At 41.9% G+C, this 60,948-nt stretch overlaps 3 protein-coding genes across 4 annotated transcripts; all 3 read right to left on the bottom strand.

Annotated features, from left to right (window-relative positions):
- Window positions 1–343: 343 nt before the first annotated feature.
- Window positions 344–18,135, bottom strand: LOC113424938 (uncharacterized). Its single transcript, XM_087953353.1, has 4 exons — window positions 17,921–18,135; window positions 15,000–17,229; window positions 10,080–10,088; window positions 344–2,932 (listed from the first exon to the last, which is right to left on the bottom strand). The coding sequence occupies exons 1-4, from the start codon at window positions 18,046–18,048 to the stop codon at window positions 1,406–1,408; spliced, it is 3,894 nt and encodes a 1,297-aa protein (XP_087809479.1). The 5' UTR covers window positions 18,049–18,135; the 3' UTR covers window positions 344–1,405.
- Window positions 18,136–22,432: 4,297 nt separating this feature from the next.
- On the bottom strand, window positions 22,433–45,828 carry LOC148131656 (uncharacterized). The gene is made up of 3 exons (XM_087954018.1): window positions 45,745–45,828; window positions 40,435–42,045; window positions 22,433–24,037 (listed from the first exon to the last, which is right to left on the bottom strand). The coding sequence occupies exons 2-3, from the start codon at window positions 41,806–41,808 to the stop codon at window positions 22,892–22,894; spliced, it is 2,520 nt and encodes an 839-aa protein (XP_087810144.1). The 5' UTR covers window positions 41,809–42,045; window positions 45,745–45,828; the 3' UTR covers window positions 22,433–22,891.
- A 1,303-nt stretch (window positions 45,829–47,131) lies between these two features.
- On the bottom strand, window positions 47,132–56,653 carry LOC148131655 (uncharacterized). Of its 2 annotated transcripts, none has more exons than XM_087952988.1 (3): window positions 56,496–56,653; window positions 52,459–52,564; window positions 47,132–51,853 (listed from the first exon to the last, which is right to left on the bottom strand). In XM_087952988.1, exons 2-3 carry the CDS (start codon window positions 52,562–52,564, stop codon window positions 49,863–49,865), a joined length of 2,097 nt encoding a protein of 698 aa, XP_087809114.1. In that variant the 5' UTR covers window positions 56,496–56,653; the 3' UTR covers window positions 47,132–49,862. The 2 variants fall into 2 exon arrangements, with proteins under 2 accessions (XP_087809114.1, XP_087809115.1); XM_087952989.1 differs by having other exon boundaries at window positions 47,132–51,850; window positions 56,496–56,638.
- Window positions 56,654–60,948: the final 4,295 nt, after the last annotated feature.

The following is a 60,948-nucleotide window of genomic DNA, read 5'->3' as shown; positions in this document are numbered from 1 at the left end:
TTTGAAAGCCTCCAGTGATGGGGGCACCAACAATGCTAAATGCCATCTTCTTCTGTAAATTCCCTTGCAGAAAAAACTTCTCTAGGTCAAAGTGAGAGACATAATAGCAGAGAGTAGAAAGAGGGTTTAGAAAGAGGGTGGGATGGTTAAATTTGGCCAAAGAAACTAATAAACTTTTCAAATAAACATTTAAAATGGTTATAAAAAAAAGGTAGTGCTAGAATTAGGGTTAGTTCTTACTTTCCATTCTCTCTGGTCTTGTTTGTTTAGATAACTTTCTGCAAAGAATTCATATGCAATATGATCTTACTGGAGACAAAAAGGTGACAAAAAGGTAACCTGGTGAAATCAAATCAAATATTTATTATGCCGAAAGACCAGCATAAAGATTGTGGGCTACATTTAATTTAAAAATATTAATCTATATAATTGTTAAAATAAAGATTATATAAAATTAAAAGAGAATGCATATATAAAAAACAAGCTTAAATGGAATCTAAAAGGAGGACTAAGGACACAAAATGGGATCAAGGGAGCTTATGTGGCAGATTAAATCTATCGCTGCCCAAAATTTAGCATGACAAGCTGGATGCTTATTAAGACTAATTTATGGCCACAAAAAGCAGCTTCGGGACAAGCTTCCCAAATCTTCCCCTTTCTTAATGTCCCCCGTCCCTCAAAAAGCCACAATTCTGACTGCAGCAGTCTAGCCTTTAAACCGGGAGTCCCCAAACTTGGCAATTTTAAGATTTGTGGACTTCAACTCCCAGAATTCTCCAGCCAGCATATTCTGGGAGTTGGAAGTCCACAACTCAAAGTTGCCAAGTTTGGAGACCTCTGCTTTAAACCCTAGCTGACTTTACAGGCAGTCTGACAGACAGCTTAAGCTTGCAAGGACCCAGCATCCTCCATTTTCTAGCACAACTTTTAAAGGTTTACTGTTTGCCCATCCTTCCCCGTTTTTTCCCCTTTTATTTTTCTACTGAATACATTTGTTTTGAGAGAGAGAGATAGGAGGGGAGGGCATTAAGAAAGGGAAAGGTTTGGGAAGGTTGTCCTGAAGCTGCTCTTTCAGCAAGGGCCCTCTTCCCAAAGCCTAGAGAGGTAGAGGAGCTTTGCAAACATCCCCAGCTAATGGTCTGAGAGCTGATTAGTGAAAAAAGCCCCCCCAAAATTGAGGAACTGGTCCTTTGTTTGCCCCAGGGCACGTTGGGAGCAAGAAGGTCAGAGGCAGAATTAGGAAAGGCAGGCACACCAATTCCTTTCCCACCGATTCTCGCTGGCAGGACAGTTGGGCCACTGGATGAGTATCTTGGAGTGGGGAAGGCCTGAGGCAGGTCGGTTGACGCTTCTATTAGGCCTCCCTAGATCTCCTGCACCTCTGACGACAGACCAGAAATGAAATTCAAGACTTTTCCAGACTCATCACTTGTTGTCTCATGTGGATTTTCTTGTGTGCGGTAAGAGAGGAATTTTGTGTGAAGCTACGTCCGCACTCCGGGCATTTGAAAGGTTTCTCCCCAATGTGTAAAGCTACATGAACTACAAGTTTAGACTTAGTAGCGAAACCTTTCCCACAATCAGGACACTCATATGGTTTCTCTCCTGTGTGAGTTCTTTGGTGTATCACCAAGTGGGAATTCCGACTGAAAGTTTTCCCGCACTCCTGACACTCATATGGTTTCTCTCCTGTATGAGACCTCTGATGTATCAGCAGGTGAGAATTACGACTAAAAGTCTTCCCACACTCCTGGCACTCATATGGTTTCTCACCTGTGTGAATACTCTGATGCACCACCAGGTGGGAATTGTTACTGAAACTTTTCCCACAATCTGGACACTCAAATGGTTTCTCTCCTGTGTGTCGCCTCTGGTGGTATACCAAAAGGCAATTCTGACTGAAACTTTCCCCACAATCCTGGCACTCATATGGTTTCTTCTCAGAGTGAGTCCTCTGATGGACCACCAGATGGGAATTAAGACGGAAACTTTTCCCACAATCCACACATTTGTACGGTTTCTCTCCTGTGTGAGTTCTTTGGTGTATCACCAAGGAGTAATTCCGAATGAAACTTTTCCCACAATATAGACATTCATATGGTTTCTCCCCTGTGTGAGTTCTCTCATGTATAACCAGGTAACAACTCTGACTGAAAGTTTTCCCACAATCTGGACACTCATAAGGTTTCTCCCCAGTGTGAGTCCTCCTGTGTGACACCAGGCTGGAACTCTGACTGAAACTTTTCCCGCAGTCTGGACATTCATATGGTTTCTCTCCTGTGTGTGTCCTCTGGTGTCTCACCAGTTCAGAACTGTGAATGAAACTTTTCCCACAATCAGGACATTCATACGGTTTCTCCCCAGTGTGAGTCCTGTGGTGTATCACCAGGTAGGAATTCCGACTGAAACTTTTCCCACAATCTGGACACTCATTTGATTTCTCCCCAGTGTGAATCCTCTGGTGGGCTGCCAGGTTGGAACTGTAACTGAAACGTTTCCCACAATATGGACATTCATACGGTTTCTCTCCTGTGTGTGTCCTCTGGTGTACCACCAGATGGGATTTCTGACTGAAACTTTTCCTACAGTCCAAACATTCATATAGATTCTCTCCTGTGTGTGTCCTCCGGTGAATTACTAGTTGGGAATTCCGACTGAAACTTTTTCCACAATCCATACACTGATGTGGTTTCTCCCCCGTGTGAGTTCTTTTGTGCGACACCAGGTGTGAATTAGTACGGAATCTTTTCCCACAATCTGGGCACTCATAAGGTTTTTCCCCTGTGTGAGTCCTCTGGTGTTTCACCAGGTGGGAATTGTAAGTAAAATGTTTCCCACAATCCATACACTCGTATGGTTTCCCACCTGTGTGTGTCTTGTGGTGTATCAGTAAGGGTGTGTCTTTGCGAAAACTCTTATCACATTGAGAGCACTGGTATGGGTTCCCATCATTGTAGGTCCTGTTACCATCGAAAGGATGAGAGCTGTAGTAAAATACTTTCCCACACTCAGAACATTCATTCAGGTTTTCTCCGGTGTGTATCCCTTCAGGCATAATCAGTTGTGATCTGCAATCTATGCTTTTCTCATGATATGTAGATTTGCAGGGCTTTTCCATCACTAATATTCCTGGATTTTGAAGGTCAAAAATACTTTGAATCTTTTCCTGCATGGTGCTTTGATTCAAACTACTCTTTTGTTCTTCACAGGGCAAAGCTTGCATGACTGCCTGCCCTATGGGGCTGTCTGTGTGACAGCTTCCTGCCCACTGATTTCCAGATAGTTCCATTTTTTTTCTTCTGAATTTGGATATGATTACTCACTCCCCCTTTTGACCTTTTTGTGGAGTGCTTTGTTGAGTTTTATTTTTTCCTGGTGAAGAAGGTTACAAATTTTGATTGCTGGATGGATTTCCTTTCCTTGTTAATGCTCTTTGTGATTCTCACTTGTCCAGAATGTTGTTCTTGGCATCCTCTTCATCTAAAAGGTTCATAAAAAAAAAGAGTTAATGTAATGATTGTACATGAAATTGGTGCATGACAAATGAAAACCCCAAGGAAAAATAGCATACATTACAATCAGAAAGCACTCTAGGAATCCCTGGGTTTGTCCTTTGTACAATCTGTAAGAAGATTGTGGAAGTAATTTTTCCCACTGATTGGAGAGTGGCCAACTGAGAGGCAAAGGAATCTGTGAGGCAATTAACTTAGACTTCCTCATTTCTTAAACAGTTGTTTGGGAGGGGGTTTTTTTGGGTACTCCTTTGTTATTTAAGAGAGGCTCTCTTTTGATCTGAGCTTTTTTTTTTTCTTGGAGATTTTAATACTTCTGGACTTGAATTTGCCACAAGGCTGGCTCTGTAAGGAAGCTGATCCTGTAAGGGGCTGGGCACCTCTCTAGGAAGCTGCAAAAACAGAATGTTACTTTGGATGTTTTTGATGCCCGAAGCACGCTAACTCCTACAAGTTCCTGGGTAGAAAGGCAACTAGAGGTTTGTTGGAGGTTGCAAACTTGATCCAGCCGGATCTCCCCTCGCTCGCTACAGCCTTGCAAAATCCAGGTGGCTTGATCTCCCCAAGATGGCTGGGTGGGAAGGATGATAGAGAACTGCATGGATCCTAAGGGCAGAGAAGCGGGGTATGGAATGCCTCAGGGGGTGGGAGAAGCCTTAGGAGGCTCAGGGCAGGCAAGCCTGGCTCTGTGCTAGTTGTTGTGGTTCGCCGGCAGCCAGTGCAGCTGGCAGCGGAGGCGGACAGTGAGGAAGAAAGGGGACCAGGCAGGGAGTCTGGAGAGGACTTGAACGAGGGTCCTGCGTCCGATGTAGAGATGGAGCCAGGACCATCTGGGAGTGGGGTGCTGCCTTCAGAGTCTGGCAGAAGCGAAGCAGAGGACCCAGGGGAGCCTGTTCCCAGTGTGCATGTGCACAGAGCTGCTAGAAGGCGAGAGCAGCTGAAACAGAAGGGACGACTCGGGAATAAGGCTGGGAGGTGATGGCCCCTTCCATAAGGGATAAAAGTCAGACCTCAATGATGTAATCTTTGCAGGAAGCAAAGTAGTTCGATAGATTCCAAGTCCTCCTTGAAGCTCTGGGAACTCTGGTCGGTTTTTTATGGTACTTCGGGTTGGTTTCTGTTATCATTAATTTGGATACTTCTGTTTTTTGGCAGCCTTCTACAGCACTGAAAGACGTGCTCTTATCTTGGGAAACTGTTTATAATTAGTTCTGGCTGGGAATGCAAGTAATTCCCAGCCAGAACTAATTATAAACAGTTTCCCAAGATAAGAGCACGTCTTTCATGGCACTGCATACGTGCCATGCTGGAACTCTGCCTGACCACTACTTATTTTAAATGCAACGAAGGTTTCTAGAGATAAAAAGCATGGTTGTGCCATGGATTCACCTGTGTCTCCCATTGTGGCCAATCTCTACATGGAAGAGGCAGAAACCAAAACCCTAAACTCCTTCACAGGAATTCCACCCACTCACTAGTATAGGTATGTGGATAGTACTTGGGTCACAATCAAAACACAGGAATCGGAAGCACTCACCAAACATAAAAATTATGTGGACAGATATATCAAATTCACACGGGAAGCTGTTAAGGAAAATAGTCCACATTAAGGAAGACAGAAGTCTCAACATTGAAGTTTACAGAACCCCCCACAACACACACACAGATCAATATTTACATTTTGATTTCCACCATCAACTGGATCACAAAATGGGAGTCATCAGAACCCTACACGACTGAGCTGAAGGCCTGCCTAACAGCAAAGATGGGAAAGAAAATGAACATAAACACATCAAGGAAGCCCTCAGAACATGTGGCTATCCCACGTGGCCCTTCATCAAATCTCAAAAAAGACCCTACAGCAGGGGTCTTCAAACTTGACAGCTTTAAGGCTTGTGGTCTTCAACTCCCAGAATTCCTCCTCCAGTCATGTTAGCTCAGGAATTCTGGGAGTTGAAGTCCACAAGTCTTAAACTTGCCAAGTTTGAAGACCCTTGCCCTAGAGAACCTCCTCCATAACAGACAACGAAGAGAACAATAAACGAAGCAATGTTGTCATTCCAGGTGTTGCAGAAATATCGGAAAAGCTCAGGAGGATCTTCAGCCAATACAATATATGTGCACACTTCAAAGTTCAAACCCAAGAATACATTAAGGCAGAAGCTTGTCGACCCCAAAGATAAAATACCCAGACATAAACTTCAACAACGTGGTATATGCAGTACAATGCAGTGAGCCGTGTGCAGATCTATACATTGGGGAAACAAAACAACCACTTCATAAACACATGGCACAACATAGGAGATCACAAACCCATCAGGATTAGATTCAGTAGTTCATCTATATTTAAAAGACCAAAGCCACACTTCTGAAGATAGCAAAGTCCACATTTTGGATAGGAAGGTCCGCTAGTTTGAAAGAGGGGTCCAAGAGGCGATCTATGTCAAAATTGAACAACCCTCTCAAACAGAGGGGAAGGGATATGACATCATCTATCTCCAGGCTACAACACAGTCCTTTCAACAGTTCCAAGAAGGCTCCACACCCATTTTGTACTGTTCAGGTGACCCTGACAGCACAGATAAACCTCCAGGTGGCCTTAACAACTTGCTAAAAGAATGCAAATGACCAGCTGTCTGCAAGGAGTATAAATCCCTCCATTCCCCACCATCCACTCAGAGCCGAAGAAGCTTCTTAGATGAGAAGTGAAACATCTTCAAAGAAAAACCAGAAAGTCCAGTTGCCTCTTGAAAAAAGCACCTTTGAGACAACCATGACCTGGATGACTGAGAATCTCCATAACAAATGCAATGAAATGAGAGTACTGCTTTATAGAACTTTGATAAGACCACACTTAGAATACTGCAGCTAGTTTTGGTCACTGCATTACCAAAAGGATAAGTTTTGGTCATTACATTACAAAAGAATGTTGAGACTCTAGAAAGAGTACAAAGAGAAACAAAGATGATTAAGGGACTGGAGGCTAAAATATGATGAACAGTTGCAAGAACTGGGCATGTCTAGTCTAATGAAGAGAAAGACTAGGGGTGACATGACAGCAGTGTTCCAATATTTGAGAATACGGGGTTAATCATTCTCCAAAGTACCTGAAGGAAGGGTGAGAATTAATGGATATAGAGTAATACAAGGAGAGATCTAACCTAGAAATAAGGAGTGGTTTCCTGACAGTGAGAACAATTAATCAGTGGACAAACCTGCCTCCAAAAGTTGTGGCTGCTTCATCACTGGAGGTTTCTAAGAGATTGGACAACCATTTGTCTGAAATGATATAGGGTTTCCTGCCTGAGCAGTGGTTTGGATTAGAAGATTTCCAAGGTCCCTTCCAACCCCATTGTTTTGTTAATGGGCAAGGTAGATATGGGGCCATGCCTGGAAATTGTGACCCAAAGGATTAAACTTATTGTTGGCTTTCATGTTGCACATGATGAAAGATTAGAATGGTATAACAAACTCTCTTTTAGATAGAGCCATTTATCTAAGAAATCAAGCCTATCCAGGACAATTTCCAAAATCTATGTTTGGGTTGATGGGAGAATTTGATACTGGTAGATTCTTGAAGACACAAAACTGGCTCTGAAAGCAAATATACACTTTTCCAGAAAAGCATAAATCATTTTCAAGAATCAATATGATATGGCTTTCAAAGAACTTAGCTAATAAGATAGCCAAAGCTAATATCTTATCAAAGAGATTGGTAAGTTTTGATAATAGAAATGTGCCCTGTTGAAGTTTAATAAACATACATTTTTCAGTTTTTATGTATTTTTCTATCTTTAAAATAGACGATGTTTTACTGTAAAATTTTTATTATAGAAGAATGCAGTAATAGTTATGTGTATTTTTGAATTGATAATATAATGCATTCATGGGCTAGCCACTGTATGTTTTATTCGGATTGAGGTTATATACTATATTTGCTATATATACTGTATTATTTGGTATGTACAGCTTTATATTTTTCATTTTGTATTATTTTATTGTGTTATCTAAAGCAAAAGTGTATTTATATCTTAAAAATATTTAGAAGGAACCACTTTTTTAATGTTACTTTTGTCTTTTTTCATTATTTATATCTGTTTTAAACTTTCCTTTTTCTTCCTCTTGTTTTTTTAAATGTAAGATGATTACATTTAATTACATTCATGATTAACTTCCACCTTTATTTATCATTCATTTGACATATAAATGGCTAGCAAAATCCAAGGAAAATCACAATTCTTAGCATTGAAATCATTATCAAATATATGTGGAAATGCCGAGGATAGTTTATACAGATACATGAACACAAATACAAACCTACACACCTATAAAGGTACATGCATTATGATCCATGTGTATTTCAGCCTGACAAATGTCCCAGAAGTGGGTATGTTCAATTTTTTTTTGTCTCATTTTAGAGATTGGGGGGGGAGGTAGCTTTAACGGAGGAAATGGTGCCCAAAGCCTCTGCAAGATTTAAAGCACCAGTTTTGCCCATGAAACGCCTCACTTGCAGAGAAAACAACACGTTCCTAAAAAACACAAGCACTCCACCCCTATAGTGAAGATTTTTAAAAACTTCCAACCAGCCTAAAATTGCAGGCGACACTTTCAAAGTCTGCAGCACCAGTGGAATCTGAATTGAGATATTTAAATCAGAAGGAAAATGAAGGGACCCCTTTCAAATCATGCAGAAAGAGTGGAATAAAATTTGAGGGAAGGAAGGAATAAACAGCAACAACCCCCAGGTGAATTGGAGTTGTTCACTTGAGACTTTCAAGAAGAGATTGGACTGCCATTTGTCAGAAATCGTGTATGGTCTCCTGCTTGGGCAAGGGGGTTGGACTAGATGACCTACAAGGTCCCTTCCAACTCTGATTATCTGTTACCTGAATGCGACTTTTTCCAATCTTTTTTAAGGCTCCCAACCAGCAGAAGATTGAAGGCACCGCTTTTAAAGGCACACAGTTAAAAAACAAAAGCCTGCAGTACTATTGGAATAAAAATTGGGGAAGGAAATAACAAAGCGCACCCTGGAGGAAACCAAAAGAGCCCTACTTGCTTCCGGCTTCTCCTCCGATCTTTCTTGGACTCACCTTCCAGCTGCTGCCGCGACCCTGGGAAGAGCACGAGACCCCACTGCCCACGCGACCATCCTCCTTCAGGTGAGCCGGAAGAGGAAGTCCCTCTCCCTCCTCTCCTCCGACATCCTCTCTAGCAATCCAGGGCTCGAGTGCTCTACCTCACAAACAGGGAATGTTTTCAGAGGCGGCTTGCAGGGCGCCATCGAGCGACCTCAGCCTGGAAAAAACTACGCTTTGTCCGATCTCTTTATCCTGAGGCGGTTGCCAGATTTCTCGTTTGATTATGATGTGGCTTCAAATCGACATTTTACTGACCCTTTCGATAGTTTTGTTTTATTTTTCTTACATGTATCCATTTCATGTATTCATAACTATGTTTATACTTATACCTGTTATCTTATAATCGCTTAAACAAACAAACAAACAAACAAAACAAAATAAAATAAAATAAAATTTAAAATAAAATAAACCAAGGCAATGTCTATGGAGGTTCTCAGTCGCTCAGATCATGGTTGTCCCAAAGGTGCTTTTTCAAAACAAAAGGCAACTGGACATTTATGTTTTTTTGCTTGAAGACTTTTGGCTTCTCATCCACGAACTGTTTGAAAAAGTTCCTTTAGGTGAACCAAGGAAAAACATCCTTGAGGGGCAGTTTGAAACCATGGGGAAAAATGAAAAAAAATGTTTTTTTCTGCACGAAACTGCAGAAAAAACCATTGCTACCAACCTGCCTTCCATTGAGGATCTGTATATTTCATGAGTCAAAAAGGGGGCTGTGAAAATATCTACAGACCCCCTCACATCCTGGACGTAACGCATAATGCATAAGCGCACAATCGTGCCTACTGTCCCTGTCCTATTGTCCCCAATTATTAGTTCCTATTTCTTATATTTAAACTTACGTTTATTCTTATTTCTATTATATTGTAAGCATTTGACAAAATAAATAAATAAATAAACATAAATTCTTTCAACTGCTACCCTCCAAACGACACTACAGGGCACTGCCCACCAGAACAACTAGACACAAGGACAGTTTTCCCCCCTCTACTAGAGGGCATCACTCTACTAAACAATGTCCACAACACTGTCAAATTAACTACTAAGACTGTATTACTATTATTATCATCCTTCCTAGTACCTATCTCTTCCCATTTATGGCTATATCCATGTTGCTTGTATCTTTACAACTTATATTGTTTTTATTGTTTCCTAGTATGATTTGATTGCTTATTAGTAACCCATGACTATCACTAAGTGTTGTACCTTATGATTCTTGACTAATCTATTTTATTTTTTCTTTATGTAAACTGAGAGCATATGTACCAAAGACAAATTCCTTGTGTGCCCAATCACACTTGTCCAATAAAGAATTCTATTGCTATTCTAAAACCGGCAACCATAAAACACACCTTCCTTGGTGAAGTCAATTCCAGCCAGTTCTTCATCTTGAGGGGATGCAAGAGAATTCATCAAAACCTACTTTTTGCAACTGAGGGAAGCTTGAAGAGTCAAGATTTTGACCCTATTTAGCCTCACAAGATTAGCCAGGTTCTGAGCTCTAGAAGTTCATAAAGGTCTTATTTTTGTGTATAGCCTGTAAATGTTTGCCACCTTCACCCAATTAATAAAATGAGGCATGGGACAAACCTGGAAGCTTCCACTAACATTGCCACCAAACTACTTCTAGATAGGAGATACATCTAACAGATAATCAGAGTTGGAAGGGACCTTGTAGGTCATCTAGTCCAACCCCCCGCACAAGCAGGAGACCCTACAGCATTTCTGACAAATGGCAGTCCAATCTCTTGTGGCAGTCCCACAACTTCTGAGGGCAAGCTATTCCATTGGTTGATTGTTCTCCCTGTCAGAAAGTTTCTCCTTATTTCCAGGTTACATCTCTCCTTGTTCAGTTTCCATCCATTATTCCTTGTCTGGCCTACAGATGCTTTAGAAAATAGCTTGGCCCCTTCCCCTCTGTGGCAGCCTCTCAGATATTGGAAGACTGCTATCATGTCTCCCCTGGTCCTTCTCTTCACCAGACTAGCCAAGCCCAGTTCCTGCAACCATTCTTCATATGCCTTAGTCTCCAGTTCCCCTAATCAACCTGGTTGCTCTGATCTTCCTATCTGTGTTATTGGGAAGCCTAAATCTCATTAGAGGGTAGAATTGCTCTGAGCAGCCTTCCCAATCTCCAGAGGAGTTAGATTTCAGCCTTATTACTCCTAAACAGTTTGAGCAAGACTTGGGAGTAGTTTGAAGAAAGCTCACCTAAAATTTTCTTTCTTTTCGCAGGGCTGGTTCTCAGGAACTCAAAAACTCTACATCCCAAAAGTTTGATTTCCAGTGGCTCCCAAGGATTTGCGACAAGGCAAGGCAGAGGCCCCAGAGGAATCACCTTCACTTGTACTGATGGGAGATGTGTCCAAGTACACAGAGTGTCTTGAATCTGCTGTTCCCAATAAGCCAACTTTGGTCGTGAGGGAGATTTTAAATCTGCTAAATGGTAAATGCCATCTGCTTGCCCAGAAATCTCGATTACATCAAAGCAAGAGGCACGTGGCAGAGCCTAGAAAAATTGTGCTTAAAAAGAGAGGGTATATAGTAGAAGAAACTGGTAAACGTTAGAAAGAAACATTCAAAGGGTTGTAAAATGTGTGCTACTATGCATTTGCATGCAAAGTGTATAAGTCACCATGCTCTTTGTGTGAAGCATTCCTTTTTGATAGTCAGAAAATTTTAATGTAATAAAATATACAGTAGAAAGAGAAAGATAGTGAATAAGAGATAAATTATGTTTACCCATTCTGAGATATGTCAGGATTCTGCCACCATCTTTTCTGTCTAACCACTTGTATTAGAAAGCATAGCTGACACAGGTATATCCCTCCTTATAAAAATATGGTAGTCTGAAAAGGTGCTATTAGATGCTTTCCGATTTTTGGCTGCCAGCGATTCACACAACTCTCCTTCCAAGTGTATCTTTATTGCAACTCCCCGCCATTTGTAGTTCTGAGCGTCACAAAGACAAGCCTTGGGATAAGCACCCCATTCTCAGGACCTCTGGTAAATGTGAATGTGAATTGCTCACCACTTGGAAACTCTACTGTTGCAAAATATTACTTTAAAGGGGAAAACATCATAAAAAGAGAAGAAAACAGAATGGCTCCTCCTCAGTAAAGAAAAAAGCCCATTAAAGCAGCTTTTTGTTTCTTCAATCACAAGAATGGAACATCATAGAATGCAATGTAAATTTTTAATAGAATCGATCTATCTTCAGTTAACAGTACAAATATGGAGAGAATTCAACTCTGATGTTTTAATAGAAAAGCGATAACTGCAGTATGGAAGTTTACATAAATGAAGTAAATCCATATAAGAGGATTGATTAATTTTGCTTGAAGTCACTCGTTATATCTTAGATTTTGTGCAGTCCAATTAATCTATTGATTACATGTCTGGTATTCCATTACTAGCATCAATTTCCATGTATTTTACATATTCAAATTTAATTAATATTCATTTAATGTTAATATAATATCAATAAATTTATAGTGTTTTATATTTTAATCTTAAATTATTTGGTTTTTAATGTTTTATTGTACTATTTACGTTGTACACTGCTCCGAGCCCCGCTGTGACGGAGACAGGCAGTTAAGAAGTTTGATACATGAATAAATAAATGAATCACTTCTTTGATTAATGTTTCACAGTTAAGTCTTCAGAATGGCATAAATAGTTATTCCTCCCCACTGCCCCTCTTTTTTGCATTTTGGTTGTATGTATGAGACACGTCCCAAAAGACAAAAAAAAAACATATTCAGAGAAGAATAAAAAGAAACACTCTCTGCAATGCACTCTTGCAACAGATAGCTATAAATTCTTCCAAGTTCTTCCCTCCCAGCCCCTCCTTTGCTAATGCCCCCTTTTATTCCCCCAAGACGTCAGTATAAGAGTTACTAGCAGTTTGCATTATGGTATGGTCCTCTCAGAGATCCAGAAGCTTTTAAACCATTTCAAGCATTTTCAGCTCCTAAGGATAATAAAATCTGATGTGACAACAGGGGTGCCCAAAAGACCAGCGTAAGGAACATGGGGTACATTAAGTTAAAAAGCATAGAAAATAATTAAAATCCAAAAATAATTATTCTAAAAAGCTAAAAGATATAAACGAAAGAGTATATATAAAAACAAATCTAAAAGGAGGGCTAGGAAGAGGGAGCATAAAGGTTAATATGTGGCAAACCTATCCCTGTGCAAAGTCTAATACAACAAGCTGAATGTTCAGCAAGACTAGTTTATGGCACAGGTCATCCATTATCTGACAAGTTTTAAGTGCTGATCCTCAGAATCTGGTAATATATGTTATAGCAGGGTTTCCATCTGAAGACAGGGAGGTGCAGAATTGTTCTGTATATTCTGGGTATTTATGCAGTAATGGTGAGATGAACCTGTACAAATGCCTCTAATACAGCCACTGGAGAAGCACATGCTCTCTTGTCTGTGGAGATTCTCAGTCATCCAGGCCATAGTTGTCTCAAAGGTGCTTTTTCAAAAGGCAAATTGGATTGTTTTTTCCCTAAGGAGAAGACATTTCTCTTCTCATCCAAAAAGCTTCATCGGATCTGGCCAGAACCAACTGCGCTTCTTGGATGAGAAGCAAAACGTCTTCTTCCTTAAGGGAAGAAAAAAAACAACAGTCCAGTTGCCTTTTGACAAAGCACCTTTGAAACACGTTGTTGTTTCTGTGTGTCCAGAGTCACAGGGTCATTATATAATCTGATTCTGAATTGTTAATGTAATGAACCAATCTTGAATTCTTTGGTGTCTTTTAAACACAGCACAATAAGAGCTATCCATCTGTATAACTAAAATGCCTCTTAGCTGCTCCAAATAATTCTCCTCTTTACTAGTAGACATTTTTGGAAAAAATTTATAAAGAACCCGAGAGTGGAGTGAAAGAATTGAAAGAATCTCCCATGTCTTGAGAAGAGAGCTTTGCATTTCCTTGCCCCATGTTCACAGCAGTGCTGATATTGCCCTTTTATTTTCCTTGTCAAAAGTTGTGGTTCTTACACAATGCATTTTTACAAATGAAACATTATTTTTTTCTCAGATCTCCAACCACCAAGGAGGATGCAAAAAAAAAAAAAGGGCAGCATCTTGACATTAATATCATCCATCAAAGGATTCCTCTAAAGAAACAAGATCATAGGAGGGTTGCTAATAAACATGAAAGTCCTATACTCAAAAACACAAGTCTTTTCTTTCCCATATTCTTACAGCACGGTTCAACAGCCTTTACAGGTAAAATTTTTGTGTGGTTGTTGCTAAACCCTCCCTCATATATTCTCTATTCTGTGCTTTATCTTACCATAATCTAAATAGGATTCTTCTTGATGTAAAATTCTGAAAATGTTAGGAAAAAAATGAACTTTAAATCCTCTTTATTTGTCATATTTGAGGAATAACGATATGAGTGCTCCTATTTTTTAATAATTTATTTTTAAGTCTTGCCACAGACTTTTGGTACCTACCAGAAATGTTTATTATGATTCCAAAATATTTTATTCAATAAGTATGCTGGCTGGGGGATTCTGGGGCTGAAAATCTGGAGGACATCTAGGTAGAAGGTACCAGGGGTGGGGATTCAAATTTTTTTACTACCAGTTCTGTGGGTGTGGCTTCACGGGCGTGGCAGGGGAAGGATACTGTACAATCTCCAGTCAGAGGTGGCATTTGCCGTTTCTCCAAACTACTCAAAATTTCTGCTATCAGTTCTCCAGAACTGGTCAGAACCTGCTGAATACCATCTCTGAACAGCACTGAAAAAAAGGACTTATGACCATTTTTCACACTTAAGACCGTTGTAGCTTCCCCATGCTCACGCTTTACGTTCGGATGCTTGACAACTGACTCATATTTATGACTGTTGCAGTGTCCCAAGGTCATGTGATCCCCTTTTGGTGACAAGCAAGTCAATGGCAAAAACATATTCACTTAACCATGTTACTAATTTAACAACTGCAGTGATTCACTTAACAAATCTGGCAAAATAAGTTGTAAAATGGGGCAAAACTCCACAAATTTTTAACAAAAATTCTGGGCTCCATTGTGGTTGTAAATTGAGAACTATCAGTACTTTGTATGTTGCATTTCTATGCCCTATGATGATCAATATGCAAAAAAACCCAACCCCACCCCTAAATACTTTTTGCAGAATTCCACTATTTCTGCTAAACTAACTAAACTAATATCTTCCATTTTGTTTCTCTCTTCCCTCATGTCTAATACTAATACATTTTATTAAAGTGAATCAGATGAGAAAGTAAATAGTTAATTTCTCAACTGCATTTCCACAGGAGATCAGAAAGGAAAGTCAAACCTTCTCTATATTCATCACCTTTTGCCTCGTGTGGATTTTCTTGTGTGCAGTAAGGGAGGAATTTTGTGTAAAACACCGCCCACACTCTGAGCATTTGAAAGGTTTCTCCCCTATGTGTAAACCTACATGATTTACAAGTTTAGATCTAGTACTAAAACCTTTTCCGCAATCCGGACACTCATACGGTTTCTCCCCTGTGTGAGTCCTCTGATGCACCACCAGGTGGGAATTCCGACTGAAACTTTTCCCACAATCCAGACACTCATATGGTTTTTCTCCTGTGTGAATCCGCTGGTGCACCACCAGGTGAGAATTGTTACTGAAACTTTTCCCACAATCTGGACACTCATATGGTTTTTCTCCTGTGTGTGCCCTCTGGTGGTATATCAGGAGACAATTCTGACTGAAACTTTCCCCACAATCCTGACACTCATATGGTTTCTTCCCAGTGTGAATCCTCTGGTGCACCACCAGGTGGGAACTGAGACGGAAACTTTTCCCACAATCCAAACACTCATATGGTTTCTCCCCAGTATGAGTCCTCTGGTGTATCACCAAGGCATAATTCCGAATGAAACTTTTCCCACAATAGAGACACTCGTATGGTTTCTCTCCTGTGTGAGTCCTCTCATGTATAATTAGGTAGCAGTTCTGACTGAAAGTTTTCCCACAATCTGAACACTCATATGGTTTCTCCCCAGTGTGAGTCCTCTTGTGTATCACCAGGCTGGAATTCTGACTGAAACTTTTCCCACAGTCTGGACACTCGTACGGTTTCTCTCCTGTATGTATCCTCTGGTGTCTCACCAGTTCAGAACTGTGACTAAAACTTTTCCCACAATCCAAACACTGATATGGTTTCTCACCAGTGTGGGTCCTCTGGTGTATCACCAGATAAGAATTCCGACTGAAACTTTTCCCACAGTATGGACACTCATACGGCTTCTCTCCTGTGTGTATCCTTTGGTGTACCACCAGGTTGGAATTGTGACTGAAACGTTTCCTACAGTATGGACACTCATACGGTTTCTCTCCTGTGTGTGTCCTCAGGTGTACCATGAGGTCAGAATTGTGAGTGCAACTTTTTCCACATTCTGGACATTCATACAGTTTCTCTCCTGTGTGTGTCCTTTGGTGCACCACTAGTTGGGAATTCTGACTGAAACTTTTCCCACAATCCAGACACTGATATGGTTTCTCCCCTGTGTGAGTCCTCTGGTGAGCCACCAGATGGGAATTAACACGGAAACCTTTCCCACAATCTGGACACTCATAAGGTTTCTCTCCTGTGTGAGTTCTCCGGTGTATCACAAGGTGGGAACTGTGAGTGAAACCTTTCCCACAATCCAGGCACTCATATGGTTTCTCACCCGTGTGAGACCTCTTGTGTACCACCAGATGGGAATTAAGACGGAAACTTTTCCCACAATCTGAACATTTATATGGTTTCTCCCCTGTGTGAGTCCTCTGGTGCATCAAGAGATTGGAATTCTGACTGAAACCTTTCCCACAATCTGGACACTCGTACGGTTTCTCCCCTGTATGAGTCCTCTGATGGTTTACAAGGTGGGAATTCTGACTGAAAGCTTTCCCACAGTTCGGACACTCATATGGTTTCTCACCTGTAGGAGCCTTCTGGTGTAACAATAGAGGAGCATGCTTGCTAAAATTTCCACCATACTGGAAGCTTTGGTATGGATTCTCTCCAGTGTAAGTCCTTTTATTTTCAAAAGGGAAGGAGCTGTAGCAAAAGACCTTCTCACACTCAGAACATTCATCTGGTTTTTCTCCAGTGTGGAAACTCTCGTGCATAATCAGCTGTGATCCACAATCTGTGCTTTTCCCACATCTGTGGGATTTTTCCACCAATGGATTCTGGAGGTCAAAAATATTTTGGATCCCGTCTTGCCTGTTGCTTTGATTCAAGCTATTCTTTATTTCTTCACAGGGCAAGGCTTCTATAACTGCCTGCCCTACATAACTATGCAAGCCACAGGTTTCTCCCCACTGATTTCCCGATACTTCCATCTTTTTCCTGAATTTGGATATGAATTCCAGACTCAATTTTTTCCAGCTCAAAACTCTATTCCTGTTATTCTTTTTTGTCTGTTGCTTGACAGTGAAGGAGAGTTTTGTTGTTTTCTGGAGAAAACTGGAAGACTTTGATTGCCGACTGGATTCACTGTCTTTTTTAATTCCTCTTGTGATTTTCACTTGTCCAGAATGCTCTTCTTGCCATCCTCTTTGTCTAGAAGATTGACATAAGTTTAATGGTTGTTTATAAAATGGGTGCCCAACATGTGAAAAATCACAAGTAAAAAGCATGCATTACAATGAAAAAAGCCAACATGCCAAAATGCTGGATTAATCCCTAATGTTATGATTCATCTGACACATAGAATACTAGCGAGATTCAAATATCCACACAATTGTGAAATTATCTTGTTCACTTGAGTAAGTCATAAATTCTTAGCACTACAAAGGGTTATCATCAAATATATCTGGAAATGCCTACATGATGCAGACATGCACACAGAGAGAAATACAGATACCCAAATACTACATATGTTGAAAATCCATTTGCATTTCAGCCCGAAAAATGTCCCAGAAATGGGTACACTCAAACTTTTTGGTCTAATTTTTGAGATGTGGGCGACTTTAACAGAAGAAATGGTGCCCAGAGCCTCTGCAAGATTTAAAGCAGCAGTTTTGCCAATGACACTCCTTTCTTGGCCAAGAAAAAAACAACATGCTCCAAAAAAGCACAAGCAACTCCTAACCTTGAGACCTTTTTCAATCTCCCAACCAGGCACCACTTTTAAAGCACGTGCCACCAGTGGAATTAAATTCAGCGAGGGAAGGAATACGTAGCAGCCGAGTATGTTGCAGCTTAGTTGATTCTCTGCTTCTGCACCGTGGAGGAAACCAAACAGCCCTACCTGTTCACGGCTCCACCTCGACCTGTCCTCAACTCACCTTTCCACCCTTGGAAGAACGAGAGAGCAGCGGCTGGCCGTGCCACCATCCTCCCATGGATGAGCCGGAAGAGGAAATTCCTCTCCCGCATCCCCTCTAGCAGTACCCGATTGTTTCAACGCCTTGCACCCCCAGTCTCTTCCCCCATCCGTTGGATGTCAGTATTCGGCAACCACCGATGCCGCCGCTGTGTTGGCGGCTTTCTAGGCGCCGGTGTTGCTGATCTAGAGCGCGCCATCTAGCGACGGAAGCCTGAAAAACACGTTTGTTCCGTCTAAGCCTGCTAGAAGCTAGATTTTTGATTGATTACTCTATGTGCCGCCAAGTGGTTTTCAGCACCACCGACCATATTGAGAGCTCCTTTCCAGGGCGAACTCTCACTAACCTGTTCTTTCTGGTCCCCCGAGGAGCACTCATCGCCACCGTAACTGCACTGTAATCAGGGTGTGTGTGAGTTCATTAGTTTTTGGATGGTGAGGGGTTGTTAGGCACCCAGAGTCACCATGAGTGAACTGGGTATATAAATTGAATGAATGAATGAATGAAATCAATCAAATCAGTCAAATCAATCAATCAATCAATCAATCAGAGCCAGAAGCTTTGTTTATTAAGTTCAAGGTGGGAGGAATAGCCAACACCTTAGATCAGGGCAGGGGTGGGATTCCAATTTTTAAACAACTGGTTCTGTGGGCATGGCTTAGTTGGTGGGCATGGCTTGGTGGTCATGTGACTGGCTGGGCGTGTTCAACTCAACATCACTCACATTGAGGCATGCATCTCCTCACATGGCCTCTCGTGACTGTGGGGATGCTGCAACAGTCGTAAGTGTGAAAAAGGGTCATAAGTCACTTTTTTCAGTGGCATTGAATGGTCACTCCACACAAGCAAAGTACCAGCAAAGGAGGGGAAAAAAACTCCAGAGAAGTTCCAGAGACTGGAAGTCTAGTCCTGCCAAGAATGTAATAAGGGTTAATAGAGAGGCAGTTTCTGTAAGCAACACGAGAATGTTTCCTTCCTGCCCTCCTTACAGGATTAGACCAGTAATTTCTTCTAACAACCAGTTCTCCAAACTGCTTAGAATATTAACAACCGGTTCTAGCAATAGGTGCGAGCTGGTAGAATCCCACCCCTGGTGTCAAACTCGCAGCCCATGGGCCTTACTATTCCCAAACCCTCCGGTATGCGCCCCGCCCCCTGCCCATGCGCGGCAGATACCCGACAATCAGCTGGCTGGTGGGAGGCATCCGCGCATGCGCAGTGAACCGAGCTGGGGCGACGGCTCGCATGCCAGCAAAGATGGCTCTGTGTACCACTTCTGGTACGTGTGCCATAGGTTCGCTATCACGGATTTAGGACATGGAAGTACCAGCAGGCCAGAGGCTCCGAGGGAACTAGCCTCACTCAAGCTAGCCAAGCTGTTTCCAAGTGCAGACTACTGGTGATCCTCAACTTATGACCACAATTGAGCCCCAAATTTATGTTGCTAAGTGAGAAATTGGTTAAGCGAGTCTTTCCCATTTTACGACTTGTCTTGCCACGGTTGTTAAGTGACTCACTGAGGTTGTTCAATTAGTCACACTTTTGTTAAGTGCGTCTGGCTTCCCCCATTCACTTTGCTTGTCCCAGGAGGTTGCAAAAGGGGTTCACATCAACCAGAGACGCTGCAACTGTCAGAAATGTGAGAGTTGTTAAGCATCCGAATGTAAATCACGCGACCAAGGGGAATACTGCAGTGGTGGGTGTGAAAAACAGTCAGAAGTCACTGTGCCATTGTAAACACCAAATGGTCACTAAGCAAACTTTGGTAAGTCAAGGACTACCTGTATATTCCAGCTGCTGTGCCTCTCAAGCCACCTTTTGTTTCACATTTTAAATCAAAGGCTAGACGCCATGTGACTCTGTAAATTTGCTCACACAGAAATCTCCATTGAGCCAAGGGAAGAGAGTGACAGACATCAAAAAGAGGGCCTAGAACAAGGGTGTCAAACTTGCGGCCCGCGGGGCCAGATGCGTCAGTCGCTGGCCGCGCCCACCCCTGGTTTACCAAAAGAGAGTTGGAAAAAAATCACGATAGGTCATGTGACAACATGCTGCCGTGAATTTGACATCCCTTTTCTAAATGCGAAGGGGGAGGCGCTGAAATGATTTATATATATATATATGGTAAAAGAAACTGGTAAACGTTTCAAAGAAATATTTCATTGTAAGAAGGCTAGTACTGTGCACTTACACACACAAGTGTAGAAATGTCTGGCCATACATTGCCTGGCATCATTTTTTATTAGAAATTGTTCATGTAGTTAAATATAAAAACATACAAATCAAATGTAGGAAATATAAGCAGGAAAGGAATTGCAAAAAGAAAAACCCATATAGTTGAGCCTCCCTTCTTTCTTATTGAGTAGCTTTATTATTATGGGTTGTACCTGATAATTCTTGACTCTTGACAAATGTTATCTTTTCTTTTATGTACACTGAGAGCATACACACCAAGACAAATTCCTTGTGTGTCCAATCACACTTGGCCAATAAAAGAATTCTATTCTATTCTGTTCTAGTTGTCATCACGCATTCCTATTTGGGAATTATCTCTGCCCAGCTGACCAGAATAAAACTCTCCTTGGAAACGGAGCCTGGCCTAAAGTCCATTCCTCGGAGAAATCCATACCAGCATTTCCTTTCCACATTGCTCATCTGTGCAGAGGAACAGGGAGATTTCCTCTATGCACAGGTAAGTAAGTAATAATCAGATCCTCAAAGGGTCTTTGGAGTCTTTCTTCTGTACTGTCTCATTGAGTTCCACATGCTTCAAACCCTTCAACTCAAAACTTCCTCCCAAGGTTGCTGCCTTTATCCATGATCTGATTTGAGGGGGGATGAAGATAGCGTCAGGGATTTTTGTTTAAGGCAGCGGTCCCCAACCTTTGCTGCTTAGTTGCCCGGTGGGGGGAGAAAGAGGAACCAGGCCACGTGAGCAGCAGGTCGACGTGCATACATGCAGCTCCCCTTCTGCAAGCAGCAGGGCAGCACAAACATGCATGCGCACGCAGCTCAACTGCAAATAGAGCTGCATATGTGCCAACACGCCACTCGCGAGTGGAGCTGCGTGTGCTTGTCTGCCACTCACACGAGTGGAGCTGCACCTGTGCATGCCAGCCAGCCTGCCGCTCGCATGGCCTGGTACTGGACCAAGGCCCCGGGGGTTTCCGGACCCCTGGTTTAAGGAAACAGGATTGCTTTTCTTTTCTCAATTTTTGCCTTTAGAATTCCCTTTTGTATATTATACACTGGTGGTGCAATGGTGAGAGATTACTAATGCAGGCTGACTTTGCTCACTGCTAGGAGTTCGATCCTGACTACGTCAAGATTGACTCAGCCTTCTATCCTTCCGAGGTCGGTGAAATGAGGACCCAGAGGGTTGGGAGGCAATAGGCTGACTCTGTGAACCACTTACAGAGAGCTGTAAAGCACTGTGAAACCGTAGATAAGTTCTTCTGCTATTATAGCTGACCAAGAGGTTTAAGCAATCTTTTCCACAACTGTAATTGATCTTTTGTTAACAGTGGGAGAAAGCGTTGATAAAAAGTTAGGATAAGGTGGAATATGGAGCACACACAGTGCATTGAATGAAATGGAAAAATCTCCCATGTGTTGGGAACAGAGGTTTTGTTTTGCATTACCTTGCCCCAATGTTCACAGCAACGCTGATATTACCCATTTTTTTCTCGTCAATATCTATTTATGTATATGTGTTTTAGACCTTAAACATTTACCGCTCTACACTTTTTTTCTCAGATCTCCACCACTAAAGGGGGAATTAGCAAAAATGTCAGCAAATTGGCATTGCATCACACACCAAAGGCTAACAAGCAAGCACCTCCAAGCAAACAATATTACAGGAGTTGCTAATAAACCTGAAGAACCTATGCTCCAAACCACAACCCCTTTTCTCCACAACTCAATGTACCTACAGCCAGGGGTGGGATGCAAATATTTTTACTGCCGGTTCTGTGGGCGTGGCTAGGTGGACATGGCCACGTGACTGGGTGGGCGTGGCTTTTTTGTGCAGCGCACACACACACACACCGCTCTGGGTTTTTTTTGCCTCCTGGGCCTCAGGGTTTGGCCAAACGGTAGCAATTTTTTACTACCGGTTCAGGTGAACCGGGCCTAACTGGTAGAACCCCACCACTGCCTACAGCTCTTATCCATCCTATTTAACAGCCATCACATATCAAATTGTGCAATCTTTTTGTCATTTGTCTTCCCTCAGATCTTCTACATTCTACGCTTCCTCCCAGCCGCAATCTGAACGGGAATTCTCCTTCCGCTGAGTTTCTTTGAACTCACTTTGCCTCTCTTAGCCCATTTTGTCATATTTGAGGATTTATAGTAAATATGTAAATATGAGCGCTGCAATCTTTTCTGTAAAGTATTTTTAGCCCAAATTTCAGAGACCAACCAGAAACACTGACTATCACTTCAAGATATTTTATTCAAAAGGTAATCCTGGCTGGAGAATTTTGGGGCTTGAAATCTGGAAGACAATGAGGTAGAAAGCTGAAACGTTGCATGTGGCATTTCTATGATCTACGATCAATATAAATCAAAAAAACATCCAAAACCTCTATTGCAGCAATTGCACTATTCCTTCAAAAGTAAATATTTCTTGAAAAGTAAATATTTCTTGAAAAGTAAGTATCTCTTGAAAAGTAAGTATCTCTTGAAAAGTAAGTATCTCTTGAAAAGTAAATATTTAGAAACATCTATTCATAGCCATAGACAGGTAACTAGTCTTTATCAAACTAACATTTTCCAATTCTTTTTTCTCACTCATATCTAATACTGAGACATCTTTGAATAAAGCGAATCAGGGCAGAAATTAAAGAGTTAATTTCTGAGCTGCATTTCCAATAGAAGATCAGAAATGAAATTCAAGCCTTCTCTACACACATCACCTTCTGTCTCATGTGAATTTTTTTGTGTGCAGTAAGGCAAGAATGATGCGTGAAGCACCGTCCACACTCTGAGCATTTAAAAGGTTTCTCCCCCGTATGTAAACCTACATGATTTATAAGTTTACACCTAGTAGTAAAACCTTTCCCACAATCCGGACACTCATACGGTTTCTCCCCTGTGTGAGTCCTATGATGTACCACCAGGTGGGAATTCTGACTGAAACTTTTCCCACAATCCGGACATTCATACGGTTTCTCCCCTGTGTGAGTCCTCTTATGTATCATCAGCTCGGAATTTCGACCAAAAGCCTTCCCACATTCCAGGCACTCATACGGCTTCTCCCCTGTGTGAGTCCTATGGTGTACCACCAAGTAGGAATTCCGACTAAAACATTTCCCACAATCCAGACACACATACGGTTTCTCCCCAGTGTGAGTCCTCTTATGTATCATCAGGTCAGAATTCTGAATGAAACTTTTCCCACAATCAAGACACTTATATGGTTTCTCTCCTGTGTGAGTCCTCTGGTGTATCACCAAGTGGCAATACTGACTGAAACTTTTCCCACAATCCGGACACTCATATGGTCTTTCTCCTGTGTGAGTCCTTTGGTGTATCACCAAGTGGGAATTCCGAGTGAAGCTTTTCCCACAATCTGGACAAAAATACAGCTTCTCTCCGGCGTGAGTCCTCTGGTTTATCAGCAGGCTTGAATTACTGCTGTAATTTTTCTCACAGTCCAGACACTCGTACGTTTTCTCTGTCATTTGACTCCTGTTGTGTATCACTAGAGTAGCATGCTTGATAAAGCTTTTGCCACATTGAGGACACTGGGAGAGATTTTCTCCAGTGTGGGTCCTCCCATGCATAATCAACTCTGATCTGCAATCTGTCCTTTCCCCACAATACCCGCATCTGTGGTGCTTTTCCACTAATGATACTCCTGGATTCTGGAGGTCAAAAATATTTTGGATCCCTTTTTCGGTGCTGCTTTGAATCAAGCTGCTCTTTCTTTCTTCACAGGGTGAGGCTTGCATGATTATCTGGACTACGTGGCTGTCCAAGTGACTCCTTCCTTCCCACTGACTTCTAGATATTTTTCTGAATTTAGAAACGATCCACTCTCATCTTTTTGTGGAGAGTCTGATTTTCACATACTTGATTATTTCCAGCACAAAAACTGCCTTCTTGTTATTCTCTCTTTTTTGTCTGTCATCTGCTGTGGAAGCAGAAATGTTTTTCTGGAGGAAACGGAATGCATTTTTGATTGCTGGATAGATTTGCTTTGTTTTTTAATGCTGTTTGTGATTCTCATTTTTTCAGAATGCCATTCTTGGCATCTTCTTTGTCTGCAAGATTGACATAAAAGACTTAGTTTAATGGGTGTATATATAATGGGTGCACAATATATGAAAACAAGAAAAAAAAGCATATATTACAATGAAAAACCAAACATACCAATCTCATTGTCAACTAATTAAAACATTTCTACGCCCGTTTTATAGTTGCCAACAGAAAGGGGGAGAGGAGAGGAGTTTGAAAAAGTAGTGCAGCAGTTTGGAATTGAAAGTGCATTCCATTCATAACTTGCAGAGATTATAGCTAGGTGACCGAAGTTTCTGCCGTGCAAATCTCTAATTGGAGAACATGATTGATGACTCTTGGCTATGGACTGTTTTGTTGGAGAACATGAATTATGATGCACTCAAGGGGGTGGGGGTGGGGAAACCAGGGTCAAGGGTGACAGTGAATTACGTGTCTCAGAATCGGCTTCAAACAGGTCCTACTGACATGTTTGCTCCTAATAAATTCATTATAGGTTTTGAAGTTTGGCTCAAGGCTCATGATTTAATTAGGGCAACTGCTGGAATCCTGACACTCATCTCTAACATTAATTGTGATTCATTTGACACACATATAAATATAAATCCTTTCATTCCCCACCATCCAGTCAGAGAAGCTTCTTGGATGAGAAGCGAAACGTCTTCAAAGAGAACACAAGAAAGTAGGGTTGCCTCTTGAAAAAAAGCACCTTTGGGACAAACCATGATCTGCATGACTGAGAATCTTCATAGACATTTGACACATAGAAGACTAGCAAGATCCAAATTCAAATATCCACTCAATAATGACATTCTCTTTTGGACTTCACAAGCACTTAGCATTAAAAACTGTCATTATGAAATAAACCTGGAAATGCTGAGCATAGGTTAGACCAGGGGTCCCCAACCACCGGTCCGCGGACCGGTACCGGTCCGCGGAACAACTCCTACCGGGCCGCTGGTTGCTGGGCGCCGCCATCTTTTTGACGAAAAGTGCTTCCGGTGAGCTTTTCCGGGTAGAAAGCTCACCAGAAGCACTTTTCATCAAAAAGATGGCGGCGCGCTTCGGTGAGCTTTTCGGGTGAAAGCCATTTCTACCGGAAAAGCTCACCGAAGCGCTGCGCCACCATCTTTTGATGAAAAAGTGCTTCCGGTGAGGTCACCGGAAGCACTTTTTCATCAAAAAAAGATGGCGGCGCCCACCTGATGCTGGTACCGGGCCGCGGCACCCAGCTGATGCCGGTACCGGGCCGCGGCATAAAAAAGGTTGGGGATCACTGGGTTAGACAGATACAGATATATTCACACAAGGAGAAATGTAGATAAACCTATGAATGAATGTATGTATATATCCATGTCAAAAGTCTATGTGTATTTCAGCCTGACAAATATGGGTATGCTGAAACTTTTTGGTCTCATGGGGGGAGGACTTTTAATTGAGGAAATAGTGCCCAAAGTCTCTGCAAGATTGAAAGCCCCAGTTTTGCCCGTAAACTCACTTGCCCTAAAAACAGCACACTGTTCAAAAGCATGAGGAGTCAACCCTGAAGCATAAATTTAAATCTCCCAACCAGCAGAAAATCGAAGACAGCCATTTTAAATGTCCTAAGGAAGCCTGAGTGCCAAATATGATGCTTTCAAATTGTGGTGCTGTTGAGAGGGGCAGGACTACTAAATGGCCTATAAGGTCCCTTCCAACTCTGATTATCTGTTATCTGAGATTTTATCTGAGAGGCCCTTGGACTGCATGGAGATCCAATCAGTTGATCCTAAAGAAAATCAACCTTGACTGTCCTCTGGAAGGACAGACAGTGAAGTGCAAAAATACTTTGAATGAATGAATTCTTTATTGGCCAAGTGTGATTGAACACACAAGGAATTTGTCTTGGTGCATATGCTCTCCATGTACACATAAAAGAAAATATATATTTGTCAAGAATCATCAGGTACAACACTTAATATAGTCATAGGGTACAAATAAGTAATCAAATTATACTAGGAAACAGTCAATATATTTATATATTGGATACAAGCAACATATTGCACTGTCCCAAGTGGGAAGGGATGGTTGATAAGGAGTGAGGAGAAGGTTAATAGTAATAGTAGTGCAGACTTTGTAAATAGTTGGACAGTGTTGAGGGAATGTTGTTGGTTACCTAGTGAGAAGAGAGGACTCATTGGGAGAGACCCTGATGTTGGGGAAAGATGGAAAGCAAAAGGAGAAGAGGACAGCAGAGGATGAGATGGTTGGATGGTGTCAATGATGCAATGAACATGAATCTGGGCAGACTCCAGGAGACACGGGAAGACAGGAGGGGGCTAGCAAGCCATCATGGTCCATGGGGTCGCGAAGAGTCACACACGACTTAGCAATTGAACAGCAACCTATTTTAAATCATGCAGTCACTACTGGGACAAAATTTGGGGAGGGGAGGAATAGCAGCTGAATATGTTTCAGCCTTCTCTCCCTTCGCTGCTTCCAGGCCGTGGAGGAACCCAAACCTCTCCTCCCACCTGCCCGCCACTCACCGCCCAGCTGCTGTTTCAGAAGGTGGGTACAAAAACAGTTCGTCCACGCTACCATCCACCCATGGAGGGGGGGGGGGGGGACCGGAAGAGGAAGCGCTCGTGCCCTCTTCCAAATCCTCTCTAGCAATCCAACACTTCCATCAGGCTCTTCCTCTGAAGCTGCTGCTAAATCGGCGGCTTTCCGGGCGCCCCGGTACTGCTGATCATTAGAGCGCCATCTAGCGACATATATGGCTGAAAAACACACTTGTCTGAGCTTTGGAAAGACAGATAGTTAGATACAGAGCTCTGTGTGTGTGTGGATGGATGGATGGATGGATGGATGGATGGATGGATGGATGAGTGGGTAGGTAGGTAGGTAGACAGACCAGAGAAAGAGATAGTAGACAGACAGACAGACAGATTATCTTAGATAGTAAAGATAGTTATAAAAATAGTTATATATCTATATATATATATCTATATCTCTATATATCTCTCTATCTATCTATCTATCTCTATCTCTATCTATCTATTATCTATCTATCATCTATCTATCTATCTATCTATCTATCTATCTATCTATCTATCTATCTTCTTAAGTTTTTGTGGGTACTTACATGTATGGTATTCAGCTTTGTTCAGGTATTTTCCCACGTCATTATAGTTGTGCTTTTAAAGTTGTAGCAACATTTTGGCAGAATCTCATCTGTCATCATCAGGCTTCTGTATTGTGTTCATCTGTGAGTCAGACTTTCACAGCCGTTTCAGTTTTAAATTTGGGGCTAGCCTACTGCTGTGCCAGAATGGTTTTTTCTTCATCCTGATTGGTTGGGAGTCTTGGTCTGTGTTTATTGGTCTTGGAGTTTGCTGTGTTCTGCTTGATTGGTGTTTCTAATATCTTCTGTCTGTTTGGTGGCTTTTTTTTTGTCTTGATTGGCTGGCAACATTGTTTCCTGTATTGGAGGCTTTTAGTGCAGCTTGGCTCCGAGTAAATGGACGGCTATCATTTATTAGGAAGCTAGGTTTCATCTGGGTGCCTGGTTGGGGTGTGTTTGAGTTGGAGGTATCAGGGGGAGTCTGTTTGTGCCCAGGTGTTTGCCTAGCTTGTGGTGTGGAGATTTTTTTGTGAGTGCAGGCTTCCAAATAATTGACAGTCTGGTGGAATCATCTCTTCTATTCATGCTTTCAGGTCTTTTTTCAATCTCCATGGCTTCTCTGATAATTCTGTGGCTGGGGTTTTGGTGCCATTGAAGTCGATGCTATGACCTGTTGCTTTCATGTGTTGGACTAGTGAGGAAGTGTGTTCCAGCTTTTTTACTGCATTTTTTTTTTAAATAATTTTTTTATTGGTTTTTAAGACGAACATAGACAAACAAAACATAAAAACATCAAGCTATCTTCCATATATATACATTCAATGTGCCGGTTGGTTTACAAATTGTTTTGTGCTTCCATTTTGTAGTCTTCAATTACAATTACATTGTATATATTCTCATATTTTCAATCAAGTATTAAATACATTAATATCATTGTTAATCAATCATTTGACTATACTTTTATTCATTCATGTTTTACTAATCATATTTTACTTAATTTGTTTTATGACAGTTCATATTATCATCTCAAATCTATCCTAAAATCATTTTGTAGATATAATAAGAAAAGAATACATCTTTATATATTTATTATTTTCTAAGAATCTACATATTTCATTACCATGTTTTATTGTCTAACCATTGATAGAATAGATCCTAAATTTTATACAATTGTTTATCATCTTGTTCTCTGATTTCAAATGTCAATCTATTCATTTCAGCACATTCCAATATATTTTTTTGAACAAATTTTATTAATTTTTAAAAACATACAAAACATAAACACACAGAAACACAAAACATAAAAACATAAAAAACCTCTTTTCTGAAAGTTGCTTAGTCCTGGGTTAAAACTCTTGGTACAGACACAAATTCAAATTCATATTCATTTTGCATACCATTCCATATCTTATTAGCATTTTCAATTTTCTATATAGCTTCTCCTCTCTTTTAAATTTTCTTAATTTTATTTTATTTATCTCATCTCAATTCGAATCATAATATTTATTATTCTTTGTCTGTTCTATTGCCAGCTATCCATTTATCTTTCTTCTTTAAAGAAAACTTCTCCTGTACACTAATTGGAGTATGATGCCTTTATCTCTTTCCCCTATATTTATAATACTTAATATAGAATGCATAGCTTACATTGGGATTCTGTCTGGTACATTCTAAAATTATACAATATTATCAATACCAATACAAATCTATTCATTAATATTAATATTCATTTATATCTTAAACATTTAACACATTACTTTTCAGTTAAATCACATACTTCTATGGGAGCACCTATTTTCCATAATTATTCCCCCCCCACACACACACATCACATATTTCATTATTATTTCATTATTTCATTAAAATGTTCCCCCTTCTCCTACTTCAAATCTCTCATTTCACAAAAAAATTCACTAGGATAACATAGTCTGATCATTAATATTAACAATCATTTATATCTTAAGCATTTTACCAGTTTCAATTAAATATCATGCCTTTATGGGAACACTTATGCTTTCCAAAATTATTCCCCCCACATCACATATCTTAAATCATTGTTTCATTGAAGTGCTCCCCTTTTCTTAACAAAAATTTCACTAAATTATACTAAATATTTTATCACATTTTAAATTGCATATTATTTCAAGTTTTCTAAGGTTATTTCTTACAAATGTAAAAATACAATCTTATGTACCTTTCTAGAATCCCTTTTTCAATAAAATTTACCCATTATCTCTAAAAAAACTTTTGTTTCTTTGCATCTTGCTCCCCACCATTAAGGCTTCTCATCCCTTCCTTTCTCCCTTGCTTATTCTTCTCCTTGTCCTCTTTAATCCCTTGTCTCTCCACCTCCCTTTTATTCTGCTTTCCTCCTTTCTGTTTTTTTCTAACATAATATCCCCTTTTCACCTTATTCTTCTCTTTTTTGGTTGTTTTTCCAAGTCTTAAAGTCTTCTTTTCCTTTTTCTCTTTCTCCTTTCCTTCCCCGACCCAAGTCACTTGTTCATCAAAAATGGCTTCTTCTTTGTCCTAGTCATCCTGTTGCTCATTCAGCTTTACATAAGTGCAAACCACCATTTCTAAAAATTGAAAAAAGAGTGCCAAGAACATCCTTCCTTTCTTGCTTTTCTTTTTCATATTTTTGGTATACAAGTTTCAATCCATCCACAAGTGATGCCATTGTGTAGAGAAAAAGTTTTTCCAAACAACCACCCAAGTGCTTTTAATCAGAAATAATTCTCAAAAGTTCCAAAATCACCAAACAATCCAAACAAGCTGTTTCTTTTAAATACTTTCTCTTTCTTCACTTTCTCTTTCTGGGGTTAAAGTTTAGTCACAAAGTTCCCTTTAAAATATATCTTTTAGAAGTCTTATTGATGTTTAGTAACTCTTTAGAATTCTAGGCAATCTTCTCCTTATTTTCAAATTTTGCTCCAATTTTTTTTTTCCTCTCCCTTCCCACTCACAGCCAAAAATATATTTTTTCCTTTAAATGTTCAGAAATCCTTATCCCATCAGCATTCAATTACCTCCAATGCAGGTTTTCGGATTTCTCTTATGATTCCATCCGCTGTCACGTTAGGAAGGAGAGTGAAACGAGAAAAAAAAACTTTCCCTTTTAGGATATTCGCCGCTTGTAACTCTCTCTGGAAACAATGTATCCTTAGCAGCCTTCAAGATTCCAGGACACTCTCTCTTACTTTGTCCCGGTCAGAAACAACTCTCACAACTCTTCCCGCTTTCTTCCTCCTGCACGATCTTGTCCGGTTGCAGGTTTCTTCGTGGCGGCCATTGCTGACCGCCGCTCCTCTGCCTTGTGAAAAGGGGGTTTTGCCAGGTGGGGAGGGGGTCTGCAACACCCCCAAACCCCTATCCGGATCCCCCTGTCTTCAGCTGCCTCTACGGGGCAGCTATATCCCCCAAATCCGCGCGGATCGGGGGAACCTTGGCAGCGAACGCAGCAGGGATCGCACAGAATCGCGAATCCCTGCCGCTGCCGAAACCTTGCAAACCAGAAGTCCAACACATTCCAATATTTTCTTAATGATTTCCTCCTGTGATGGTATTTTCTCATTTTTCCAATTTTTAGCAAATACAATCCTAGCCACTGTTAATACATTTACAATCACGTATTTCAATTTTTTACTATATATTTCAGGTAAAATTCCCAATAAAAATATCTCTGGTTTCAAATCTATATGCTTTTTTGTCATTTTTTCCAACCACGTGTGGATTTTAGTCCAATATTTTTTAGCATCCGTACATGTCCACCACATATGGTAATATGAGCCAAGTGTCTGATGACATTTCCAACATTTTTCAGATTTGTTCTTGAACATTCTTGCTATTCTTGTCGGGTGGAAATGCCACCTGTAAAACATCTTATACAAATTTTCTTTATATGCTGTTGACATTGTCATTTTATAATTTTGAGACCACAATTTTTGCCATTTCTCTAAATCAATCCCAAATCCAAAATTCTTCCCCCAAGCAATCATTGTTTCTTTAACTTGTTCTTCTTCTAGTTTAATTTCTAATAAGTATCCATACAATTTTTAATCACCTTTTCCTCAGTACCTGTCAAAATCTTATCTAAATCAGTTTATCGTAGAAACCTTCTGTTTTAGAGTCTTTATCATACCTTGAATGTATTTGCGCATATGAAAACCAATTCATCTTTATACCTTGTTCCTCTAATTTTTGTATAGATTTAAGTTCACCCTTTTCATTCAATATTTCACCATATCTAACTGTTTGGTCCTTTTTATATATTATAGGATAAGAAAATGCTTCAATAGTCGATAGCCAGACTGGAATTTTCAAATAACATTGTCTTTTAGTCTTCTCCCAGTTTAACCACAGAGACTCCCGTATATAATGTCTTCTAAAATACCCCTGTATTTTAGTTCCCTTGTACCATAAAAAAGCGTGCCACCCCAACAACAGATCATGTCCTTCTAATGTCAACAATCTAGTATTTCTTAGTGTTATCCATTCCTTAACCCACATCAGATTTGTAGCTTGATAATACAACTCCCAATTAGGCAAACCAAATCCTCCTCTTATTCTGGCATCTTGCAAAAGTTTTAACTTTATTCTCACTTTCTTACCTTGCCATATATATTTCAACACAATGTTATTTAAATCTTCAAAGTAATCTTTTCCAAGCCTAATTGGAATTGTTTGGAAAAAATATAAAATTCTGGGTAATATATTCATCTTGATTGTTGATATTCTCCCTATTAATGACAGTTCGCCAAATCTAGCACTATCTGCTGCTGAAGTTTGATATAATTATTCTCTTTTAGTGTACTGCATCTTGCTGTCAGATGTATCCCCAAGTACTTGATCTTATTCGTGACCTGAATTTTTAATAGATCTGTCAGTTCTTCCTTTTGTCTTGATAGCATATTCTTTGTCAAAATCTTTGTCTTATCTTTATTTATTTTCAAACCAGCCACCTTTCCATATGTCTCTATCTTTTCTATCAATTTTGATGCTGTTTCTAGTGGGTCTTCTAAAATGAAAACCAGATCATCTGCAAATGCTTGCAACTCAAAATTCTTCCTTTTTAATTTTCATCCCTTTTATATCCTTTTCTTCTCTAATATTTCTGTTTAGCACTTCCAAGGTTAACACAAACAACAGAGGTGATAGTGGGCACCCTTGTCTTGTTCCTTTTCTTATATCAATAGAGTCAGTTCTCCCTCTATCATTACCTTTGCCGTTTGCTTATGATATACAGCTTCTATAGCTTGAATAAATTTTTTAGCAAAGCCCATCTGTTCCAGCTGTAATAACATGAATCGCCAATTCACATTATCAAATGCCTTCTGTGCATCTAGAAATATCAAAGCCATTTGTTTTTCAGGGTGTGCCTCGTAGTATTCCAAAGTGTCCAAGATTACTCTCATATTTTCTTTAATTTGTCTCTTTGGCAGAAATCCATTTTGATCAGGATGGATAAAATTGTTTAAGTATTTTTTAAGTCTTTCTGCCAATATTGAAGCAAAAATTTTATAATCTGCGTTTAGTAAGGAGATAGGTCTATAGTTCTTGATTTGTAATGGATCAGCCTCCTCTTTTGGGACAAGTATAATATAAGCTTCTGACCATGATTTGGGTATCTTCTTTAACATAACTTCATTCATAACTTCTAGCAATGGAAGGTTCAATGATTCTTGTAGTGTTTTATAAAATTCTGCCGGAAATCAATCTGGGCCTGGTGCCTTTCCATTATTTTGCCAGCTTTATCCTATTAATAAACAGACATGGGTCAAACCTGGAAAAATCCACCAGCATTCTGTCTGAAGCTCATCTAGACAGGAGACACCTGTGATCATCCTGTCTGATCACCCAATTCCGATTTATGATGGCTGCCATGTCCCGGAGTCATCTGATTACCTTCTGAGACCTTCTGACAAGCAAAGTCCATGGGGAAATTAGATCCACTTAACAATAGTGTTACGAACTTAACAACTGCAGTGATCCACTTAACAAATGTGCCAAGGAAATTCACTTAACAAATCAGAGGTGGGATTCAGCAGGTTCTGTAGAACCGGTAGCGGAAAGTTTGACCAGTTTGGAGAAGCGGCAAATCCCACCTCTGACTGGCCCCGCCTCCATCTATTCTCTGCCCCCCCGAGTCCCAGCTGATTGGTTGAGTCTTCTTTGGTTGCCCTGCACAGGAGAACGGAGCTGAAAAGCAGGTTAGTGGGGTGCGGAGGGAATGGGATTTTGCAGTAACCTTCCCCTGCCACGCCCACCAAGCCATGCCCACAGAACCGGTAGTTTTGAATCCCACCCCTGTAAAAAAAATGTCTCACTTAGCGGCAGAAATTTTGGGCTCAATTGTGGTCCCAAGTCAAGGACTATCTGTATAGTAGTCCTTGAATTAGGGCCACAACATGGCATAAAACATGGCACACACACAAAAAAGAAAAAGACAGAATTAAATACAGTATAATCTGATTATTTCAAAGTTTAAAAACTGCCCATTTGTTTACATTTGAAGCCACCTAGGATGGAGCCCAAAGAACCTCTTGGTTCCTCCTCGCCCCTGGCCTGGTTCTGAATCTTGGCTGTCCCTTCTGCAAACGAATCCTATGCAATGTGACCAGCTATGAAAAGAAAAGTAGGGTATCACCCGATGAGATCAAATCAAATGTTTATTATGGTGAAAGACCAGCATAAGGATTGTGGGGTACATTTAGTTAAAAAAAAGGAAACAATGGAAGTCTAACAATAATGATTATTATAAACAGTCAAAAGATGTAAAAGTGAGTCTACAGGTCGTCGTTGACTTACAACAGTTCGTTTTAGTGACTGTTCAATGTTACAACGGCATTGAAAAAAGGTGATTTATGATCATTTTCCAGAGTTATGACGTTTGCAGCATCCCCATGGTCATGTGATGGGAATCCAGAGGCTTGGCAATTGGTTCCTAGTTATGACAGTTGCAGTGTCCCAAGGATCTCCTTTTGCAACAAGCGAAGTCCGTGTGCAAGCCAGATTCACTCAACAACTGGGTTATGCACTTAAACAACTGCAGCGATTCTGCTTAACAACTGAGGCGAGGAAGGTCGTAAAATGGGTTCAAAACTCACTTAACAAATGTCTCACTTAACGACAGAAATTTTGGGCTCCGTTGTGGTCGTACGACGAGGACTACCTGTGTATAAAAAACAAACATCTAAATGGAATCTAAAAGGAGAGCTGGCATGGGATTGGGAACATAAAGATTAACATATGTGGCAGATTAAAGTCTAGGACAGTGATTGCTAACCTTTTCGTTGTCATGTGCTCACACATGCCTATGCCCATAATCAGAAGTGGGATTCAAATTTTTTAACAACCGGTTCTGTAGGTGTGGCTTAATTGATGGGTGTGGCTTGGTGGTCATGTTATTGGCTGGGTGTGGCCAACTCAAAATCACTCACATCGAGGCACGCATCTCCTCGCCTGGCCTCTCATGACTGTGGGGATGCTGCAACAGTCGTAAGTGTGAAAAAGGGTCATAAGTCACTTTTTTCACTGCCACTGTAACTTTGAATGGTCACTCCACACAAGCAAAGTACCAGCAAAGGAGGGGAAAAAAACTCGAGAGAGGTTCCTGAGACAGGAAGTCTAGTCCTACCAAAAATGTAATAAGGGTTAACAGAGAGGCAGTTTGTGTAAGCAACACCAGAATGTTTCCTTCCTGCCTTCCTTACAGGATTAGGCCAGTAATTTCTTCTAACAACTGATTCTCCGAACTGCTTGGAATGTTAACAACTGGTTCTAGCGAATAGGTGCGAACCGGTAGAATCCCACCCTTGGCCATAATGCAATGTGCACGAGACACACTGCCCCCTGCGCATGCATGTTGACCCCCCGCACGCCACGTGCCTCTGCACATGTGGAGAGACCTCCCCACGTGCCCCCCGCTCCCCTGTGCATGCACACGCATCTCCTGTGCGCCCCCCACCCCCTGCGCATACGTGGCAGATACCTGACAATCAGCTGGCTGGCAGGAGGTACATGCACAGTCGATCTGTTCCAACCGACGGCTCGCGTGCTGACAGAAATGGCTCTGTCAACCTATGGCTCTGTCATGCCATAGGTTCGCCATCACGGGTCTAGGATGACAAGCTCGTCCTACACTAGTTTATGGCCCAGGTCGTCCGTCATGGGATGAAATTTTAAGTGCTGCTCTACAGAACCTGTCAACATCATAGCTAGTAGCAGGGCGACTATCAGAAAGCCGGAGAGGTACAGAATTGTCAGGTGCACCCTGAGTCCAGGAGAGAAGAGCCTGGTACAAACACTCCCATTAATACAGCCAGCAGGGAAGCATGTGGTCCGGAGGTGGTATATTCAGCAGGTTCTGACCAGTTGTGCAGAACCGGTAGTGGAAATCGTGAGTCGTTCGGAAAACTGGCAAATACCATCTCTGACTGGCCCCGCCCCCATCTATTCTCTGCCTCCCGAGTCCTAGCTGATTGGCTGGGTCTTCTTTGGTTGCCCTGCACAGGAGAACGGAGCTGGAAAGCAGGTTAGTGGGGTGGGGAGGGAATGGGGATTTTGTAGTGTCCTTTCCCTGCTACACCCACCAAGCCAAGCCACACCCACCAAGCCAAGCCACACCCACTAAGCCAAGCCATAGAACCAGTAGTAAAACATTTTGAATCCCACCACTGATGTGCTCTGTTGTTTCTTTTGAGTCCAGAGCCAGAATGGTATTGTATTATAAACTGATCTCGGAACTGGAAAGGAACAAAATTGAATTCTTTGGTTATCTTCTAATGTCAGAAAATACTCACATCATTCCTCTGCGTAGTCATATGTCACTTAGTTGTTCCAAATACGACTTACTGCAGTTCATTTAGTGACCGTTCAAAGTTACGGCACTGGAAAAAGTGATTTATGACTGTTTTTCACAGTTACGACATTTACAAGCATTCCCATGATCCTGGGGATCAAAACTCAGGTGCTTGGCAATTGGTTCATTCTTCATATTCAATTGTGGTCATAAGTTGGGGACTACCTGTAATTTTCTCCTTTGCTTGCAGGGGTGGAGGGGCACGTTGAAAAAGAAGTCCTGAGGGTGGAATGAAAGGGTTGGAAAAATCTCTCATGCGTTGGGAGAGGAGAGCTTTGCATGATCCCCTTTCCCCAATTTTCACATTAATACAGGTAGTCCTTGACTCACAAGGGTTCATTTAACAACCGTTCAAAGTTACAATGGCACACACAAAAAAACTGAGGCTTACGACCGTTTTTCACAGGTACGACCATTGCAACACTCCCAGTGTCATTTGATCAAAATCCGGATGCTTGGCAAACTGGCTCACATTTACGATGGTTGCTGCATCCCAGGGGAGGAGTCATGTGATCCCCTTTTGCGACCTTCTGACCAGCAGAAGGAAGCCAGATTCACTTAACAACCGTGTTACTCACTTATCAACTGCAGCGATTCACTTAACCCACTGAGACGAGAAAGGTCGTACAATGGGGCAAAACTCACTTAACAACAGAAATTTTGGGCTCAATTGTGGTTGCACGTCAAGGGCTACCTGTACAGACACTGCCCATGTTTCTTCCTCGCCGGAAGCTACTCGTGGTTCTTTACACCAGGGGTCTCCAACCTTGGCAACTTTAAGCCTCGGCGGACTTCAACCTCCCAGAATTCTGAGAGTTGAAGTCACGGGTGGGATTCCACTAGTGTTACTACCAGTTCGGTGATTACGTTTTGCGCGCACTTTGCCGTGTGCGCATGTACTACACCCTAAGCTGTGCCACCCGGACAACTGATAAGCGCTGTGCGTGGGTGGCACAGCGTTTGAAAAACCACTTTTTCCCCTGCTTTTTCAACCTCAGCTGTGCCGTGCAAGGCAGCTGCGGTTGAAAAAGCAGGAAATAAAGGACAGGTAAGAGCGGGTGGGCCAAAACAACAGCAGACACTGAACCGGTTCTGTGTCTGTTGCTCTTCAGAGCTACTGGTTCTATAGAGCCGGGCAGAACCAGTAGCATCCCACCCCTTGTTGAAGTCTGCCAAGGCTTAAAGTTGCCACAGTTGGAGACCCCTGCTTTACACAATGCATTTCTAGAAATGAAACTGTTTTTATGACCATACCATTTGTCAGCATTCCAAATAAACAACTCCAAACCAATAAACTCTCGAGACAAAAATTTTTTCTCAATTTTATTAAGAGTTGTCATATTGGCACATCTGAGAAAATCCCAAATTTGAGAGTTCCGGTTTTCCCTCCCTAATAGAAATTCAAAGATCCCTCCGCTGCACCCATCACATGGCCTAATCAAACATTGTCCCAAATGGACACTCCTCCAGACACACCTCTCCAGGTGCAGGGTACAAGGGTCTTGACTTTCTGTGAAAGAACGTGGTTGAATCTAATCTTCCACCCCTCTATGAAATCCCCCCTCCCAATGTCAGCGTTCCAGAAAACCTCCACTCCAACCAATAACTCCGAGACGGACATCTTCTCCAAAGTTCTGTTTTAACTGGATAGTAAACTGGAACAATTGGGGAATCCCAAATCTGAAAGCTCCGAGCTTCCTTGCAATAAAACCTACAAATCCACCCCCTGCACCCATCATCGCATCACATGCTGTTCTGACCCAAACCTTGTTCCAAGGAAACAAACACGAAACAGAGGTAACAGCAAAACGTTTTAGTTATTCTTTACGAATTCCGTTCTTTCACGGTTAAAAGGCTGCTTTACACTAATTGTCTCTGATAAGGAAGAGCCTTGCCAAGGTTGTGCAAGGCTGCCAAGGACACTAGATAAAGTTACTAAGAAATATTTCAAACACAAAGAGTCTCCAAACACCAACCAAGATATTCCGAACGTCCACAAGGCTTGAGTGCAAAAACTTCTTTGCTTCCTGCAAAGAGCTCCAGTTTCTCAGCTGGCCTTTAATCTCTTAAGGGAGGGGCCATTACCTTGCAGCCTTACTCCCAAGTCGCCCGTGCTGCTGCAGCTGCTCTTTCCTTCGAGCAGCCCTGTGCGCACACACACTTGGCACAGGCTCCTCGGGGGCCTCTTCATCACTGCTGCCAGCCTCCACAATCTCCAAAGGCAGTATTTCACTCCCTGATGGTCCTGGCCCCATCCCTGCATCACATCCAGGCCCTTCATCTGAATCTTCACTCTCGGAGACCTCAGCCATCTGCACCTGCTGCTGGCAAATCACAACACATGTCCCAAACACCATCCATCCCAACCTGAGACTTCCCCTCACTTATGCGCCAAATAACATGACCTTGAATTAGAAAAAGAATGTTATTATGTCTAACTACATACACTCCAAGAAATTCCCCCCTCCCATTTTCCCAGGCTCAAAATGTGGCAGCGTGGGAGAGCATCTGGTCTCAATATGGCTTCCAAAGCTGGCACCCAAATTCCCAGACACTAAATGTGGCAGCCTCGAAGCTTCCAAGTAGCATGGCTTCGAAGGCTGACACAATTTTTTTTTCAGATCACCACCATTGTGGGGGAATGCAACAAAGCTGTTAACAAAACTGGCTCTGAGTCACCCAACAGCTATCAAAGGCTAAGAAGAGGCACGTCCAAGCAAAGGAGATCACAGCAGGGGTTGAAGATCCTACTCTCAAAACCAGAACCACCTTTTGTCTATAATTTTCCAACAGCACTTGCTGTCAACTCATAAAACATTCCTATGCCTGTTTTAGTATTTGCCATAGGGAAGGGCAGGGAGGAAGGAAATCTGGAAGAACAGTTGAATGCAAAAGTACATTCCAACTCTTATCTTCAAAAGATTGTAACTAAAATACCAAAGTTTTTGCCCGTGAATATATTTATTTGGAGAACGTGAATGATGACATCCGGCCTGTTATGGTGCTCAATTGGAGAATCTGGTTTATGAGACAGCCTGGGGGGGACAGGGTCACAGGTGACTATGAATTACGTATGCCAGAGTTGGCTTCATAGAAGGCAGTGCCAGTATGTCGCCTCTAATAAATCCTTTGAAGTTTTTTGAAGTTTGACTCAAGAATCATGATTTAATTAGGGCGATCGCTGGAATCCTGACACTTGCACATCATGTTCAATAGCTTCTACATGGGAAAATGTACAATTATTTCATGGCTACAAACTCCCACCTTATACAGGTAGTCCTCCACTTCATTGCGTGACCATTCAAAGTTACAACGGCCCTGGAAAACGTGACTTATGACCCTTTTTCCCACTGACAACCGTCGCACTTGGTGCATAGTTCATATTTATGACGGCTGCAGCGTCCTGGGATCACGTGATCTGTTTTTGTGACCAACTACACAAGCAAAGTCGATGAGGAATCCAGATTCACTTAACCAACTCTGCTACCAACTTAACAAATGCAACGATTCCATTAACGGTGGCAAGAAAAGTCGTAAAGTTGGTGGCAAATTCGCTTCACAAATGTTTCACTCAGCAATGTAAATTTCGGGGCTCAATTGTGGTCGTAACTTGAGGCCTCCCTGTAGTCTCCACACTGATGGTTTCTTTGATATTTGTGCTTATCCTAGGCCACAGTCTGAAATAACTCATCCTCCTGGCACTGATTTGATGGAAATATTTGAAAAAGCTGAACTTCAAATCCTCCTTATCTCCTCACACTTTTGTTATGTTGGAGAAGTCAACCATCACTAAGTAAACCTGAGTGTGCAATTGTAATGTACATTTTAGTAGCTGTGGGCCGGTTATGAAACCTACCACAAATATTGACTACAACTTCAAGATACTTTACGCAACAGGTCTGCTGGCTAACAATTTCTGGGGCTTAAAATCTATGTTGAAGAAACCTGAAACTCTCCATGTAACATTTCTATGGCTTGTGATTATCAGTGTGCAAAAAAACACACCCAAAGCCTTTTTGTAGAATTGCATGATTTCTGCAGAAGGGAATATCCAGTAAGTTTGCTGATATCCAGATACAAATAGTTACCTTTTACCAATCCAATATTTTCCAATTCTCTCTTGTCATGTCTAATACTGAGATACATTTGACTATAGTGAATGATGCTTAGACACATAATACTTAAATTTCTCAATTGCTTTTCCAGTGGAAAATTAGAAATTACATTCAAGACATTTCTACACTCGTTGCCTTCTGCCTCGTGTGGATTTTTTTGTGTGCAGCAAGGCAGGAATATTGCGTAAAGCACCGTCCACACTCTGGACATTTGAAAGGTTTCTCCCCTGTGTGTAAACCTAAATGATTTATAAGGTTGGAACTAGTACTGAAACCTTTCCCACACTCAGAACACTCATATGGTTTCTCTCCTGTGTGAGTCCTCCGGTGTATCAACAGGTGGGAACTCTGACTGAATGTTTTCCCACATTCTAGACACTCATATGGTTTCACTCCGGTGTGTGTATTCTGGTGTATCACCAGGTGGGAATTCCGATTGAAAGTTTTCTCACAAACAGGACATTTATATGGTTTCTCCCCAGTGTGAGTCCTCTGGTGCATCATCAAATCAGATTTCTGGCTGAAATTTTTCCCACAAACAGGACACCCATATGGTTTCTCGCCAGTATGTGTTCTTTGGTGTATTACTAGGTGGGAATTCCAACTGAAACTTTTCCCACATTCCAGACACTCATATGGTTTCTCTCCTGTGTGGATCTTCTGGTGTATCACGAGGTGAGAATTCCGGCTGAATCTTTTACCACAAAACTGACACTCATATGGTTTCTCTCCTGTGTGAGTCCTCTCGTGTATCACCAGGTTAGAATTCCGACTGAAACTTTTCCCACAATCCTGGCACCCATATGGTTTCTCTCCCGTGTGAATTCTCTGATGTATCAACAAGTTGGAATTCCGACTGAAACTTTTCCCACAATCTGGACACCCATACGGTTTCTCTCCCGTGTGAGTCCTCTGGTGCATCACCAGGTAGGAATTCCGACTGAAAGTTTTCCCACAATACAGGCACTCATGGGATTTCTCCCCTGTGTGAGTCCTTTGGTGTATCAATAGTTTGGAATTCTGACTGAAAGATTTCCCACAATCTAGACATGTGTACTGTTTCTTCTCTGTGTTAGTCTTCCGGTGTATCGTTAGGGTGGCGTCCTTGCAAGAGCTGCTGTCACATTGCGAGCATTGGTATGGGTTCTCTCTTGGGAGAGTCATTTTATCCTCAAAACTATGTGGGCTGTAGCAAAACAATTTCCCACATTTGGAGCATTTATTTGGCTTTTCTTTGTTGTGGATCCTTTCATGCACCATCAGTTGCGATTTGCAACCCATGCTATCCTCACAACATGAAGATCCATGGGGCTTTTCCACCACTGATATTCTTGGTTTATTGAGGAGATCAGAAATATTTTGGATCCCTTCTTGGATGATGTTTTCATTCAAGCTACTCTTTCTTTCTTCACAGAGCGAGTCTTGCATGACTGCTTGCCATACTTGGTTATCCAACTGTCCTCTCCATTGATTTCCAGATACTTCCATCTTTTTCTGAATTTGCAAATGACTGTTGACCTTTTAGTGGAATGCTTCATGGAGTTCCACATACTCAATTTTTTCCAGCTTAATACTCTCTTCAGTTACTCTCTCTCTTGCCAATCAGGTGCTGGGACGGAGAAGTGTTTTGTTGTTTTCTGGAGGAATTGGAAGGATTTTAATTGCAGGATGGATTGACTTTCCTTTTTGATCTCACTCTGCATCTTCTTGGCACTTCTCTTTTGTCTATAACAATCACATAAAAGGCTTGGTTTAATGATTGGATATAAAATGTGAAAACAAGAAGCATGGGAAAAAAGAAACACGTGAAAATGCAAGATTAACCATAAAGATCAATTATGCTTTATTTGCCCCATAAAAGACTAGCAAGATCTAATTCCAAATATCCACACAATCACGACATTCTCTTGTGGACTTGAACAAATCACAAAGTCTAAGCCTTACAAATCGTTATTTTCGAATATGCCTGGCACACAGGAAATACAGACATATTGCATATATATTGTATGTATGTAGAAAATACATTTGTATTTCAGCCTGAAAAAAGTCCCAGAAATGGGTATGTTCAAACTTTTCGGCTTAATTTAGAGGAAATGGTGCCCAAAGCCTCCGCAAGATATATAATTCAGAGGTCTCCAAACTTGGCAACTTTAAGACTTGTGGACTTCAATTCCCAGAATTCCTCAGCCACAAGTCTTAAAGTTGCTAAGTTTGGAGACCTCTGATACATAATCATCGGTTTTGCCAAGGAAGCTCCTCCTTTGCCAAGAAAACATCACATGCATACAAAGCACAAGGAGCCAACCCTAAAGTGAAGGAGACTTTTTTAAATCTCCCAACCAACAGAAAATGGCAGGCACCAGTGGAATCTGAATGCGACTATTAAATCAATTGAAAAATGAAGGGACCCGTTTCAAACAAAGCATGCAGGAAGAGTGAAATAAAATTTGAGGAGGGAAGGAATACATTGCGACAGTGAATGAGACTTTTTCCAATCTTTTTAAATCTCCCAACCAGCAGAAGGTCGAAGGCACTGGAATAAAATTTGGGGAGGGGGAGGAATAAGCAGCAGCCGATATATTTCAAGCCTAGTTAGTAGTTGCTTCTCTGCTTTTACACAGTGGAGGAAACCTACTTGCTCCCGGCCTCTCCTGAACTTGCCGTCCAGCTGCTCCTGCTCCTGCTCGGATCCTGGGAAGAACTGGAGAGCCGCCGCTATACCTCCACACCCCTCCCCCACGGGTGAGCCGGAAGAGGAAGCTCCTCTTAAACCTTCTCGTCTCCTCTATGGTCTCTCTAGCAATTCAATACTCGATGGTTTCACCACCTCAGTCGCTGCCGTTGGATGTGGATGCTGAACAGCCACCGAGGTCGCTGCTGCGTTGATGGCTTTCTAAGCGCGGGTGTTTCATTCATTCATTCAATCAATCAATCAATCTGAACTAGAATCTTTGTATGCAAGAAGCGAGAACTAAACCAAGGGAAAGCAGTCTTGAGGAGTGGGAACGTTGTGCATTCTCATTCATTCATAAATCTATATATACAAAAGCGAAATATCACTAATGTATCACCACAAAATCTCCAGAACTGTAAAGCTTACAAACTTGAAATTTGGCCTCTTGCCTTCTAGGTGCTCACTCAGAAAGGATTTTTTTAAATGACCATCAGAGCTTTATTATTATTATTATTTTATTTTCTTTATTATTATTATTATTATTATTATTATTATTATTATTATTATTATTATTATTATTATTATTATTATTATTATTATTATTATTATTATTATTATTATTATTATTATTATTATTATTATTATTATTATTATTATTAACATGCTCTGATGCTAAGGAGCTCTACTTCCCCTCCCCAGCTGAAAAGAAATCTGTTCCAAATGCAAAACACAAGCAGAGGAGAGGATTTTTCAGTTTCAGTTTTAGTTTCACAGCAACAAGCTGTGAACAGTACAGAACAGTTGAGCTAAGCCACGCCTAGGCTCCTTGCTGTCTCCTTGCTAACACAGCAAATACTGTATTTCAGTTTCCAAACAACCCTCAACTCTCTCACACACTGACACACGCTAGCCAGATAAATATTGATGGATGCTGGTTGGGAGAGGAAGAATTTTTCCCCTCTTATTTTCCTCCCCCAAAACTAAGCCCGACCACATAGTTTCGTAACAAAGCACCAGTATCGAGCTAGTAAATAATAAATAAATCTGAACTAGAATCTTCGTATGCAAGAAGTGAGAACTAAACCAAGGGAAAGTATTCTTGGGGGTGGGGGCATTGTGCAAAAAGGGAACAACAAACCACACCTCCCTTGGGGAATCAAGGAACACTGTTCTTCAGTTATTGTCTTGTGGGGGTGCAGGATCACTCCTCAAAACGTACCTTGAACCATCCAGTTAGAACCAACTTAGCTGCACAAGATTAGCCAGGTGCTGGGTGCTAAAAGTTTGTGAAAGTCTTTTTTTGTACACAGCTCTTAAATGATGACCTAAATAACAATTTAGTCCAGAATTGTGGTCCTTAAGTTGTTTCTGTCATTAAGCAAGGCACCCATGCAATCCCGGCTCTCCCTATTACAGTCATTATGTGGAGAAGGGGTGTCAAGGGATGGAGGGAGGCCTGGGTTGCCCAATGAATGACGCAAGTCAAGCATTACCTGTACACTTGCAAGTCTAAAAAGTGCAAGGCAGGCCAAGAAAGGAAGTATTTTAAGCCACAAATTTGCCACTTGTGGAATTTTATCTAGTCAAAGTTTCCTGTTGTTCACGTGCTACATGTAAATGGTATCTTTTAATTTGATCGCTTATTTTATGATGCATCACCTATGCCAAATAAATGTATCATGTTTCTGCACCCTATAAAAATCCCCCCCCCCCGCTTAAATGCTTTTGCTTTGCCTGAATTACTTGGTGATTTGTATTTTCAAAAGCCCCTTTTGAAAAGTATCTTCAGGTACCAGTTGTCCACACACCAAACTTGAAAGTGCCTGAGTTTCAAGGCCAACTGTCTGCAAATAGTGATCACCGACTGCAGAATACTGTAACCATTATCATTGTGCACCTGTTGTCACACCCAAATCACTGCGGCAACCACAGCAGGGGTGGGATACAACAGGGTTAACTACCGGTTCGGGTTTTACGAGCTTCCCTGCCCGCTGTGAGCTACATGCACCTGTTAATTTTCATTAGCACGCTGCGAGCCGAGAAGCAGCCTTTGAAACAGCCCTCTTTTCTTGTTTTTTTTAACTGCAGCTGTGCCTTGTTCAGCAGTTGAAGTTGAAAAATCAGGAAATAAAGATCAGGTAAGAGCCCGGGTGGACAAAAACACCAGCAGACATACAACCAGTTCTATGTCTGCTGCTCTTTAGAGCTACCGGTTCTACAGAAGTGGACAGAACCGGTAGAAACCCAGCCCTGAACCACACCCTCAAGGACCAGCTATAAACCTCCTTTTTTCAGTGTCATAACAGCCATTAACAAGTGGTAAACGAGGACTACCAATACAACTGAACATCCCAAATAATCCCCAATAGCTATTTTTAAAAACAGGGAACCAGGCTCCCCAAATCCTAGGTTAAGAGCTGAATCTGGTTAATACATGGATGGGGCACCACCAGGAAATCCCGTTTGGACCCGGAAGTTAAAAAAAAAACAACAACCCAGAAGCCAGTGGTGGCAGATTGGTCCCATATTGTAGCCAAGAAAACAACATGTCCATAAAATCACAAGAACTCAATTCTACCTTGAAGGAGACTTTTTAAATCTCCCAACCCACAGAAAATTGCAGGCACCAGTTTTAAAGCCTGCAGCACCAGTGGAATAAAATCTGGGGTGGAAAGGAATATTGTAGCAGCTTTTCTGCTTTTACACCAAGGAGCAAACCGGCTTGCTCCTCCGACCTATCCTCAACTCACCTTCCAGCTGTTGTTGCGACCCTGGGAAGAACAAGAGTGCCACCTTGCATACCATCCTTCTCCCAGGGATGAGCAGGAACAGGAAGTTCCTCTGGTCTTCTCTACTCCGGCATCCGCTCTAGTAATTTAATACTTGATGGTTTCAATTCCTTTTAACTCCAGTTACCGTTGGGCCGCTGCACTGGATTGACACCTATCTAGGCGCGCGCGTTGATCACTTGTACAGCGCCATCTAGGGACAGGTGGCTGAAAAACACGTTCGTCCGATCTCTTCCCCCCCGCGGCTCAGTTTGAAAGGGTTTTTTTTGTTTTTAATGTGCCAGCCAATTGTTTTCCATCCCCACCGATCACATCGATAGATTTTTCTCCACGACGATCTGCCCCTAAACCTTGTCTATAGTTGGATATACGAATCTAACCTAAGAGTCGTTTGTTGAGATGGGAGGCTATAGAAATCAAATAAATGAATGAATAACCAATATATGCAAAGTGCACTGCAAATGTCAAGAAAGTTTCCCCAGTTTGAATTTGCAGGAGTACAACTCCCATCACCCACAGTCAGCACCACTTTAGACTTATTGGAATGACACACAGAACCAATTTTTAGTGCAATTTATCTAAACTAGGTCTAATGAAATTGTCAAGGAGGGGGAAAACGCACAAAAGTAAAAATCCATGTCTTCTATTACTGACCAGTGTTGGAAGAAATATCCTTCTGGGTTCAGTTCCAAGTGGGGAAAAAGACACTGGAAACATGGAAGCCGCTTGGAAAGATGGTTTATTGATGACCAGGACCACATGACTTGGAGATCCTGGGTGAAAAGGGAAGAGATGCTGAGAATTCCTGGGTTTTATGCCCTCTCTGGACTTTGAACATCCTGGGGCACAGGAAGAGGTAATAGCTAGCTTTGTAGGTTGTCTGTATACTAAATTTGGTTGAAACTTGGTAGGTGGTACAATGAAGGGCAATTAATTGGCTCTGCCTGAAGGAGGTAGTTCTTTGTTATGTAAAATAGACTGGCCCAGGCCCTAATCACCCATTAACAAAGGTGTGGGAGGGCTGAGTTTCTACTTCTGTTTCAGGGGAAATATTCTGCCTTTTTTTTTTTTTTTAGTATATCCTAAAATATTTCATTTTTCTAGGAGAGGAGTGGGTTTTAACTTCCAACACCAGCCCACAAGACCTACACCACATTAGGCGTATCTAAATTACTGTTGGCATCTCCGGAGGTGCCATCCTTTGAGTTAAATCTGAAAGAACATTAGGGAGGAAAGTTAAACACCAAAAGACGGAGTAGTATGTAAGAAATACAATACATCCTGGTCTTCTTGATGAGCTGAGATATGGACCCAGGAGGAGAAAAAAAAGATTTTGGGTCAAGGAGAATTCATTTAACATCTTTATTTTAATTCAAGAAGTAGTTGTTGCAAACTATTGACTGCAGACGTTATTCCAGAGCTTTTAGCATCTTCAAATCCAGTCCCAATTTTCTCTCCATCTCCCTTTAGGAATAATGTTCTTCCTTTCTATTTTTAATATGGTCTAGTATAAAAAGAAAAAATCCTACAAGGAGATATCCCATGTTTTCCTAGCATATACAGGTAGCCCTTGACTTACAACACTTCCTTTAGTGACTGTTTGAAGTTACAACACTGAAAAAGTGAATTATGACCATTTTTCACGCTTATGACTGTTGCAGCATCCCCATGGCGATGTGATCAAAATTCAGATAGCAATAGCAATAACACTTAAGAGTTATGTACCTCTTCACAGTGCTCCACAGTCCTCTCTAAGCAGTTTAAGGAGTCAGCAAACTGCCGCCAACAATCTGGATCCTCATTTTACCAACCTCGGAAGGATGGAAGGCTGAGTCAACTTTGAGCCAGTGAGACCTGAACTGCCAAACTGCTGGCAGCCGCCAGTCAGCAGAAGTAGCCTGTCCTAACTTGTATTCTAATCTCTTTGTGGCTCTGTTGCTTGGCAATTGGCTCATATTTATGACAGTTGCAGTGTCCCAATGTCACGTGATCACGTTTTGGTGATTTGACAAGCAAAGTCAAAGCCGGGTTCACTTAACAACCGTGTTACTAATTTAACAACTGCAGTGAATCACTTAACAAGTGGGACAATGAAAGTCGTAAAATGGGGCAAAACTCCACTTAAATTTCTCACTTAGCAACAAAAAGTTCTAGGCTCAATTGTGATCGTAAGTTGAGGACTACCTGTACTGTAGCTACTGATAGTCCTTAATTTATGACTGATTGCTTAGCAACCACTTCAAAGTTCAGATGGACCTCCGCAAGACGACTTATGATCCAGATTCAAAGTTCTAACACAGGGCTCTTCAAACTTGACAGCTTTAAGACTTGTGGACTTCAACTCCCAGAATTCCTCCTCTAGTCATGTTAGCTCAGGAATTCTGGGAGTTGAGGTCCACAAATCTTAAACTGCCCAAGTTTGGAGATCCTTGTTCTAACAAATCACCCCCCAATTAACATGATCCCATTTTGGGCACTTGGCAACCAGCTCATATTTATGATTGTTTGCAGTGTCCCAGAGGTCACATAACTAGAATTTTTTTTTTCATCAGAAACCAGCTTCTACTTCTGGTTTCCAGCAAAAAAAACAACAACACCCATTACAGTCAATGGATTTGTTTTATAGCAGCAGATTTCATTTAACAACCTCAGCAGAAAAGGTTGTGGAGTTAGGTGTGGTTACCTGACATTCTGCTTAAAGACCTGATTTACAATGGTAATTCTGGGCTCAATTAACAGTCGTTAAGTCAAAGATTGCCTGTAACTGTCATTCTAATATGTTCTCATCTAAACTTACCAATTCATGCAATTTCCTTTAGGCTACCTTTTCTATCTATATAGACATATGGAAATGGCTTGAAGATCTAGTTTTCAGAAAGCAGGGAAACAACTGTTACTAGACTAAGTGGAACTTGCCTCTCAAAACACAGGTGAGGAAGTTGGGTTTATTAAAATTTAATTTCAATCAATCAGAATAGAGCTTGGAAGTCTTCAAGTTCGGCCGCACCAGGTCAAGCAATAGACGCTATACTATTTCAGATAGGTGACTGTCCTGTCTCTTCTTAACAACCTCCAGCGATGAAGCTCCCCCAACTTCTGAAGGCAAAGCTGTTCCACTGGTTAATTGTCCTCGCTGTTAGGAAGTTTCTCCTTAGTTCCAGGTTGCTTCTGTCCTTCATTAGTTCCTATCTATTGTTTCTTGTCCTGCCTCTCTGGTGCTTTGGAAAATAAGTTGACCCCCTCTTCTTTGTGGCAGCCCCTCAAATACTGGAATAATTTGATGGAAGGAGTTTTCTAATATTGAGACCTCTATTCAGCTCTACAATCCCATTATTATCTTGAGTGACCCAGCCATTTCCCTGACAGTTGGGACTGAGGACCTGTACAATTCCAGACCCTGCTGGACTCTATTCCCCATCATGCTTGATATTCACTGTCTGAGGCGAATGATAGTGAAAACACAGCAACAACTGGAGAGGCCAGGTTTCCCCATCTCAGCTCTACTGGAAGAATTTGCAAAGGCGGGAAAAGAGAAAACATCCTTGGCATGAATTCTTCCATTCGGTTTGGTTTCGGGTTGAAAATTTTACTAGCCTTCTTTTGAACATGAATGAGAGATCAGACATGGGATTGAATTTAAAAAAAAACCCTTAAGTGTATAGAACAGAGGTCTTCAAAACTTGACAGCTTTTAAGACTTGTGGACTTCAACTCCCAGAATTCCTCCTCCAGTCGTTAGCTCAGAAATTCTGGGAGTTGAAGTCCACAAGTCTTAAACTTGCCAAGTTTGAAGATCCTTGGTATAGAAGAAGCACCTCAGGGAGATTGCTAATTTAGCTCCTTGACATGCTACTTTTCAGTGAGCATTGAGATTTAGAATTATTTTATGGAAAAACCTCCGTGTGACCTCTCCTGCTAGGATCAGTTTTACCAATCTATTATTCGTAAGAGCTAAGGCCACTGTTCCCTTGCCAGAGGGCATTTGGGCCTAGTGAGAATTGATGTTCTACTACTAAATTGCCCAATACAAAGCATTTCCCTGGGCTGAGTAATACATCCTGCACTGCACCTTCACAAGATTTATTCCTGAGTGGTTTCAGCAGGCAGGATTGTGACGTTTCCAGGCGGTAACCTCGTGCGAGCCATAAAGGAAGCCCCCACAGCCTGTGTGTTAATCACAGTTTTGTCCTGCATTGATTCGCTTGGGTTTAAGAAAATAAGGTCCTGAACTGAGGATTCTTCAACAGTCTGAGAGTACAGGCTCAGTCCGTTGTGAGTCCTACTATGTCGAACAAGGTGTGACCTGCGGTTGAAACTTTTCCCACAGTCCGTGCAACAGTATGGCTTTTCTCCCGTGTGAATTCTTTTGTGCCGAGTGAAGTGAGACTGCCAGTTGAAACTCTTTCCACATTCGGGACATTTAAACAATTTCTCCTCCTTCTGGAAAAGCGAAGGGTCACTGTAATTTTTCTCGCCGTCCAGGCAGGCAATAGGTCGGCCTCCTGAAAGGACCACCTGCCGTGTGTTCATGATGCTTTTAAACAACGGGCTACAAGTGTAGCTGGTCTCTCTATCCAAACATGGAAACAGGGCTTCTTCTGCCTGGGCGCCTTCTTGTGGATTGACTCCAGTGATGAGGAGTGAACAATGGCCGTAGCTTGTCTCACTGCTGGGCCATTCATAGAGCTGGTCACCTACGTGTGTAGGCCTGCTGGGGTTCAGCCCTGCGATAAAAATCGAACTATGGCTGTAGTCTTTTTCATTTTCTGAGCCCGGATACGCCTGGCCCTCTGCGTAGGTCTGCTGGTGGGAACTCAGCCCTGCAATAAAGAGTGAGCTGCTGTCATAGACTGTCCTGCTATGGAGCCCTCCAGGTGGCAGGTCAGCTACATGGGTTGCCTCGTGGGTGCTGAGGTGTGATTTGCGATTGAAGCACTTCCCGCAGGACGAGCATTTGTACGGCTTCTCTCCGGTGTGGATCCTTTCGTGCCGCAGGAGTTCAGAGGTCTGGCTGAAACTTTTCCCACAGTCTGAACATGAGTAGGGTTTCTCTCCCGTGTGGACCCTTTCGTGCCGCATCAGTTTTGACGACTGGTTGAAACTTTTCCCACAGCTCAGGCAGGTGTAGGATTTCACCCCTCGGTGTGTGGTCTCGTGCCGAAGCAGGTTGGATCTGATGCTGAAGATCCTCCCGCACTCCCCACACCCATACAGTTCCTTCTCCGCGTGGGTCCTCTGGTGCCTGTTCAGTTTGGATTTCTCGATGAAGCTCTTCTCACACTTGGTGCATTTATACGGCCTTTCCCCAGTGTGGGTTCGCTTGTGCGTCACCAAATGCGACTTCCAGTTGAAGCTTTCTCCACAGACGGGGCAGATGAATGGCGTCTCTCCGGTGTGCAGCCGCTTATGCGCCAGAAGAGATGAACTTTGGGTGAAGCATTTCCCGCAGTCCACGCAGGAGTAGGGTTTCTCCCCCGTGTGGATGTTCTCATGCCGAATGAGGGTCGAGGCATGGCTGAAGGTTTTCCCACAGTCCGAGCATTTGTACGGCCTTTCTCCCGTATGGGTGATCCCGTGTCGGATGAGGTCGGACCTGAAGCTGAAGCTCTTTCCGCAGTCGAGACAATGGTAGGGCTTTTCTCCCGAATGAGTCCTCTGGTGCCGGTTACGATTCGACCTTTCGGTGAAGCTTTTCCCACAGTGGACGCACCTATAGGGCTTCTCGCCCGTGTGGATCCGCTTATGGGCCAGGAGGTTGGAAGCCTGAGCGAACGTCTTCCCACATTCGTTACAGGTTCTTGGGATCTTGGATCTGTGCCTGGTCTTCCCAGATGCACCTTGACCCGGAGGCTGGGGGACCTGGGTATAAGCCAGAGAACTCTCTCTCCTCTTTGCTAAATGGTATTGCCGCTGCCTCTCTGGGTTGAGACGCTTCACGGCTGGTTCTCCTCCTTCCAAAAACAAGGGAACCACGTCACCCACCATGTCTGGAGGGGTTCCAATTTGTTGATTTTGCGGATAGTTTTGCCCTAGAACACCTTCCTTCCTCTCATGGATCTGCCCGTCCCCTGCTAGATAAAAACAAACAAACAAACAATGGGTACATGAAGATTAACTCAGCAGGCTGGAAAAGAAAATCATTCAAGAGGAATTAATTTTTGCTAATCTGTTTCTACCAATGTTATATTTCTGGATGTGTCCTTGGTCCCCAGGGCATTTACTGTGTGGGTCACCTTTTTTAGAACAGTCACACTGATTTTCCAAGATTGGATATCCTAGGTTGTTTTTTTTTCACTGAAGGGCCCTTGGTGCTCTCTGAGCTTACCGTAATTGTTTTTCTTGCAGATGTTTCATTAGTCAAACTACATAACATCAGCATTTTTTCATTCTATCTTTTATAGGTATTGCCACTAGTAGCTTTCATCCTGTTTTTTTAATTCCACGGAAATTTGGCTTGTTGGTTCAATAATAGATTGGTCAAAAGCTTAAATTAGGAGATGATGTGCAATCCTGTAGTTCCATGTTTCTCAAATTCCATTGTGTTAACATATGTCGACTTCAACTCCCAGAGTCCTCCGTCCAGCATAAGCTAGCTAGGGAATTCTGGGAACTGAAGTCCACACAACTTAAAGTGGCCAAAGTTGAAAATAAAATATTCCTAGTTAGTACCACCTACCATTCTCCTGCATGCCACTTTCATAGAGACTCCTTTGATCTACATCCGACAATAGTCCTTGATCATCTGGGAAATACATAGCAACTTCTTTGAAATTCACTGGCATCTGAAAGACAAAAGTCAGCATCCATTCAATCTTTGCACCATCTTGAGTTCCACTTGCCTTTAAAAGATTCAGGCCGTGGTTACAGAAACATGAATTCTCAGAAAGCTGTAGTTGCTTCATAAATCTTGCTCTGATCACTGGTCTGGCATTAAACTGTATTTTGGACTTTGAAGATCAATAGAGTTTCTTGGAGTGGGGCAGCTGTAAATCGATGCTTCCCAAACTTTGCCTTCATTCCCCAAAAACTCTTTATCGGTCTTATCAAACTAGAGGACCAATTTAAGATCCTTCCTTCAGCACCGTCATAACTTTCAGTGGTCATTGAACGCATGGTCATAACCCAAGGACTACCTGTGTAATGAAAACAGTATCATTGAAATGATCTATATATCATTTCAATAGGTTTGGAAAAAGCACCTGTGGGATTACCACGGGCAATTCATTGATTTTCATCCTAACTGAAATACTCTGGGAAATTTTAGAATAAAGTTTACTACACTTTAAATCAATTTGAATATCCCTATTGTGATGGGGTCGTTGTCATCCAGAGAAAAACCACTTTTACTTTATTTTGAGTAATTTACCCACATTTGGGCACCACTGCTATAAATCATCGTCAGAGAGCCAGTTTGGTCTATGAGTCAGGCACCAGGTTAGAAGCCAGGAGACCGTGAGTTCTAGTCCTGCCTTAGGCATGAAGGCAGGCTGGGTTTGGGCCAACCACTAGGAGACAATGAATTCTAGTTCTGTGTTTGACACCTTCAGTTATTAATCAAAATAATAAAGGTGAAATATGAATAAATAAAAAAAATCATCCTCATCATCCCTCATAGAAGTACCTCAGTAATTCCACTGCACACTTTTTTCTTTTTAAGTATTTTAGTGAAATGTAATCAATTGAAGTAACAATACAGCAATCATAATACAATAAAATGTATCTACAGTACAAAGTTTTTAAAATAAACCTAAAAGGAAAAACCCATGTAATTTTAATAGAAAATGAGCACAATCTTTTAATCTATTAAATATAGCTCAGATTGCTCAATTTCCCCCCTCCATCCCTCCAACTTTTGCTTTTTTCAAAGCCTCCAGATGCTCCTTTCTGTAAGTGGATGATGTCATTTTGGCTGCATAAAGATCTACATTTAGAGACTGAGCAATGAAACACTCCTGGTACTTAGGATAGTGCTATAGATAGCAATCTATCAAAATAAACAAAAATAAGAGAAGGAAACCTCCTATTTCAGCAAGAATGAAATTGTTCTGACCAAGGATTCCTGAGACCGTAATTAAGCACATGCTTAGTTAAAACAAACCTTGTTTTATTTCAACGCTGGGAATTATTTTCATTCCCAGCCCGTAATGAGTCCCAAACAGTCCCTTCGAGATAAGCACACACCTTTCTGTCCTTTGAATTGCTGCCAACAACTAAAGTGCAAATGAATTATATAAAACCAGCCGAAGTAGAAAGTCCACACAGAGCTTCAAGGATTAATCCAAACAGAAGGAACGACTTTGCTTCCTGCAAAGGTTTCATCACCTTTGCCTGTCCTTTATCCCTTATGGGACAATCACCTCCCAGCCTTACTCCCAAGCCGCCCCTTTTGTTTCAGCTGCTCTTGCCTTCTCACAGCTCTGCTCACATGTGCACTAGGAACAGGCTCCCCTGGGTCCTCTGTCTCACTGCTGCCAGACTCCAGAGGCTCTGGAGGCAGCACCCCACTCCCAGATGGTCCTGGCCCCATCTCTGCATCGGGCGCAGGTCCCTCGTCCAAGTCTTCTCCAGATTCCCAGACTGGTCCCCATTCTTCCCCACTGTCCGATTCCACTGCCGTCTGCACAGGCTGCTGGCGAACCATAACAGAAACCTCTTTAACTATTCCATCTTCATTCCTTTAAAGTCTATGTGCAATTGGGTTCAGTTCCCCAAAATAGCTATGGAATACGGATAATCCTCGACTTACAACAGTTCAATTAGTGCCCCACAGGTGTCTTTTTTTTTCAAGAGGCAACTGGACTTTCTTGTTTTTCTTTGAAGACGTTTCGCTTCTCATCCAAGCAGCTTCTTCCTGTATTCAGTAGCACTGCTCAGAGGTTTACAGAAAAAAATAACCCTGAAATATTGAGGTAGGTACCTGACTATTTGCCTAAAAATTTGGCTTGGAAACACACTTTGACTGACAAAAACCACCCTCTCTTTTGAATTCTACTGTATTGGTGCAGTGTTGGTGGGTTTTCAGTTCAATGTGTGAGGATGTGTGTCTGTGTTTATTTTCATGGTCATGATGTGCACTGAAGATGGTGTTTGATTTCGTTGTACGAGGTGCAATGACAATAAAGTACACCAAACTGTAATCTACCAAAACTACCAAACAAATGTTGCACTCATATTTATGACCATTGTAAACACCCCGGTGGGTCATGTGATCACAATTCAAGCAATTGGCATCAAACTTGTATTTATGACTGACTGCAATGGGCTGCAGTCCAGAGGTTACAAATTTGCAACTTTTTAGCTATTTTCATCCAAAGCTGGATTCACTTAACGACCAAATAATTTGCTTAACTGCAGTGATCCAATTTATGACCATGGTAAAAAATAGTCATAAAGCCGGGTCCACCAATCATGGGATACTCAGCTTACGACCATCTTAAGTTATGATGGAAATTCTGGTTCAGATTTGTCCATGGAGATTCTCAGTCATCCAGGTCATGGTTGTCCCAAAGGTGCTTTTTTTTTTTCTTCAAGAGGTTACTGGGCTTTCAAAGAAAAACCAGAAAGTCCAGTTGCTTCTTGAAAAAAAACAAAAAAAACACCACTTTTGGACTTTGCAAACCACCCAGATTTGTGGTTGTAAGTTGAACGCTACCTGTATTTTTTGCATGAGAAAATTTGGCTCAAAGGGAAGTTTCTCTAAATAAAGAGCATCCCACAGCAAACCATGCAACTACCTTAATTAATTCAACATTGCAGATTAATCTACCCAACTGGCCAACATCTGGATGATTTTAAATGCAGCTTGTTGCAGACATGCAAACATCCTGGGATTTCACAAGAGGTTGCCAAATTCCAGAACAAAGCTGACCCCGTTCTTGCTATCAAATTACAGTAATAAAATATCTATGGAGATTCTCCAGATCATGGCTGTCCCAAAGGTGCTTTTTTTCAAGAAGCAACTGGACTTTCTGATTTTTCTTTGAAGACCTTTCGCTTCTCATCTGAGAAGCTTCTTTAGCTCTTCAGCCCTACCATACAGTCTGAGCTGAAGAAGCTTCTTGGATGAGAAGAGAAACGTCTTCAAAGAAAAACCTGAAAGTCCAGTTGCCTGGGGTGGGGTTTGTAATAAAAGCGAATTTGAGCTTCTGAACCCAAATCCTCAAGAGGGCAATGAATTGCAAGAAAAGGAATTGCAAGAGAAGGAGGGGAAGGGCTGATGATGGGATATGAAGTCCTCTCCTCGTTAAGCCCCGAGACCACCTGCCCAGAGACTACACTGCCCATTCTCCAAAAGCGCTGCAGAGGAGGAAAAGAAGGAGAAAGCGCACCTCCAGGTGTGCAGATCCGGGGTGGGGGAGGGAAGAGAGAGCTTGGTTTCTTCTGGCCCAAATCCACGTGTGTGGGAAACAGGATCGAACCCCGAGACACAACAAAACAATAAACAAACTCGAGAACCGAGCCCCGATTCTCCATCGTCCGCCTAGGAAACACGAAGTAGTTTTTCTTTTTTTTTGCAGGGCGGCATCGGGGCGGCTTGTTGCGTTGCAATTTTAAAATTGGAAGGGGGAGGGGAGGAAACTGACTCTGGGCAAGAAGAAGCGGAGGAAAACCCCCCACCCACCCGCTTCGTTTCGTGGCATTCCGACCTTTTGCAAGGGAGGTTTAGTGTTTTTTTGGGGGCGGGTTGGAAAAGGGGAAAAGTCCGTACCGTACCTCGCTCGCGGGGATTCCCACTTCGCAGCGCTCCGCCAGGCGGGAGACGGGCCGGGCTGGGCGAATAAGCAGATCGGGGGGAAGAAGAAGAAGAAAGGGAAGCGGAGGGGAGGGAAGAAAGGGAGGGTGCTCTTATTATGATAGGGCGGGCCGGCGCCTCCTCTTCGAGCCCCGCCCCCCTGAGCATGCTCGCGCGCCGCCACCGACGCTCGCGTGCCCTTCCTTTGCCCACAGTTGGCCCTTTGTTGTTGTTTTGATCACGTGCCTCTTTCTCCTCCTCCCGGGTTCCTCCTCCCCCACCGTAGTGTGTTCGCCTTCGCGTGAGTGGAGCGAGCGGGGGCGGGGGGGGGGAGAGGGGAAACGAACGGGAAATATATATTATACAACCTTTGATCGCGCGTTCCTTTTTGGAGCATTTTTACTATGGATAACTGTTTCTGCTTCGTTGCTTTTACCAAGTGTGGTTTCTTTTAACAGGTTATCCAATGCATGAATATCTATCTATCTATCTGTCTGTCTGTCATTTATCTATATCCATCCATCTATCTAATCTATGGAAGCCCCCCCCCCCCAAGAATTTTTGGGGATTATTAAAAAGGAGAATTGGAGAAACATGCTCTTCAAGACAGAAAGCAGACTCAGTCTTTCTTAATAGCCCCCAGGCCAGAAGACATTTTGTGCCCATTAAGAAAGATTGGGCCAGCCTATTCAGAAACAAAAGACTGTCACCTCCAGTGATGGGATTAAAAAATTTACATTCTCCTCCACCCAAATTCTAAGAACAGGACATGGAATGAAACAGAATGGAATAGAATACAATAGAATAGAAATAGAATAGGAATAGAAGAGAATTCTTTATTGGCCGAGTGTGATTGGACACACAAGGAATTTGTCTTTGGTGCATAAAAGCTATGGTATAAGTGATAAATCATTATCATAGTCATAAAATACATTCATCATAAATCATAGCGTACAACACTTCATGATAGTCATAGCATATTAAATAAGCAATCAACATAAACCATACTAGGAAACGAAATAAAACAACATAAATAGTAAAGATACAAGCAACAAAGTTATAGTTATAAGTAGAAAGGGAGATAGGTAATAGGAAAGATGGGAAGAATAATAGCAATACATCCTTATTCCTAGTGTTGTGAAAATTAGTTGTTTAGCAGAGTGATGGCATGGGGGGGTGGAACTGTCCTTGTATCTAGTTGGTCTGGTATGCAGTGTCCTGTAGCATCGTGTTGAGGGTAGAAGTGGAAACAATTTATGTCCAGGATAGATATTTTCACAGCTCCCTTTTTTTGACTCCTGCAGTATACAGGTCCTCAATGGAAGACAGATTGGTAGCAATCATTATTATTATTATTGAATACAAGTTGTTGTATTTTTTTAATTATTCTTTTTTTTAATATGATAAACCACCCAGAGTTATCTCCAGGTGAGATGGATGGCAAACAAATTTAATAAATACATTTTCACCAAATTGAGATCCCGGGGAGAATGGGGGAGAGATACTCTTTACCTACTCGTGCTGTGCTGGATGCTGCGGTGATACCCAGTTATACAACCTCGCTTCCTCCCTCCTTCCCATCCTGGTCTTCCCTTTAATGCCTCCAACTTGTCCAGTTATCCTCGGCTCCCTTTAATGCCTCCAACTTGTCCAGTTATCCTCGGCTCCCTTTAATGCCTCCTCAATGTCCAGTTATCCTCGGTTGGAGATCAAACTCTTCCAAAAACAGTCTACGAAGGGAAGAAATGCAGTCCGAACTCAAAGTAAAGATAATTAGAAATAAAAAAACCAACACAAACCACGCTGAAGTAATTAACACGACAGGCCAGGATGATAAATTGCAGACTTTCAAAGGATAACACAGCACCCACAATTGGGAGGATGCCAAAACACAGATAAGCCTCTACGAAGATAATGCACGCTTTGCTTCCAGCAAGAAGCTGTGTAAAACTCACCACTTATATCCTGTTCTCCCAGCTGCGACTAATGAAAGGGATCAGGGCCCTTTCCTCTCCCGTAAGCCATGTTGCTCCCTTCTCCGTTCCTCCCTACATGCCCTGGGTGGATGAAGAGGGGATGGCCCGGGGTCTTCCTTTGAATGCCCAGCCAGACTGTGCCCTTCTCCCATGTCTTCCACAGCCACCGGATCCACACTCCCACTCCCTGTCAGCTGCTCAATCTCCTCAGAATCAGACTCCAACAAGGGCATGACACCTTGAGTCTGCCAGAATCAAACTCCTGGCAGTGAGCAGTGAGTTAGCCTGCAACCGCTGAAACCACTGAAGTTACTGTTATTGCAGCACCCCTGAGGCCACATGAGGTGTGTGATCATGGAGGGTGCAAGGGTGTGTGTAAGAGGTGTGGCACAGATCAGGGAGGATGCGTAAGAGGTACGGGTTGGGAAGAAGCTATGTAAGAGGTGCAAGCCAGGGAGAGAGTGTGGGGGTACACAAGGGTGTATAAGAGGCACAGAGTGTACATGAGAATGCAGGTCAGGAAGGGAGCGTGGTTGTGCACCAGTGGCAGGCGCAGGAAAGCCAGCAGGAAAGGTCAGAAGTTGCTGAGATAAGTTTCCCCCATCTGCCTACCCATCTCCAGGCCCTGACCTTTCCTGCTGGCTTTCCCATTGACTTTCTGGGGAAACCATTGGGGAAGGTTGCAAACGCTGATCGTGTGATCGCAGGGCACCGCAGCCGATCATAAGGGTGAACTGCTTACCAAGCACCCAGATTGTGATCATGTCGACTGTGGGGGTGCTTGGACATCCAGAACTCCCCAAGGACCAGACGTAACCCCTATTCCTTCAGCAGAGTCATAATTTCAAACAGTCATTGAATGAATGGTCATAGATCGAGGACTACCTGTACGTAACAAGATGTCAGGGAAAAAAAATGTCATAAGTTTGACAATAAGGAAATCCAAGGAGACACGCTTTTGACTTTGGAAAATGTCTGATCACTGCAAAATTGTCTTGTTTCTCTAAGCAGAGTTTCCTGCTGTGATAATAAAGAAGGAAGTACAGGAAGATCGATGGGTGCTATATCGCCAGGCTTCCGAAGGAAATGGGGCCTTCCCATCCGCTCGTTCAGGTAAGAATTTTTATTTCACAAGATGACTAGATATTGAACTAATGCGTCATTATGTCATCAGAAGGAAGGTGAAGAAACATCAGCTTCCAGGATTGCAGTAGCAAATCTTATGTAGAGAAGCAATTCAACGGTTTTTGTCAGCGTTCCAGAGATTATCCGTTCCAGCCAGTAACTCCAAGACAACCATAACCTCAAAGTACTTTTATTAGAATAGAACTTGGTACCTGTGTGGAATTCTGAAACTAAGTTTCCTCCCAGACTTCCCACAAGGACCCAACCTACAAACCATCATCTCCTTTTTCCCACATCATACATCATGTGAACCAATTCCCTTTCAGCCCCAGTTCTTGTTTCACCATTCACAATGACCTTGAATTACTACAGAATCTATTTTGTCTACTGAGAGCTACTCAAACAACATCAGCCCCCTCCAATCCTCCGCAGCTGTGTGGCAGCTTTTAATAATGATTCCAAAGCTGACACTTGGGAGTAAAAATTGCTTTTATTACTGCCCATCTTATTGTCACTGTGAACTGAGGTCAAGATTAAAGGAACACTTTCTAGCAATGGCAGCTTGTAACAGCTGTTAGAACCAGCAAGTTTTAAGATGTTATTATAAAGTTATTATTCTATCTATTTTACATCCAAGATATTCACAAATGGTATTGTTTTACATGTTTTCTATTTGCTTTGACGCAAGTTTCCCATGTGCCTGATTTAGCTATATTCTTAGTTTGTGTGCTGTCAAACATGTTTTGTCAAACATGAAGACTACATGCAAGTAGTATTAAACATTTCACCCTCAAAGAAGAACTATAAGACTGAACAGCCTAATTTTCAACTTCTGCAATTAGTTAACAAACATAATAATTCTATGATTGCTACCGCAGGATTACATTGTGGATTTTTAACTGCGTGAGTCACTGTGTATATATAAATTGGTTTAATTAAATAAATACATAGGCATACTTCATACTTGAGGAGGACACCTGAAGTTTTCTACTCAGTGATGTGAACTTGGAAAACAGAAACACCAAACTGTAGACTATAAAAGAATATACAGGTAGTCCTCAATTTACAATCATTCATTTAACTGTTGAAAGTTATAACATCAGCGAAAAAAGTGACTACCGTATTTTTCGGACTTTAAGACGCTCCAGACCTAGCTCCATATCTAGGTTTTGGGGAGAAAAACATGAAAAACAAACAAACAGCCTGTTTGTTGCAGCAAACAGCCTGTTTCAGCTTCAGCACAGCCTGATTAACACAAGCAGCTGATTGTCGGTTGGATCAGTCTCTCAACGATCAGCTGTTTCAGGTTGCAGGGATCGCTTATTGCCGACTC

The sequence above is a fragment of the Notechis scutatus genome, chromosome 2, assembly GCF_049901735.1.
Source record: "Notechis scutatus isolate UNSWTSFEM ecotype Mainland chromosome 2, rNotScu1.2, whole genome shotgun sequence".
NCBI lineage: Eukaryota > Metazoa > Chordata > Lepidosauria > Squamata > Elapidae > Notechis > Notechis scutatus.
The sequence above is the reverse complement of the archived record's forward strand: the minus strand, read 5'-3'. Positions and strand labels throughout refer to the sequence as shown.

Excerpts from the sequence above, each read along its gene's own strand:
- LOC113424938 (XM_087953353.1), bottom strand. The coding sequence starts at position 18,048 with ATGCGGGAGAGGAATTTCCTCTTCCGGCTCATCCATGGGAGGATGGTG. Across the intron at positions 17,230-17,920 it reads CGAGGTGGAGCCGTGAACAG|ACAAAGAGGATGGCAAGAAG; the intron begins GTAGGGCTGTTT and ends TCAATCTTCTAG.
- LOC148131656 (XM_087954018.1), bottom strand. The coding sequence starts at position 41,808 with ATGGAAGTATCTGGAAATCAATGGAGAGGACAGTTGGATAACCAAGTA. Across the intron at positions 24,038-40,434 it reads CAACGAGTGTAGAAATGTCT|TGGATCGTTTCTAAATTCAG; the intron begins TGAATGTAATTT and ends AAAAGATGAGAG.
- LOC148131655 (XM_087952988.1), bottom strand. The coding sequence starts at position 52,564 with ATGCCAGTGAATTTCAAAGAAGTTGCTATGTATTTCCCAGATGATCAA. Across the intron at positions 51,854-52,458 it reads AAGTGGCATGCAGGAGAATG|CAGGGGACGGGCAGATCCAT; the intron begins GTAGGTGGTACT and ends GTTTTTATCTAG.